Below are 67135 nucleotides of genomic sequence, written 5' to 3'. Positions count from 1 at the left end.
TTCTCATTTGGAGTCTCTGCCTCGTCTGCTTCCAGGCTCTGGCTAGAACCTCCTTGTGTCCTGAGCAGTGATGGAGAGCTGACATCCTGGTCTTGCTCCTGGCCTTGGGGATGTGGCCAGTCGTCTCCCGGTTGAGTGGGAGCTTGGCTGTGGGCCTGTTGCTGGAGCCACACCTGGCTGAAGCCAGGTGGGGGAAGGCGCCTAGCTTGTGGAATGGGTTTGTGTGTGTGTGTGCATTGTGCTTTTTATCATGCAGTAGTTGGATTTGGTCAGCTGTGTTTCTGTGTCTGGAGAAGTGGGAGGGTTTTGACACGCCACACCCCTTACAAAACCCGGGAACCTGAGGTGCAAATTCGGGCCTCAGTGTTCCGTTGAGGCAGCACTGTGCTAGGATTTAGCTCTGTTTTGTAGAAAGTACTGGGAGAATAGTACAGGCACCCTTTTAGCACACCTGGTGGGAGGCGGGCGTCACCGTTCCTGCTGCCTTCTTGCGCGTCCACCTGCAGCAGCCGTGCAGAGCCCCTGGGTCCTGGAGCCCCAGGTAAGCTGGGTGAGCCCAGGTCTCAGTCCCGCCTGCGGCCACTAGATGTCAGTGGGAACCCGAGCAGCTGGTGGAGTGGGAGGGGCTCGTCCACAGGTGGTTTTGCAGGACTTCGAGTGCGGCTGTCCCGTCACTTCTGGAAGCTGCAGTGGGCTGGACAGCTGGCCCTGCCAGTTCTGTCCCGGCTGTGCTGGTGTTTCGTGTTCCTTGCTGGTTAGTAGCCTGAGTTGTAGGTGATGAGCTACGGCCCTCCGTCGGAGTGGAGTCCCCTCCACCTGCTAAGGAAAGAGCTGCCAGGTGCCGCTGCCTGGGGCAGGTGGCAGGCCCTGGAGGAGAGCACCTGCTGCGCGGGTTCGGGGACTCGGGTCGGCCGGGCGGGGCCTCCCCTGCGGGGCGGAGCTGCGCGGCCCGGGCCCTGGCTGTGGAGGGCGGCGGCGCGCGGGCAGCGCTCCAGGTCGGGCGCCCAGCCGGGGAAGGCGGCCGGGCCGGGGCTATGGCGGCAGCGGGTGCAGTCCTGCTAGGTCGCCAAGCTCTTCGGTTCCCTGGGAAAAGTTAGGGGTAACCGAGAGGACGCGCAGCAGGTGTTAGTGATCTCCCCGCGTGACCCGCCCCTCGTCCCCAGTTTGGGAATTGTTTTTCCTAGTGGCTGTGCCTGGGCCTCGCGGCTGCGGTGTTGGGTTGGAACTTGTCTGGGTTTCCAGGCCGGTTCCGCAACCATGAAGCGGCAAATTCGTGTGCTCCCGGTCCTGTGACCACGGCCTGGGGCCAGCACCGCCCACGTCTCCAGCCGGCCCTGCGTGTCCCCGCCCTCCAGAGGACTGCGGGGGAGGCCCTGCGGGGGAGGCCCTGCGGGCGTGCTGGGGCCGAAGAGCTGCTTGCGGTCTCCTCTAGGGTCTGTGCAGACCTGAGAGGGCGGAATCTTGTGCGGTGTTTAGGACAGCTCAGCCACCTACAGCCGCAGCTTAGGCTGGTGCTGGATGGCCCTGTCCCTCCCAGGTGCACAGTTGAGCACTTCCCGTGAAGACCTGTTGGGTTGCAGTTACAGTCAGTGTTGGTGGGGGCTGCGTCCGAGCGTGGTGCTGAGTACCCTGGTCTCTGAAGGGAGACAGTGTCACCACAGTCCACAGCCTTCCTCTGCAGGAAGTTTTTTTTCCCCCTCCTGGGGATTGAACCCAGTGTATCCCCAGCCCTTTTCATTTTTTATTTTGAGATGAAGTCTTGCTAACTTGCCCAGGCTGCCCTGGACTTGCGGTCCTCTGCCTCAGGCTCCAGAATTGGTGGAGTTAGGTGTATACCACTGTGCCCTGCTGGGCCTTAGTGTCCTTGTCTGCAGGATAGGGGTGATAGAGCGTGCCCAGAGGCCTTGGTGCTGATCTCAGTCGTTGGTGGTATCCAGGCTGAGATGCCTGCACCCTGGAGCTGGGCTATCTCCATATGTCCCCGCTGGCGACCTAACGCTGGATTCACAAAATCTGATTATTCCAATAACTCAAGAAAATGACAAAGCATGAAACCACACATAATTATCTTTTTAATAATCCAGACACAGCTCTGCGACCTTAAGCGTCCTTGGAAAGACAGCACCATCAGAATTCTTTATTCTTATATAGGGGACACACAAGGGGAGGTTCCATGGAACATTCTATCCCCAAAAGGGCCAGGGGTAGGATTACAAAGGAACTGGAGGTGAGTGTGGCTCACCCCCTCCTAGGACCACACCTTGTTATCTGAGGGAGGGAAAAGCCCGAGTCACAGTCATGGCACTACCGCACCAGACAACAGTGATCTTTCAGATCCCCTGGTGCCTGGGGACTTAAAGTTGCCTGCGTTTGGAGTGGCTCCCCTCGTGGGGCGACTCCCGGGGTTGCTGAAGGAAGCGCTGTCAGTCTGTGTTCTGTGGGTCCTCATACCCATCCTGCCAGGAGTGCCAAGGTGGAGGGAGCATTTAACACCCTGCCCCTGTGAGATAAGTGGCGCAGTCTCCATTCAGCCCTGAGAGCCTGTGGGACCCAGCAGGGCCCTTCTCTTCCAGACGTTCTCTGTCCTGTCTTGTACATGCGACACCCTCTTGGCTTCCAGATTCTGGCCACTCTTTCAGAGGTCAATCCAGTTGCTCTCGTCCAGGTGGGATCCCTGAGGCTGGCAGTGTCCACCTCACTGATATCTACCCTGTGGCTTGGGTCCTTCCCTGCCTGCCCTCCCCTTCCTCACGGGTCACACATTCAGTGGCCACAGCTTTCCATTCTTCCCAGGCGCTCTCAGGCCCACCAGCTTCCCGGGAGTCCTGACCCCAACCTTGCCCAGTCCCTTCTCTGCAGAAACAGCCAGAAAAGCTCTTTCCAAATGTCTTGACCCATCCATTCTCAGACTGTCAGAGACCTCCTGCCACTCCCTGTCCCCTGCTGGAGGGCTGAGTGGGCCAGGCTCTGCAGGCCAGGAGTGTGGCCAGCAGCCTCTTCCCTGTGCACAGGGACCACCCGGCAGGGCCTCAGGAGTGCCATCTTGTCCCCTGCTCCCCTCTGCCCCCTGGTGCTGCTCTGTGCCAGGCCTGTTCTTCCTGTGAGAGCCCAGCCCCCGCGCCCCCATTTTCTAAGTGTCAGGATCTGAATCCATAGTGTGTCCTCCCTGCAGTTCCTTTGTGTCCCCAGGCCCTCGCACAGTGAGTCACACTTGGCCTGACTGGGTTCCCCTGCGAGACTCAGACGCCTTCCCAGGTTTCCTCAGGGTCTGGGGGCTGGACCCAGGGTGCCTGCAGCAGCCTCTCCAGCAGTGCTGACTGGCCTGTGGTGCCCGAGCATCTGCGGGTGCCCCTCCTCATGGCATGTGGCCTTTCCAGTTTTACCTTTGTGAGTAAGGCTGCTGAGAACGCCCCTGTCGGGAGGTGTGCACATGTTGGTCTCCCTCGCGGACTTAGGAGTGGGGTGGCTGAGTGCCAGCCACAAGTGTGTCTGGCTCACTAGAAGCCGCCAAGCAGCACCACTGTGGCTGTCTTGCATTCGGGCATTTCCCTAATGACCACTGACCATGCTGAGCATGGCTTTGTGGAGATATATATGTAGATAGATAGATAGATAGATAGACAGACAGATTTGAACTGGGGATTGAAATGAGGGTGCCCTACCTCTGGGCCACATCCACTGCCCTTTTTGTTTTTGTTGTTTTGGTACCAGGGATTGAACCCAGGAGTTCTAACCATTGAGCAACACACCAGTCCCTTTTTATATTTTGTTTAGAGACCAGGTCTTGCTGAGTTATTTAGGGTCTCACTAAGTTATTCAGGCTGACTTTGAACACAGGATCCTCCTGCCTCAGCCTCCTGCCCACCCCCACCCCTGTTGAGAGCCACAGCCAAAGGGGCCCCAGCAAACTTCCAGCTGCCAGCAAACTTCTAGCTGCCAACTGATTGGCTCCTCTGCTCATTGGGATGCTTCCCCACCCTTTCAGACCAGGGAGCTGCTCATTGGGGGACTTTTTGTGGCTCCGCCCACGCGACCCAGCCAATCGGCCTCAAGAGCAGGAGGAGTGGGGGAGGTGGAGAGGCTTGTGGGAAGCCGGTGGTGGCAGTTGGGCTCTGAGGGTTTTCCTGAGGAGCTGTGTGGTGTGGTGCAGTGTGTTCTAAAAATAAAGTTCGTTTCCTTTGACAAGTGGCTCCTGAATTGTGCCCAGCCAGACTGCGGCACACTCCCACCCTCTTTTTTTGTTTTTGTTTTTGTTTATTTTTTGGTTTAAGGCCTTGCTAAGTTGCCCAGGCTGGTCTTGAACTTGAGATCCTCTTGCCTCAGCCTCCTGACTCACTGGGATTACAGATGTGCTACTGAGCTTGGCTTGGGTATTTTCTTTTATGGGCTTTTGGATATTTGAAACATTGAATTGTTTCCGTGTTCCTTTGTGATTTGGAACTCTCAAGACACGCAGGGTATGGTCCTTTGCTCCAGGTGTGCCCCGTGGGCCCCGGGAGCCTCAAGCCACATGCCTGTTATCTGCTCGTTGTGGTCTCTGGATGAACAGAAAGTGTTGCTTTGTCAATTACTTGATTTATCAGTATTTTTTAATTTTATGATTAATACTTATTTTTAGTTGTAGAGGACACAATACCTTTATTTTAATCATTATTTTTTATTTATGTGGTGCTAAGGATTGAACCTAGTGCCTTACATGTGCTAGGCAAGTGTTCCACTGAAAAACCAGCCTCTACCTCAGAGCAAAGCCTGTCCAAGGAAGGGACATCACCTTTGTCCTTGGAAAAACCCACAGAGCACTCCTAGGCACAGTCCCACCCTGCTAAGTTGTTTATCTACAGGAGAGATCTGCTGCGCCAGGTGTCCCTGACTCAGTCAGGCGAGGTGGGGACCCATAGTAACCCCCTAGCAGCCACCAATCAGCACGAGACAGGGGAATACCTGGGATTCCAGATGACCCTCCCAGTGGTTTATGGTGGTTGATAACAAGTTGGGAAACCATGTAGTTCAGCACCTACACCCCTCTTGGCTCAAACCAATCAGTTCAAATGAATACACCTTTTGTACTGACCAGTCGTCCCTACTCAACTTGTTCCCGCCAGTGAATGTGCTAATCATGGTTTAGAGTTGTTATTTGATTTTCCCGCGGTGTGTGATGATTTGCTATGATGTATGTGAGGTCCCTGCCTTCTCCAAAGAATGTATAAAACTGCTGCAAACCCTGGGCTTGGGGCCTCTCAACGTCACCAGTTGCTGTGTGTGCATGCGGAGGACCGAGCTAGCTCGCAATAAACACCTCTTTGCTGCTTACATCAATCTTGGGTCGCTGGTGGTCTTTGGGGGTCCCGAATTTGAGCATAACACTGAAAGGGTAAAGTTTCTATGCTGCAAAGCCTGAATTAAAATGTAAAAGACTAGGTATGGTTAAGTTCCTCTGCTACACCCAGAACCTGAAATTCCTGAGATAGTTAAGACAACGCCCTACTGGCCATTTAGCCTAGGGCCCTGTGCAGTTTGTCACAGGGCCCGAACCAATCAGTTTGAATGTGTACCCTGCTTAGGAATGACCAATCACCCCCGCCCGACCTGTTCCCGCCAATGAATGTACTAATCACGTATCAGAGTTGTTGTTCAATTTTCCCGCGCCTCATGATGATTTGTTCTGATGTATGCAAAGCCCCCCACCCTCTCCAGAAAGTGTACTTAAGCTCTGCTTGACCTCTGCTCTGGGCTCTGGGCTGCTCTCCCTTCTTGAGTGAGCACGGAGCCCCAGCGCACTGGAATGGATCCCCAATAAATCCCCTTTTGCCAATTGCATGGAGCCAGTCTCTTGTGTGGTGTCTTTCTCCGACGCTCCACCGGACCCTTACATAATGTCTGAGCTGACGTGCAGATTGCTGTGGAAAGCAGGGTTTCTGACCTTCCCAGTGCCACGGGCCCCATGCTGTCTTGTCCCTGGGAGGGCCTGTGAGGTCTGTCCGCATCGTGGCTCGCTGCCTGCCTGGCAAGCCTTGGGTCAGCTGCTTGTCCAGGGTGCTGCTTCTTTTCTGTTAGCACTTCTCTTGGTCATGAACAAGAGAGGCAGGTGGACTGTCCTGCTGGCCAGCGGGGCCAAGCAGGGAATGCAAGGGGCCTGTGGCCAACAGGGCTTCGTCCCATCCAGGTGGGGTCTCCCCCGAGTTCTGCAGAAAAGGAGGATGGGAAACAGGCTGAGCAGGAGCTGGCCTGGGCTGGATGGCTGTCTCCCTGCTCTGGCTCTTCACCAGAGGTCTTGGCAACTGTGGTCAGTGTGCCGATGTGAGTTTCCCTGCGGAGCCCACTGTGGGGAGCCATTCTGACACGTGATTGGGTGACTCCCGTTAAGGGCCTGAGGCACTCTGGCTGTGTCGGAGTTATCCCGACCCTTTCCTGATGAGAGAGCCCATCCGTGTGGGGGTGTGCGTAACCACTGACCCTGGAGACCCAATCACTGACCCTGACCTTGGAGTGCAGCCCCCCTCAACCTTCATTGGACGGAATTCTCCCCTGAATCTCTTGTCCCCCCAAATAAAAGGCTACTCCCCGGCGTGTTCGCTCTCTCTCTCTCCTGCTAGCCCAGAGTAATCCTCGCTGCCCTGCTGGGCGGCTTGAGGCGGGGACCAGGGAGGCGAGCCGTCTCGGACCTAGCAATATAAATAAGGTAACTGGTCTGTGTGTTTTATTTCGATCTCTTCTAACTAACTTAATGCCAGAACCTCATTAATGAAACCACTGCTCAGGCCGCGTGGTAGAGCCCACCTGTGTTCACTTTCCACGCAGGGTAACCCACGCCATTTCTGCTGTGGTTGCATGTTCCTCCCCTCCAGAATTCCTGTGGGATCCGTCAGCAGAGCAGCAGTTTGAAGAGCTGAGCCTTTGGGAGGTGGTTGGGTCAGGAGGGCGCTGTGTGCCAGGTGGGGGTTCGTGCTTTGGGAGAAGCTAGAGAGCACCTGCCCCCGACCCCATGAGAAGGCACCACCTTGGCAGTAGGGGGCAGCCCACCTTGATCTGCATGCCAGCCTCCAGAACTGTGAGAAATAAATTGATACTTCTTTTAAATCACCAGGCTCAGCTATTTTGTTAGCAGGTGCAGGCTAAGATGTTTTCTTAATTTCTTAATATTCCATTGAAATGAAAGACCCCCAGACCCTCAAATCCCCCGTCCAAAAGAGAACTGGCGTCACACTGGCTGCAAAAGCAAGAGGCAAGTTTATTAATACACAGGCGCCTGCGGGTGCACAGCAAAACCTCAGCCGAAGCTTTGGTGAACTGGCACACCGGGCCTTGGGGTACAGATCTTTTATAGGGAAAAAGGAGTTGTTTCCCGCCTAGCACAGTAACAGGTGTCCCATTGGTCCCTTTGAATCCAGCGTACAAGTCACTTAAAGGGTAAACTTGTTTTTCACTATAGGTTCCCGAAAAACTCATTAATCTCATAGGTTTACATTTTGTTTCCTCCCTGTTCCCGCTTATGATCCCAGTTTGCTCAAGCATGTCCTGTGATGTGGGCAGGGTGCCCTTTCTCAACAGGTTATGTGGTGAGCTCACCTGTTTACTGCATACTTTCTACTTTTCATAATCGGGCCTTAGGTTGTAAGGGTCCGGCGAAACGTCGGAGAAAGAGACCACGAGACTAGCTTCATGCAATTGCAAGGGGGATTTATTGGATCCGTTCCAGCGCGCTGGGACTCTGTGCTCACTCAAGAAGGGAGAGCAGCCCAGAGCCCAGAGCAGAGGTCAAGCAGAGCGTAAGTACACTTTTTGGAGAGGGCGGGGGGCTTTGCATACATCAGAACAAATCATCATGAGGCACGGGAAAATTGAACAACAACTCTGATACATGATTAGTCCATTCATTGGCGGGAACAGGCTGGGCAGGGGTGATTGGTCACTTCTAAACTGGGTACACATTCAAACTGATTGGTTCGGGCCCTGTGACAAACTGCACAGGGCCCTAGGCTGAATGGCCAGTAGGGCGTTGTCTTAACTATCTCAGGAATCTGGGTGTAACAGAGGAACTTAATAATACCTAATCTTTTACATTTTAATTCAAGCTTTCCAGCTTAGAAACTTTACCCTTTCAAGGTTATGGGGCTGGGGTCTTTCAGAATGAATTTGCTGGATTATTTATTTTTTCTTTTGTCTCTAACATTATGATTTATAAATGATTTACTTAGGATAGGATCTCAGAATTTAAATTATTGGATCAGAGGTTTTAGTAAGTTTCATTACTGAAATGTTGCAGAATTGTTTTTTTTTTTTTTTTAAAGAGAGAGTGAGAGAGGAGGGAGAGAGAGAGGGAGAATTTTTAATATTTATTTTTTAGTTCTCGGCGGACACAACATCTTTGTTGGTATGTGGTGCTGAGGATCGAACCCGGGCCGCACGCATGCCAGGCGAGCGCGCTGCCGCTTGAGCCACATCCCCAGCCCATGCAGAATTGCTTTTGGAGAGTTGTGACTGGGCTCCTCCACTCCAGCTGCACTCACAAAGGGGAGGGGACAGGGAGCAGGCCGACTCCATGGGTGCCGCAGTCTGGCTGGGCACAAATCACTGAGCCATTGAAGCAGGAACAAACTTTATTTCCAAAACTCCCACGAATTGCCACACACGCGGCCTTCTCCCAGGACACGCTCCACCAACAGGAAATCCCTCCTACGGCACTTCCCCAACCAATGGGAACTCTCTGGGAGTCCCAGGAGAGCTCCAAAGTAGCAGGCCCAGGCAGACAGCAGGGGTCTAATCTCCAATTGAATGCACATCTTAACATAATCGTTATCATCTCAATGGCTTGCTGGGGTCACCTTTCAAGCAAAAATGCCATGTGTCATTCCTACTTGGCTATGGCTCTCAGCACATGGGTGCCTGAGGCTGAGGGCTGGGGGCTCTGCCTGCAGGGTCTTTTGCACCCAGAGCGTTGGTGGATGCGTTGCTGCACCCGCTGTCTGACGGGTCCCAGCGAGGGGGATGCTGCAGGGACACACCATCTGGAAACCGGAACCTTTAGGAATGCTCAGTGTTTTGTTTATGATCCTCATGACATGGATAACAGGGCATATGCCAATCAGTAATAACAGGACGTATCGCCTGAGGTTGCAGGAAAAGCCCCAGAATGAGACGGAGAATACGAGGGAGACAGGCCATGAGGCGCGTTTCGGTCTCTCAGGATACAAGCAATCATGTCATTCCTCAAGCCTGAGCAACTGAAGCCAGATTTAAAGTTAGGTAGTCAGTGTAGTTAGATAAATCGGGTCTAACACCGAGTGAAATCTAAAATGGAGGTCATGCTGAGAATGATTCCGGGGAAACCCAGGACAACTCATGGAATGTTAATGAAGTCCCGGAAAGGCCCTAGGCCAAAGTCCACCCTATAACAGCCCCCAACAGATTTGGAGATAGCCCATCCCAAAGAAGTGATAATGAAGTCCTTCCTGCCCAGATTACTTGTTTGGCCCACCTGTGTCCCAACCCTTCCCCTTTCATCCCCAAAACTATAAGAAGGGGAGACAACCGCACTTCCACGGATTCCACCTCTTGGGTCCCCTTCTTCCTCCGGGAGAAGTCTTTTCTGCTGTCCTTTAATAAACTTCTAATTTCTACTCTGACCTTGCCTCGGCGTGCTTCTTTGGTGTTATTCTTCAACATCGGGGAAGCAAGGACTCGTCACCAGTCAACAGCGGTATCACAACGAGAGATATTTATCCCATGGTTGACAATTCACCCCACCTCCCCCAACCCCATCCTAAAGCCACAACCTGTACAACACCTAGCTACAGAGAAACAATGGCTGTGCAATAGTATGAGGACCACCGCAGGTAGCTTATGGTACTCCCTCGAGGACAAGAGGCTAATAAAAATACATTCCCCAACCAATAGACCGTCCTTTGCTTTACACAGAAACTTATGATGAGAATGAAAACACACAGTTAATGTAAATGACAAATGGGTTGAGGTGTGAAGCCTGCCCTTTAGTTAGAGATTACAAAGAATTGGTGTGATTTGACCAAGGATCAAGGAAGTTCTTTAAGAAAGCAGTTGAATAGGTCGTATGAAAAAAGGAAATTACCTTGGAAATTAAAGTAGAATAATGAAAAACTAACACAGATATATTTTAGAGGCACTTCAGAGTAGTGGGCTTTTAAATCATAGACTTTCACTACTTTAGGTGTGTTTTACTGGGATTTTAGTTTAGAAGTAAGAAAGCTTACCAATGATCATAAGTATGCTTTAAAGCTAAAGGTTAATGAAATAATTATAGGTATGCTTTAGAGTTAGAAGGGAATAATAGGTCAGGAGTCGTGTGGTCTAGTCGTGTGGCCTAGCACCCAGTGACTGAGGAGAAAACGTAAAAGCTTAATCATGACTGTCTAAGGTTACAGAAAAACATTTTGAACAATGTACTCAATATCTCAGATAATCAATGTGTGTCAGAAAAGACTAACTCTTGAAAATTATGTAAATCAAAAAAAGTTGGGGCTTTGAAGCTATCCATTAACTACCTGAAAACACACCTGTGAAAAAGGGACAGAAAGAAAGGTCCCTCCAGGGCACAGACGTGTCTTCTGAGGCTGCTCCTAACTTGCAGCCTGTCGTCCCGACTCTTCTTCTTTCGCGGACGCCACTCCTCCTTCAGGACCACCCAGGACCCTCACCCCCGCCTCCCCCGCTGGGGCTGGACCTCAGCAGAGCGTGGTGTGGCTTGCTGGCCTCGCCCTAGGGAGGAAGTGGGTCCAGGCTCCCACGAGGAGTGGCATCTGGGAGTGAGGCTGCAGGACAGGCTCAGCTGGGCAGGCCAGTCAGAGTGCAGCAGTTTTAAGAGGCAAGGCTTTGTGAGGCCTTTGGGCCCCGGGGTGCTGTGTGCCCGGTGGGTTCATGCCTTGGGAATGCTTCCATCTCTCTGCAAGAGCAGCCACGGGCACTGACCAGAGGGGAGCAGGCCCCACGCCTGCTCTGACCCCATACCACACTGACACAGGGCTGGAGAGCCTGCCGCTCCGCCCCAGGTTGACCCACAGGCCCTGTTCCAGGGATGAGCTGTGCTGGGACTGGCTGCTGCTGCTGCCTGATTGGTGGAGGCTGCAGTGGCCAAGTCTTGGGGAGGAGGGAGGCCGCTGGCCTGCAGCAGGCTGTGGAGCCTGAGGCCATGTGGTGCACACTGGGGCAAGCTGTGCCCAACACTGCCCCGGGCCCTCCCTGCAGGCCGCCTGCCCACCGCCCCAGCGGGGCGCAACTTCACCCCGGGTTTCCTTCTTGTGGCAAATCCTGTCCCAGGTGGGCCCCACTGTCCATGCCCGTGGTGTGGGAGCCTGGCTGCGCTCAGTGCTCAGGGTCCTATGGCTGAGACTCATCACTCAGAGGACACAGAGCAAAGGCAGGGAAGAGAAGGTGCTGGCAGGACCAGAGGCAGCAGGCACGGTGCAGAACCTCCGGGGCCTGGCAGGTGTGACGCGGGACCCAGAGGCCGTGGGCCCTTTTCCTTCCTTGTTATGAAATCCATGTCCATGTTCAGTGATGCCAGCTGCCCCTTCCCAGCTCTCCCCCTTTCTCACCCAGAACCAGTCTTCCTCCGACCCTCCTGCTGGACACAAGAGGGACAAAAGCATTTTTGCTGAGAAATGGAGTCAGGAAGCTGGCCCAGTGACGGGCAGGTGAGACCCCGGATCCTGCGTGCCCGCCCACCTGCCTTGCCAGGTTCCGCACTGCTGTGTCTGGCAGCCACACTGCCTCCCCAGGGCGGGCGTCGGGCTCCCCTCCCAGGCTAAAACTGCGCACCCCCAGGTGGACCTGTAGCGGGAGGCGGGGTTGGAGCCCCACCTGCTGGCTCCAGCCAGGGCAGCGGTGGACCACGGCCAGAGCGCGTGGCCCCGGAGGACGCAGGGCCTGGGGTTCCAGCTTCCCACAGTCGTCTCTGCCTGGTTTGAGGGTGTCCAGCTGTCCATGGCATCCCCTTGCCCTCTGTGTTTCCTCTAGGTGACAAGCGTCCAGAGGGATCCTTGACCATGGTGTCTGCGGAGCACACGTTGAAAGACCCTCAAATCCCCCGTCCAAAAGAGAACTACGTGTCCCACTGGCTGCAAAAGCAAGAGGCAAGTTTATTAATGCACAGGCGCCTACGGGTGCACAGCCAAACCTCAGCCGAAGCTTTGGTGTACTGGCACACCGGGCTTTGGGGTACAGTTCTTTTATAGGGAGAGGGGAGCTGTTTCCCGCCTAGCACACTAACAGGTATCTCATTGGTTCTTTTGAATCCAGCATTAGTGTAAACTTGCTTTTCACTATACGTTCTCGGAAAACCTACAGGGTTACATTCCATTCTTTCTGTTCCTGCTTATCTGTTCCTGTTAGCTCAAGCATGTCCTGAGATATGGGTGCAGTGCTCTTTCTCAACTGGTTATATGGTAAGCTCATCCGGTACTTGTGCCTATTTATTGCATACTTTTACTTTCGCAACAAGGCCTCAGGTTATGGGGCTGGAGTCTTTCAACGTCACAGTTAGACCACCGCCCTGGTGAGAAGTGTGGCCGTCACAGCCCTGAACTCAGTACCCTGTAACTCTCCCAGAAGTGCCCTGCCCGGGTGTGGCCACCGTCCACCTCGCACTGTGTGCGAGGCTTGAGTGGCAGTCCATCAGTGCTGTGGTGTAGCTCCCACTGGCCACAGTGCCTGCGCTGGCCAGCTCAGGATGGCCCGCCTGGCCACACGCGTGTAGGTGTTTGTGGCAGGGGGCCGAGGGTGGGCTGGTGCCCAGTTCATCACAGCTGCTGGCAGGTTGCAGAGGTGGTCAAGGTGAAAGGAACCTCTCTATTTTTCCAATCTGCTTTTCTTCAAAGAGGCAGGAGTAGGGCTGAGCGCCTTCTCACAAGTTGTGGCCGGTGTCTGCCCCCTCTCCTCCCCCTTCCTGCAGCAGCCTGGGCTGCCCTTCCTCCCCGGCGGGCTCCTGGTGGCTCAGGCAGCAGCTGCTCAGGTCTGGTGTGGAGCTGGGGTCTGGTCTTTGACCTGACTCCACCGCTCCCCTCGCACCTGGCCTGTGACTGGGAGGAGGCAGGTGTGCGGGGGAAAGCAGGCTGCAGCAGAGCTGGCAGCCGCAGGTGAGGTCTCCTCTGCTGCTGGCCCAGCCCGGCACCGAGGCCTCTCCTTCTGCCAGTCTCCCAGAGAAGCAGCAGCATCTGCTGGAGCAGTGGAGGAGCAGCTGGCCCAGGTGAGCAGCCAGGCCACAAACAGGGGGAACAGCTTGAGCCCTTCACAGCCACGCTCAGCTGCCTGGCCCCCGAGTCAGCACGGCCGGTCAGTGCCCACCGGTGCTGGAGTTCCAGGAGGCCCATATGGGTCCCACTGGGGCCCCCGCCTGTCTTCCCTGGTGGGCACCGGTCCTTCCTGTGATGGGATCCTGCCTGACCAGATGTCCCTGATGCCAAGTCCTGTGTCTTTCCTCCTCCTTCCTGAGCTTTGGGGTGGCTTGGGGTGTGGGCTGGCAGTGCCCTGGGACATGAAGTCATGATGCTCAGCCTGCCCAGGGGGAGAGAGGTGGTAAGGACCAGGGTTCCCTGAGGGTCCTGCTTGGTGACACCTGGGCGACAGCAGGTGCAGTCTTGATGCGCTGGGGTTGGGGTTGTGCCCCTGGGGGGGTCCCAGGGACAGCAGGTCGGGCTACGCACAGGGTCTCTGGCCTCCCAGCTACACCAAGGCCGCTGCCCTTACTCTACCTTGGCCTTGGAGGTGGGCAGACGTCAGGCCGATGCTGTTTCCCCTCAGGTGCGAGAGGCTCAGTGGAGAGAAGGTCTCCGGGGAGCAGAGGGAGAGGCTGTCTCAGCTGTCTGTGGTTTTCACTACTGAAGTCACACGGCGGTTACTACGTACGTGAGGCGCTGTGTGCGAGGACCAGCGAGCGTTGGTGGTATGGTGACCTGGAACAAAGGCCCCGACGTCACACCCCAGCATGTCGTCTTGGCTCTCACCTGCTGGCGTCCCAGCTCCAGCTTCAGCCTACTGGACAGCAGAGACCACATCCGAGCCTCTGGTGGGCCTGGGGGGGGCCTCAGTGCCCCTCAGGGCCTGCCTGTCCTCCCCTCAGCAGGGCCTCGTCTTCACACTCCTGGCTCCATAGAGGCCACAGACCCCTTGTCCCTTGCCCAGTGGCCACTTTCCAGTCCCCACCTCCCTTGGCTGAGCGTCAGGCATGCCACACAGACCTCCACCACACAGATGCCAGCTCATGCTGCCCTGCCTCAGTTTCCCAATGCCCTTCTCGCCAGGTCTACCCTACCCTCAGGGGCCGGCTTTGGGGTGCTGGCCCTGTGTGTGCAGTGCTCTGCTCCCCGACTGTCTGCAGCTGTGGGCTCCCTCAGGGGGGTTCACCTGGGGCTCCCTCGCCCACAGCCTAAACTACGATCCCAACCAGGGGGCTCCAGTTCCCTGTGTGAAGGGCCCCTGGTCAGCCCCAGGGGACCCTTGGTGGCACTCCAGGCCAGGCCCCAACAGTGGGGCTTCAGCGGTCTAGCTCCTCAGAGTCACCGAGGCGAAGCTGGGCTCCCGGCATGGGAGCGACTCTAGGAGGACCTTCCTGTGCTTGGATCCACAGCGCAGCTGCAGGACAGGTGTTCCCAGGTGGTGGAGGTGGGACCAGGGCCTGGGAAAGGGGCCAGCAGTGAGTCGGCCTGACAGTCTGATCTCACAGAAGGTCAGGCAGCCCTTGCCTCCTGTGCAGATGAGACTAACTTCCCACTTGGAGGTGAAACCCGGGAACTTCCAGTCTGCTCTGTTCTCCAGGTTGCCTGGCTCGGGCCAGCCCAGGACAGTGGGCAGGGCTGCGGTGAGTGGAGAGCTCCAGGGCAGAGGCTGGGCCTCCTCCCGAGGGACTGCACACCTTGGAGGCTGTCCCTGAGATCAAAGCCCACGCACACCTTTGGGTTCACCTCACAGCTGTAGTAACTGCACTCGCCCCCTCAGCCTGCCAGGCATGGGCCGCCAACACCGCCATCACCATGAGCCATTAGATTTGGGGGTGGATTGTTACTCAGCAAATGTTAACATAAAACAGGTTCCAAAAAAATGGGGTGCTGTTGTGCCCCCCCCAGATCCCTATGTTGAAGTCCTAATCCCCCATGTGATGGCACCTAGTCCTAGGGCCTTTGGGTGCTTATGAGATTGAAAGGTGGTGGGCGGGGTGGGGTTGGGGCTCTCTGAGAAGAGTAAGGACTCCAGGGCTTCCCTCCACAAGCGTGCCACAGGGAGGGCCTCCACAAGCCGGAAGCACCTATCTCCAGGAACAAAGTCTGTTGGCATCTTGACCCTGGACTTCCAGCCCCTGAACCTTGAGAGATAAATGTCTGTGGCATTAGTCACTCAGTCTGGGGCGGAAAAACCAGCACCCAATTCTCATACAGCATTGACCTTGAGCCCAGGAAATCAGGACTCTGCTAGCAGAGAGCAAGAGGTGGGGGAAGCCAGGGCAGTAATAATTATACTTGTGATCCCAGTGGCTCAGGAGGCCGAGGCAGGAGGATCACGAGTTCAAAGCCAGCCTCAGCAACAGCAAGGCACTAAGCAATTACTCAGTGAGACTCTGTCTTTAAATAAAATACAAAATAGGAGGGGGCTGGGGTGTGGCTCAGGGGTCCAGTGCCCAAGTCCAATCCCCAGTGTGCCCCACTCCCCACAAAAAAGAGGTGTTGGAAAACAGTGCTTCCAGCAACTCGAAAGCCAGGAGACCCGTGTGCATAAGGAGAGTGTTAAAAGTGTCTCCACCTGCACAGGCTTCAAGGGTGAAGAAGCCAGAGAAGAAACTGTCCAGTCTGCAACCAGAGTATGTGACAGAACTGGAGTTGGCACTGTTCCAGAAATAACACCATTTCACATCTTGTCCCTGGTCAGCAAGATTCTTAAAAAAAGCTTGAGGGCAAAGAAGCAAGGTTGTGCCATGACACTCTTTTTATAAGGCCTTAGAAATGTCTTACTTTCTAGAACAAACTCCCTGAGCTAGACAAGAGGGATTCTAAAAACTTGAAAAATGCTGTCCCACAGCATTCTAACACACCATACAAAATTGAGAAAATATTTACTCAAAACTTAAAGTGCATTTTTGTCTAATAAAGTTGACTGTAATTTTCTACATAGGCAACCAACGATATTTTAAGGGACTTGTGTCAGTCCTAGTGAAAAGGGACTGAGATGGTTCAAAATGAAAAGAGGTCTTTGGATTCCAATCTTTCTACAGGCAGTGAGCAGTGTGAAAAACTATTCATATTACAAATCTGAGTCTGTTCATCTTAACTTTTTTTATTATCTATCTTTCCTTTTACTTTTTTGAATTTTCCTTTAAAAGTAATATTCTGTTATTTAATGCTACAGTTTCTTTTTAAACTCCTGGGCTCAAGCAACTGTCGACCTCACCCACAGCTGGCTTCCCTTGCAGTTTCTCTAAGGTTATGACTTATAATCTTGTTCACCTTTTCTTATTTCCCACGCTACCCCTATTTTCTTTTGCGTTCTAAAAAATTCTGTTTCTTGGTTGCCTATTAGAAGCAGTCTCCTGATATCTTTTTTTGCATTCACCTTGAAGAATGAGATTAAGGAAGTTATGAGGGCACAGGTGAGGCCTGCTGACCACAGAGCAAAGCTGGCACAGTCCAGCACTGCCCAGGGTCCCTCAAGTCTCTACCTTGGGAAAGCCTGCCGTGCCCATCAGCGACACCGGCCTTTCCTACCCTCCTTTCCCGCGGGGTGCAGACAGAGGGAGGCTTTCAGAGGCAGAAACCTTTATTGTCTCCCTGGCTGCACAGAGTGAGAACAGGCCTGCGGTGTGGGAGGCCCCAGAGGTGCTGCCCCTACCCTGCGCACCCCGCGTGCGCTCACTCGGCCTCGTGCACCCGCCGGTGCTGGATCAGATGGGAGCTGAGGCGGAAGGCCCTGCCGCACTCGGAGCAGCGGAACGGCCTCTCGCCCGTGTGCACCGTCTGGTGCCGGAAGAAGCCGGACAGCGCCCGGAAGGCGCGGCCGCACTGGCCGCACTCGTGCGGCTTCTCGCCCGTGTGGATGCGGCGGTGCTCGCTGAGGAAGGAGGCGCGGCTGAAGGCGCGGCCGCAGTCCGGGCACGCGTAGGGCCGCTCGCCCGTGTGGACCCGCTGGTGCTGGAGGAGGTTGGAGCTCTGGCTGAAGGCCTGGCCGCAGTCCGGGCACGCGTACGGGCTGGCCCCGCGGTGAGTCCGCTGGTGGCGCACCACGTTGGAGCGGTGCGCGAAGGTCCTGCCGCAGTCGCTGCACTCGTACAGCCTCTCTCCAGTGTGGATCCGCCCGTGCTTGGCGGCGTCCGACCTCTGGCCGAAGGACTTGCCGCACTCGGGACACTCGTAGGGCTTCTCGCCCGTGTGCACCCTCTGGTGTCTGAGGAGGTTGAAGCTCTGGCTGAAGGCCTTCCCGCACTCCTGGCACACGTAGGGCTTGTCCCCGTGAGTCCTCTGGTGCCGCACCACGTGCGAGCTGTGGATGAAGGCCTTCCCACAGTCGCTGCACTCGTAGGGCTTGCCCCCAGAATGGATGCTTTGGTGCTTCACCACATCCGAGTGGCATTTGAAGCTCCGGTCACAGGTGTCACACTGATAAGGCCGCCCTCTGCAGCGGCCTCGCTGATCTGTTCCAGGGCCTGAGTTAAGTGTGCTGTCTGACCTGGACACACCACCCTCGCCACTGCTGTGCCCTCCAGTTCTCTCACCAGTCCCCAGTCCCCTGAGGCCCTCTCCAGGCCTCTGTGCAGCGTCCACATGTTCACCAAGGTCCTGAGACCTGGGTGCTCCGGGCGGCCCCTGCAGGAGCACAGGCACAGCCTCTTCAAGGCATCCTCCTGCCCCTGAAGCCTCCAGCTGTGCAGTCAGCCCCACAGTCTGCACTGCCTGCCCAGCACACACTGGAAATGTAGTTTTCACAGCTAGAGGAGATCAGACATGCACAAGCTTAGACAAAGACGACCGTCACCATGATACAGGTGAATCTGAGATGGCACCAGCAAGCCAGGGTAATGACTGAGGAGTAAGATTAAAGTCCTACGTAGTGGATATCTATTATTTTGCCTATCCAGTTCCTATTTTCTAACATTTGTGGTCTGGGCTTAAGGGGTGGGTCTGGAACAGTGCATCTGGTACCCCCTGGAGGGACAGTCATCTGTCTGTGGACATAGGGCTGACTCTCAGTTCATGGGAGGTGTGAGTCTGGTGTATTGGGTCTGTGTGTGTTCTGGGTGGCCATGGTTGGTTGACTCAGGCTTCCACTAAGCAAGAATTGGCAAACTGAGCATGCAGAGGCTTTGACGGTGCACACTTCCTTACCAAGGGAAGACGGCATCGTTCTGAGCACTAATAGGAACAACAATAATACATTGAAGTATGAGTCCTCAGCTTTTATGGACTTCAGATGTGGCCTTGCATCTTAGGGACAGAGAGAGCTTAGAACTTAGAGCCTGACAGGGCAGCTGGACAATAAGCAGAAGACTCACCAGCACTTCCATTCTTTCATTCACTCTCCCTGGTCACCTCCTGAACCTAGGCCAACTAGCAGGCAAGTAGCCAGGAAGAAGGAGCATGAGGCATGCTGTGGCCAGGAAAGCACCTGGAGAGGTAGCAGGAAGTGTTGAAGATGAGGGGGCAGGAAGGTGAGCCCTGGCTAAATCTTGAGTAGTTGGGCAGATGGGTGGGTAGGGGGTGAATTCCTAAGCTGCCCGCCTCTCTCCCCAACTCCTCTGAGCCTCATCGTGGGCTTGTCCCCTCACACCTCTCACCTGTGGGGGACTCCATCAGGGTTTCCCTCTCCCTGGACAGGCTTTTGGAGATCAGGCTTGGCAGCACCTTGCAGAACAACAGGAAAGGGAACAATTCTTGCCTGGGTAAAAGAAGAAAAGAAACAGAATGATAGGGAAAGCTAGGTGCAGCGGAGGGTAAGCTGAGGTCAGAGAAGAGACTGGGAAGGGGACCTGGGGGTCCCCCGGGGCGGCCCCACTCCCATCACTGGCCCTCCAGAGGGTCAAGACTAAATGGTCACTGCAGCCGGCGGTGGCTTCTTGCTGCAGTGAGTGCACCCAGAAGGTTGGTCAGCCCCTGGGAGTCTAGAGAAATTTCCATGGGTCCTAATATTTTCTTAGTAATTATAAAAACTTGAACATAAAATTTTAAAACAAGAAAAGGTTATGGGATGGTGCAGCTGGGGCTAAGGACTGGCTTCTCCAAGCCCCATGCTGCGGCAAGGCGAGCGGATCCAACTGCGTCCGGAAGCGGGGGCTGCCAGAACAGGGGGACCCTGGCAACTGCCAGGACGCGCACCACCGCCCAGCTGCCGGCCCGCCCCGCCCGCAGCCGGAAGTGCCACCCGCCGCCCCGTCCCCGGGCACTTCCGGGGCGCTCTGGGCGCGGGAGGACTGCTGCTCTGTGCCCAGCCCCGCCCAGCCGCCACCTTCCCGGGGGTGCAGCGGCCCGGCCGGCGCCCGCCCTGTCGCTCCTGGCTCCCACGCCCCAAGGGCAGCGGGCGCTCTGGCCACGGTCCTGGGCGTCCCTCCCTGCCACCCTGCGGCCATCCCCGGGACCAGAGGAAGGCGGGGGAGCTGACCCAGCGACCGAAGGCGAGGTCGGACCCCGGCGGGAGGGGACAGTGCCACACTGGGCGTGGCACAAAGGCTGACCTGGAGCCGGCTTCTCCAGGCGCTCGCCACTGCTCCGTAGCCGGACTTGGCAGCCGACTGCCCGGTGGTCTGTGAGAGGCCCTCCGTAAGCACCACGGGGCAGGGGTCGCGGCACCGCACTGCTGGGCAGGGTGAAGGGGGGAATCTGTAAGGAAAGAAAGGTGCATTTTCCACGTGACGCAAACCGGTGATTTCCTTCTTCTACTCTATATTTTCCAGTTTCTCTGAAGTACACTCTACTTATTGAATAAAAAAATAAGGCGTTTTATCAAAAATGACATCTTTTAGAGAATTTTAACATTTATTTATTTTTTTATATTTTTCGGCGGACACAACATCTTTATTTGTATGTGGTGCTAAGGATGGAACCCAGGCCGCACGCATGCCAGGCGAGCACACTATCGCTTGAGCCACATCCCCAGCCCCTCAAAAATGACCTCTTGATAAACAAGTAAAATATGACATTTATAAGCTTGAAAAAAAATGAGGGGATGCAGAGTGTGGTGGTGCACACCTGTGATCCTAGATTTTCAGGGCACGGAGGCAGGAGACTCTCAAAATAAAATAAAAAGGAGCTAGAGGGGATGACAATCCCAGCTACTTGTGTGCCCGTGGCAGGAGGATTACAAGCATAACGTCACTTGGGCGGCTTAGGGAGATCCTGCCTCAAAATAAATTTTAAAAAAGGTCAGGGTGGGGGCTGGGGATGTGGCTCAAGCGGTAGGGCGCTCGCCTGGCATGCGTGCGACCCGGGTTCGATCCTCAGCACCACATACCAACAAAGATGTTGTGTCCGCCAAGAACTAAGAAATAAATATTAAAAAATTCTCTCTCTCTCTCTCTCTCCTCTCTTTAAAAAAATAAATAAATAAATAAAGTCTTTCTTATCCAGGAATATCCCCCCTTTAAAAAAAAAAAAAAAAAAAAAAGGTCAGGGTGTAGCTCAGAGGTAGAACACTTGCCTCACATATTTGAGGGTTCACTCCTCAGTGCCACATAAGGCAAACGAACAAACAGTGAATTCTTTAAAAGAAAGAATATAGGGAAAAGCTGTTTCATGTCTGAGTCCCAGCAGAGTATGTTCTTGGACCAGTGGACAGTGGACACAATGGCTAGGCCTGCACACCAAGATGCTGAGAGGATTTTCTTCAAATGCGCCTACTTTACCATCATGCAGATGTGTTGCTGACATTTGTTCCTGAAGATGGCACAAGGCAGATTCAGCCATGGGATCTGCATTGGATTTTCCTTCCCAACAGTTCAGAGATGCATCTCGGGCCCATTACTGGTTCTGCTGAGGCTCCTTCTTCACACCACCTGACAGCAGCATTCTCTCCTCTCTGGGATGGAGAAAGGTCCCTTTTCCCACCAGATTTTTCTGGAATTCTGCCCCTGCCTGTTCATCCAAGATGGGCCTTCTGCCAGCTTTCTCCAGAGACTGGGAGAGAGGTCTCCACCCTCTGCAGCCCTGGGCTGAGATGGTGTCAGGCCTGCAGCAGCTGGGGACCAAGGCCAGTCAGTCTTAAGAGATGAGAGACCAGGTGGCGTAAAGGCTCTGGTCCCAACCTGAGCACTCCTCCTCAGGTCCCATGTGCTGCCCAGGTCAGAGGAGCACTCTGACACTTGACCTGTGTTTGGTGGGTCCACTTGACTCCAAAAGTTCAGGCTGAGAGCACTCAGAGCTGGCAAGTCCCTGGAGAGGCGGCTGCAGGGGTGCCAGGCAGGACTTGTGGGCATGTGGACAGGGAGCCATGTTTGCTGATTGGCTTGTCTCCAACACGCCACGTGTACTCTCTCCCTCCACTAATGTAGACTTAAGGGGATGACACAGACAGGCAGGCCACTCATGTTGGCTTCCAGTCACCATTCTGTTCCACAGTCCCTAGCCACGACAGTCAGCCTTTAATTCAGTAACCCTGAGAGTCTGTTTTATAGATGAGCATTTTGAGAGGAAGGACTGGCGGCTAGGAAATGGGGAACCCCCATTTCCAAAGCTCCGCCAGGCTTTGCTGTGCTAAGAATAGTAGCCAGAAACTACAGAGGCCCACTTCTCATCCCATCACAGGATCAGCCTTTTGGTAAAGGCCAGATAGTAGGCACTGTGTCTTGGACATCATTCCAGGACCCAGTCTGACAGAATAGTTTAACCCCTTAGGATATCCCTAGTCAATGTGGAGAAGCCACAGGGGCTCTTCCTGTGTCCCCAGCACAATGAGTTCAGCAAAAATCAGACAGTGGGAATCTGCTGCAAGCTGGGAGAGATGGCAGGAAGAATGTGGTGAAGAGGCCTTTGGCTGCCACTTTGCCCATGGTGGTCAAGCAGGCCACTCAATGCCAGGATCCTTTCCTTTTCTGATGCAGTCATAGCTTCTGAATGCGGAGTTGGAGAATGCAGACCACAGGCCTAGGACCACAGCAGGGGCAAAGAGCGGCCATGGGTAGGTAGGATACCTGCCCTGCTACAGTGCCCCTGGGCACTTATCCCCAGTGCAGAAGCCTGGGTCAGCCCCAGCAAGCTCCCTTAGGCACCTGCAGCCTGCTGCCCTGGAACTGGGCTCCTGCACCAGTCTCCTGCCATCCCTCACCATTGTGTGCTTGCAGCTTTCTCATTACTGCATCAATAAAAACATCTGTGATGCATACCCACCATATGCTGCATATTTATTTGAAAAAAAATTATGCAGTGTTGCAAAACACATATAAAACCAAAACAACTAAAGGGGATGACCTATAAAGTATAAAAGCCCTTCCCCCCATCCCCATGGAACATTCTGTATTGGGGAGATGTCCTCCCCCCCAGTTATTGATGTTTCCTGTTTGATCTTGATTTGTGGCTCAGGTGAGCTGCGAACCACCCACTGGACAGAGTTCAAGCCCTTTTCCCTGGGCAGGAGTCTCCTCTCTTTCCTGCTCATCCCTCTCCTGTCCCTCCCACCAAGCCCCACACCTGGCTCCTTTGCAAATTCCATCTCTCCTTGACCAAGCAGTGTGACTCTGAACCCTGCGGGCCAAGGCCTTTCCTCTCTCCCCATCTGCTGGGAAGGGGCAAGGAACCCCCTGGGCCTGGCTTCGGGCTGGTCCAGTAGGTTCTTGCCTTTCTTGTTTAGGGTCGGAGTGGGAGGTGAAGGCCTGGACATAAAGCCCAGACAGTTAAATGGTGTAAAAGCATGGTTCACCTGAAGCCGGTCCAAAGTCAGGCCGCGTCGCCTCTGGCCCAGCTCCTGACCTGGTCTCCGGCATTGTCAAAAGCCATCTCAGGAGGGCAATTCCTGCGCAGGTGTCAGGCGCTGTGCGGGTCCCCTGCCACCCCGCGTCCGACCGCCGCTGCCCCGCGCCACCGGCCAGCCTGGGGTTCTCTCCGCGGGCGGCGGGCCGGGCTCACTCCGCGCCGTACACCCGCCGGTGCTGGATCAGATGGGAGCTGAGGCGGAAGGCGCTGCCCACTCGGAGCAGCGGAACGGCCTCTCGCCCGTGTGCACCGTCTGGTGCCGGAAGAAGCCGACAGCGCCCGGAAGGCGCGGCCGCACTGGCCGCACTCGTGCGGCTTCTCGCCCGTGTGGATGCGGCGGTGCTCGCTGAGGAAGGAGGCGCGGCTGAAGGCGCGGCCGCAGTCCGGGCACGCGTAGGGCCGCTCGCCCGTGGGACCCTGCGGTGCTGGAGCTTGGCTGAAGGCCTGGCCGCGCTCGGGCACGCGAAGGGCTTCCCGCCGGCGTGGAAGCGCCGGTGCCGTGAGTGCGAGCTGTGCGCGAAGGCGCGGCCGCAGTGGGCAGTGGCCGACGCGTTCGGCTTCTCCTGGTGAGACGCGCTGGTGCTGGGCGGCGCCCGCCCTCGCCGCACGCGTGCGCCCTGGCCCCAGGCGCGGCGGGGAGGCCTCGGCCGGGCGCGGGCTGGGCTTTCCCCCGCGGGCGCCCCGGGGCGCTGCCCGCTCCAGGCCTCCCTGCTCTGCGCTCCTTGGTCCTCACGGTCTGAAACCAGAAAGGGACAGGGCGGTGTCACCGGACTCTGGTCGTGCCCGGGCCTTGGGGGGCAAGAGCGTCCGTTTTCGTGAGAGGCAGGGAGAAGGGAAATTAGGAGCTTTGTCCTGGACGCGGGGGTGGGGGGGGGACGCGGACGGGGCTGTAGGGAGCTGTCGGAGTCCAGCTCGGGCAGGGGGTCTCAGGAGAGGAACGGATGGCGAGGAGTCGGCGAGAGATGGCGAAAGGCGGCGGAGAACCAACACAGACACAGAGTGAAGGTGCCCAATCCCCATCTCTACTTGTGAAGTTAATCATACATACTTGTCATTTTGGGTACTTTGTGGTTACAAAACATGAATCATTACTCAAAGAAACAAAATATTACGTAGCTACAATTAGATAAGAAGAATGTATCCTGGCTTATGCATAAGCAAGCATTTTTACTTTCAGTTTGCGTTTTGCTTTAAGCTGTTTCTGTTAGTTAGCTTTTAATAATAGTTAGAAATGTCCAGACTACTGGCCTACACCTTGACTATTCTTTCTTGACTTATTGACTAGAACAGCCACTGTTATGGCAAGTGGTTAGCTTGAAAAGAGAGACTACTGATTTTAATCAAACAAGAGTAAGAGCACAAACCATTGTGCACAGCAACAAGAACAAGTTGCCCAGTACCAAGCACTAATCTGTTTTCTTAACATGAATTCTTCTTCTCTAGATTTTAATTTAATTTCTCAAAAACTTCCTTGACTGTTTTTCCTACAGGGGGTTTCTCATTAAACATTAACAATTTACAGTTCCACAGATGAATCATTTAGAGCAAACAGATTCATTCTTTAGAAGTAGTTGCATTAATTGGGAAAGTCACGTTTTTTCCTTCAAACTTAATGGTCACATGAGAAGTCGCAACTAGACTTATTAAAGGAATACAGAAACCAACCAGCCCATTCCCAGAAACATACTGCGCTCCTCCAGAGGATGGACACCTGGCGCCATCCACCTCAGTAGGGCCTTGCCACTGCCTGAGTCAGGGGAGGGGCACAGCAGGGAGCGGTGGCGGGACTTGTGGGTATTGGAAAGGGCCTGAGCCCTGCACCTCCAAATGCAGACCGCAGGCCTAAGTCACCGAAGCTTAGCACTCCTTAAAGGTGCCAGGGCTGAAAAGCTCAGTGGGTTCCTGCTCCCTGGCCTAAAGGCAGGCCATAGGACCAAAGGAGAGGTGACTGCCAGGAGGGGCACAGGACCTCACAGAGTCAGCAGGGGACAGGCTGTCTGCCCACCACCGTGCTTGTCACCAGCAAGCATTCTGCCCCAGCTCCCTGCAGAGCGGCCTCTGTGTCTCATCTGGGTAGGGAAACACAGATCCAGGCAGCTGTGTGACCTGCCCCCTGTCCTCACTGAGCTGCTGTGGCACAGTGCCTTCCTAACTATTTCTAGAACCTTCTTGTTTCTTCCTAAAAATAAGTCACAGAAGAGAAAGAGCAGAGGACATGGTGATGTGGTCCTGCTCTCTGCTAAGTCTGGGCTGGAGTTGGCTGGACACAGCGCTGCCTGGGCAGCCTCTGAGGAGAGGTGGAGAATGACCCACAGGCCTAGTGTGACCCAGGAGGGTGGTCTGTGGGCTGGAGAGGTGAGGAAAGAGGGACACTGCATTTTAAAGAAGACATAGGGCCACAGCTTAGGGAAGACCTGGCTCCTGTAAGGGACATGGCAGAACTGGCAAAGGGCAACCGGCTCTCCTGCCAGGACAGGCTGCCTATGAGAACCCAAAGGAAAGCCTGAATCTGCACCAAACCACACTGCCCGTCTAAGGCTCGGGTCAGAGCTGGGAGTTACCAGACGTGAATTACAAGACTGAGTCCCCCTGCCCCCCCCCCCCAGCACACAGGTGGACTTCTGTCCCCACCTGCCTCCCCCCAGGCCATGGGGAACTATCTGGCTCTTGGGAGTCAGTGCTTTTCACCTCAGCTGCCTGGGGCCAGCATGCTGTACTGAATTAGAGTGGGTAAGGAGGTATGTGACAAAGTCACCAACTGCTGGACACTCTGAAAGTGGTCCACAAGCAGCCAGGCTCTCTGGAGCATCCTCCTGACTTTGAGACCTCCGCTAACACCAGATGCACTGGAATGCATGAAGCACCCCTGGGCAATGCCTGGGGCGTAACTGGCCAAACCTGCTTCCCATGCTGGGGACACACTTAGGAACAGCTCTCCCATTTGGGATAAAAGGTCTCTCCCAAGGAGCATGGATGGGCATTCCAGGACCCTGAAGGGGAGCCTGGAGGACCCTGCTCACACCGCTGCCCCTTTGACGCCCATCCAGGCATCCTCCCTGGAAACACGCCATCCACTCACAGTCACAGCAAACTGAGGGAGGACAGGGCAGCAGTGGGAGTGCAGTGTGGGCTCCAGAGTCCAGTCCTGGGCTCAGCACACAGCTGTGTGTAGGGCCTCATCCCCCTGGAGCACCTCACAAGGGCTCCAGGACAGATCCTGGCAAATCTGAGACCTCAGGTCAGGAAGGTTATTTTAGGGATGAGTTAAGCATTGAGTTCCTTTTAAAACCAAGAACTGATTGAAAATATAGGCAAACACTTCTTCATAATTACTGACAGGAAGGAAAAACGTTTCCTGGCTTCCATTATTCTTTTTCTTTCTTTTCTTTTTACATTTTCTAAAATCTCTTTAAAGACCACAAACAAATGCTTTGGGGAAAAAGAAGTTTGTTAAAAACGTGCTTTTTAAGGATGTGACTTCAACTTTCCTCCCTGAGGTCTGCGGTGTGGTGGGGTATCTCCCACCCACCCAGTAGGGCAGCAGGCAAGGGTGGGCTGTTGGCAGAGCCCATGGAGGCTGCTGGCTGAGTGAGGGGAGGCAGCAGGGTTGGGGCTCGAGCCTGAGGGACGAAGAAGGGGGCTGGAGAGGTAAGTACCGTGTTCTGGGATGCTGGCTGCCTGACGGAGTCTGGCCGGTCTCCCTGGGCAGGTGAGGCGGGAGACAAGGTTAGAGCCGGTGCCAGAGCCCATTGGCTGGGATGTACACTTCCCGGTCCTGCGGGTCTCAGAAGGCATCCCCCGGGCTATGCTTAGAGCCCAGGTGCGCTCCGAAGGGACACAGGACTGCGCAGGAGGCAGGTAGCGGCTAGCTGCCTGGCCAACAGACTGTGTCCAGGCAAAGTCCAGGAGGGTGGGACTCTTCCGGCGGCAACAGCAGGAGCATCCCTTTCGCCCCGACTGGTGTGCAGGAGAAGGCGACAGGGGCAGACGCTCGGCGATCCCGGTGGGCTGCACTGAGAAGGCGCTGTCCCGACATTCCAGGACGCGCCTTCGCGGAGAGGAACACGCCGCGCAGCTTTCCCCACGACTCCTCCAGCCTCCCTCCTTCCACGGTGGCCACCAGGTGTCGCTGGCCAAACGGTACCGGCCTCGTTCAAGGCGCGCCTGCGGAACGGGTCCCTGGCTTGATGCAGGGGGACACGCCCCACGCTCACAGCTCCAGCTGGCCGCCGCGCGCGGGGCGGACCGGGACCAGAGGGGCCCCGGAGGACGCGCGGCCTGCCGGCTCGGGGGCGGGTGCTCCGTGGCCCCGGAGGCCCAAGTTCCAGCGCGCGGAACGCGCACCACCGAGACGGAAGCGCGGCCAGCAGGCACTTCCGAGGGCTGGCTCCCCAGCCCAGCCGGGGACCGCGGCTGCTGGCCCGGCGCTGTCCGAGGTGCTGGGGGATGCGGCGGTGGGGCACAGACGGGGCAAGCAAGGGGACCTAGAGGCCATAAGGGCTTGCGGGAAGTGGGGGGCGTAGGTGGGAAGAAAAAGGGAATCCAACTCTGGGTTGAGGCTGTGGTCCAGGAGAGAGGGGGTGCTGGCCGGCACTGGGGTGGGAACGTGAGCGTCCAGCAATGAACCCAGTCTAGCCACAGTCGGGCCAGCTGCAGGAGCGGAGTACTTAGAGAGGAACCGCGGGGGCAAAGATGGATTGCCTTCCACAAAATCGGTCAGACAAGAGCCACTCAGGTGTCTGCCAGCATAGAAACGCTCCCAAGTGAGGAAACCTTGGTACAGGTCCACAGCTAAACACAAGGCTACCTACCAGATGAAGGAAGTATCCTGTGAGGGGCACCGGGTCAACACCAGGATCTGGCCTCCTCTATCCCCTTGAAGGGCAGGGTTGCTAACTGCTTTGCGACTGAAGTCCCAACTTACCCAAGGGCTCTCAAAACACTGAAAACCCGACTTCATCATATTACTAACCAGGAAACAGGTTCAGAGAAATTAATCTCATTTTACACAGATAAGAGTAGAGCTGTCCTTTAAGTTCCACAGTTGATTTTCTTATCCATTGCACCATACAGGTATGTTTATGTAAAAAGAAAACCCTTGTGTCCAACAGCAGTCTCCAAACCCAGGATTGACCCTTTTTGCCACAGCCACGTGCAGCCTGGGTAGATTCAGCTTGACTACAGCCATCTTGAGTCTACCCCCACAACTGTCCCAGAGTAACCCTAACTGGTTTTTCCTGCATAGTTCCCCAGCAAACTGTAATAGACAAACCACAGAATCATACTGTTAGCACTGGGCTGGTACAGTTAGGGACAAACGCCTAGGCTTCCTGGAGGAACGGAGAAGCCGCCCCTTAAGTGACTTAATGCTCCATCAGAGGTGTTTTGTTTCAGACCAAACTCTCCAGAGCAACTTACAAGGAACCAGTGCAAGCTGCTGATCACAGAGTCTAGGTGACCTGGAGTGAACTTTGCTCATTGTGATACTGAATTCTCTGCCCAGAGGCATTGCCAGCTGGGTTTTTTTTTTTTTTAGGCTGTGCTGTGACCTCAAACTGAGCATTCCCAGCAGTGTGCCCACCTCTACAAGTGATGAGTCTCCTAGGGAAATATGCTCATTTCCCCAATAAAAGTCCATTGCTTTTGTTTTTTTGGGGGGCACACTGCTTTGAGAATTATCTCCAGTGTTCTCCTGACTTCAAGTAATATGCCTCTCTTCCTCCTGGTGGTGCTTAGTGGTTTTGCACTCACCAACTAGCAAACAATGCACAAGGTTAGACCCAGACTCCAGGGATGTACCCAACTCCTTCATATTAAGATAAACCAGGTACAATTCAGCCAGGATGAGGTTACTTTGGTCCTGATTCATATATATGCCCCTTTCTGATCCAAATTTTGAGAATGCAATTGATCTTATCACAACTTTGCTTTTGTCAGTAAGTTCCACAATAAAATGCAGCGTGACCCTGGATATATCTGCCTCTTGTCTCACGGCACCCTGGGGCAGATCCTCATACTCTAAAACCAAGTGGTTCCATCTAGGATTCATCAGCTCACAGCCCTCCCTCCGCTTGTCTGCAATCCCTGGAAACTGCCTCACAAAATCCTTTCTGGCAGCTCCAGGACCTGATGGCTCAAGTGTCCCTCTAGGGCCCCTTTCTCTGGGACCAAATGCAGATGCTGTGCTCACAAAAATGGTCACTTCTGCAGTTTGGAAACAGCCACTGCAGGAGCCCTTCACAGGCTGGCTCAGACAAGATATCTCCTGCAAGGCAGGAATAACTGAGGGGAGATGGTGCCCAGGTTCCTCTGGGGCACAGGAGATAAGAGAAGTGCCCCAATCGAGTGAATGCTGATGGGGATGGGCAAGGGTAAGTAGAACGGTCCTGAGGAGCCATGCCTGACCCATACCACTCTGAATTTCCTGGAAACATTGGATGGAGATCAGGTGGAACATCTGGGAATCTGCTGACTGCCAGGGCTTGGAGGAAAAAAGGTACCACGGGAGATGCAAATTCCACTTCAGCTCATCTTGGTGGTCCTGCCCAGCAAGGGACAACGGTGACTTTGCCTCAGCAAGGGTTTAGACCCAGCACAGAAGAGCTGCCCTGCCAGCCACTAGCACCCACAGCTAGTTCTGGGGCACCTGGCCCTGCCCCACAAGGTGCCTGAAGGCCACTTCCAGGAGGCTGGGACCCCTGGAGCACCCTAGGACCTTCCCTAAATGCTGCTGGGTTCCATTACTGCCAATGGAGCCCGTCCTTGGTGATGAGGCTGCTGGGCTGCCTGCAGAGTCTCGCGCTGCCCACATAGCCCTGAGGGGCGGGGGAGGCAGGCAACAGCCTAACCTCTAGCTCTCACCTCTAGATTGGCTCTCAGTTGGCATGGGGACACAGGGTGGGGGTAAACAGCACTTGGTGGCCACAGGTACCTTCCTCAAGGGGCTGCAGAGGGCTGTGTGACCCATCAGGAGACTTGAGATTGGTCACTGCTTGTGACATGCAGGAAGCCATGCGTGACCTCATAACTTCCGTGTCCCCTGGGAAACAGGCTGGCCAAGGGCTGATGACAGCCACAAAGCACACCACCAGTGTAGCAGGGTAGTGCCTCCCAGCCACCACGGGGACCTGCCAGCAGGAACCCTGGGCAAGCCCAGCAGTGGGAAGGGCCAGGGAGGTCACACTTGGGCACTGCAGTCTTGGGAGGAGTCTGCTGTCCCTCAGCTGCTCTGGAGGGAAAAGCTGGGCAGGAAAGGTGCCCGGAACCCTGGCTGCTTGGAGCCTGCCCTCTCCACCGGGCTCTGCCCTTCCCTCCACAGGACTCTCTGGGAAGATCTTCAGAAGACAAAAGCCTGACCTCTCTGCACACCTGTCCAGCCCCGACAACTCAAGGTCTCCACCTTCTCAGAGCGGGAGCAGCATGGGAGGCCAGATAGGGAGAACACAGGTCCGGGAGGTCCTCTCATGGAAGCCTGCTGACCTTGCAAGCCCTAAATGGAAGAGCAAGGAGGAGACAACGAACAGGTCTGAGGGCTGTGCAGGGAGAACGTGCCATGAGGAGACCCAGCTGCTGCAGACCCTATGCCCAGGGTCGACAGGAAGCCTGGGCCAGGCCACAGGCTGCTGGAGGAATGCAGGAGCCTGGAAGGCAGCCCCTGTCCGCCCCGCCTGCTCCAGGTGCTCCCACTGGTCCCATCCGGTGCTGGGCAGGTCTGATGGCTCCATGGCAAGGCTCTGGAAGGGTCAGGTCAGCTCCTGGCCTCAGGCCCTCCCCCTGTGGTGGCCCTCAGGTTGGGAAGCAGCCCACCTCGCCCAGCAGAAGCCAGCTCCTGTTTCCACACACAGGATTTATTGCAGGCCAGGCTGTGGCTACTCGCGGTAGTGCACCCTCTGGTGCTGGATGAGCTGGGAGCTCTGGCCGAAGGCCTTGCCGCAGGCACCACATGCGAAAGGCTTCTCGCCTGTGTGGGTCCGTAGGTGCCTGAAGAAGTGCGAGCGGCCGCGGAAGGCCTTGCCGCAGTCGGCGCACTCGTAGGGCTTCTCACCCGTGTGGATGCGCTGGTGCTCAATGAGCACGGAGCTCCAGATGAAGGCCTTGCCACACTGGCTGCAGGCGTAGGGCCTCTCGCCCGTGTGCAGCCGCTGGTGGCGCACCAGGTTGGAGCTCTGGCTGAAGGCCTGGCCACACTCGCGGCACTTGTAGGGCTTCTCGCCGTTGTGGATGCGCAAGTGCTGCGTAAAGTGTGAGCTGTGGCTGAAGGCGCGGCCGCACTGGCCACACTCATAGGGCTTCTCCCCGGTGTGGATGCGGTGGTGCTGGATGAAGCCGGACCAGCCACGGAAGCGCTTGCCGCACTCGTGGCAGGCATAGGGCTTCTCACCTGTGTGGATGCGCTGGTGCTTCAGCAGCAGCGAGTTGTACTTGAAGCTCTTGCCACAGGCTTCGCAGCGGTGCGGCTTGGTGCCGCGTGCACTGGCTTGTGGTGGACTGGGACCCAAGCTGCACCCCAGCTCTGGGGCCTCTTCAGGGCTGCCCCCGGTCTCTGAAGCTCCCTGCGGCAGGAGTGCCAGGCACCAGGCACTCCTCCTCAGGGTGCAGGGCATGGGCCCTGGAGGCTGGTCTGCTGGCCGCTCCAGGCTGGACTCCTGCCCAAAGCTGTCCCCACACTTGGGCCTATGGGGAAAGTTCCTCAGGAGGCCCCTCAGCGCCCCTCTCTCTGGGTCCACCCTGTCTTCAGAAACATGCTGGTGGGGAGATGATGGAGCCTGCCCAGGCTCTGCCTCTGAGTCTGAAAGGAGAGACGGCAGACAGATGGTGCCCAGCTCCAGCCCCACGGCGGCACTCTAGGGACTGGGACCAAGTAAGAGCAGAACCTGGCGGGGCCAGCCTGACTTGGGACTGGTGAGGTGGAAGGAGGCCCCGAACAGTGGCCAAGGTGTTTGCCCCAAACAGCTGAGATAAAACATAAGGTGGGGGGCAGCTGGGCTCTGTCATATGGTGACCTGAGCATGTGTACGGGGCCTTGGCTGGCTACGAGGACACAGTGGTTAACAAGACCTGCATGTCTACTCTGAGCTGGGAGGAGGTAGCCCCAGGGTTGACATTAAGGACTGGCAAGGATCTGGAACTTTGAGAACTCTCAAAACTGATCCTTTTGGGGCTGGGGATGTGGCTCAAGTGGTAGCGCGCTCGCCTGGCATGCGTGCGGCCCGGGTTCGATCCTCAGCACCACATACCAACAAAGATGTTGTGCCCGCCGAAAACTAAAAAATAAATATTAAAAATTCTCTCTCTCTCTCTCTCTGTCTCTCACTCTCTCTTAAAAAAATAAAAAACTGATCCTTTTGGCTCAAGTACTGAGGGACAAGGAACAAGCCTCTCTTGAAGCCTGCCGCGCCAGACAGGTAAGATCCAATGAGCTCATACCTGCTCAGAGAGCTCCATGGGGTGGCGGTGGCCTCAGTGACAACTGTACTGTAGCCCCACTCCCTGGCAGCAGCCGCCAGCCACAGCAGTGGGAATACCCAGAGCCTGGTGCTCAGGAGCTCCAGGGCAATGGGAAACGCGCTCAGTGTGCCGGGCAGGGTGGGCAGTGGTCCTCACTCACCAAGCCAGGTGTCTCTGCCGATCTCCACTTCCTCTAGGTCTTGGAGATCCAGTTCTGATGGCTGGGAGAGCACCTCAGGGTTGGAGCTGGGAGAGCCTAGGGGTTGGGGGCTATGGCTCAGGCCCTACCCTCCAGAGTGCTACCTCCCCTGGAATCAACCCCACTTGCCCAGGCCACCTACAGGATGCCACGTGCTCCTGGGCCAAGCCCTTAACTCACAGCACCACCCCCCCCACTGCCACGTATACACCTCCCCAGCATCTCCCCATCACCTCTAGAAGAGCAGGGCAGCTTGCCCGTGCCACCGCCAGGAGCCTCCCCAGCCAGGAGTACCCTTCCTCCTCCTCCCCAGCTTGGTCAAGAGCTGCCCTAGGAAGCCCTCCTGAGAACCTGGCTTTGGGACTTACCCTCCCTTGCTCTGTAAGCAGACAAAAGCTGGGCAGTCTCTGGCCTGGCCTCCTTCCCATGCCCCTATCAGAAGGCCCCACTGCCCTCCACCGCCCCTATATTGATACAACACAGACCCTGAGGAGCTGTGTCAGACCCTCAGCACCCCAAAACTGGCCATGGCTCCTGACCTATGTCTATGTAGGAACACAGAGGTCCTGGGAGAAGAACAACTATGTCCTACACCTGCTTCCTAGCCTGCTCTAAGAGGCTGGGACCAGCCAGGAGGTGGTCTCAGCTTCGGACACAGGATCTCAGCCTGCTGCCCACAGGGACAGCTGAGCACCCTGCTTAACGAGCCCCCTGCATCCTTCATTTCCTCCTCCTGCAGGGTACCAAGTGCCCAGTATGAGCCCAGCCAGAGAGTCTCCAGGAGTGACTGGGTATGGGGTGGGCTCTGACGATCACTGGGACTCGGGGCTCCTGGGTGGGCTTCCTCTGGCTCATCTCAGACTCTGACCTGGAAGCTGGAAGGACTGGCTCGAAGAAGTCCTGGCTCGAATTCTAACTGGCAGGGGAACCCTGGGCAGGTTCTGGAAACACTGGGGTCTGTCAGGGGTCTGTGGGCCTTGGAGCACTCCTGAGAAACCAGATGGCAAAGGGGCTCAGCTCTGGGCTCTGAGACGCAGGCCCTGGGGCACAGGCCAGGCGCCCTTGAAGGTCCAGAAACCACTGGAGAGGAGAAAGAGATGGTGGTAGGGGTGGCCCCACAAGGCTCCGCACAGAATGAGTCTGAGGTCCTTCCAGACATTCCACCTAGTTCACGGGAACCACTGCAAGGTGCTCCAAAGAAGTACTTTCCCAGCAATCTCCTGGGGATGGGCAGGGGCAAAAGGTCCTGCCGTCAGGCAGCAGACAGCAGAGCTCATGACTCCCATTTTGGCCTGTGCTGCACCATGTGATTTCCTGGCTATCTGTGTCCTCCCTGTCCTTATCTGTGAGTGTGCATGTGAAAGGCTGTGGCTGGGCTTTGAAAAGCTCATCCTAGACCCGGTACAGCAGTCATGCTCCACAAGCCTCAGCGTCACTATGCCAGTAGACAGACTAACAAGAACAGCCAAGACTGAGAACCTTGGGCACCAGGAGGGCTGTTTTCCTGGACCTTTCACCAGCTCCTAAACATAAGTGCAGGCTGCCAGGACATACCTTACGAGGGACCTTGTCTTTACTGTCAATGGCTCAGGCTCTTAGGAGCACTGAGCCTGGCTATCCAACACGGAGAGGAAGCCTCAGGACACCATGACCCAAGAGCCAGGTGTGCCAGGGGCACAGTGTGCCCTGCCTGCTCCTTACTTGTGACCAGTAAAGACACACACTGTGGGTAAAACCAAGGCCAATGGCTCCATCCCTGCAGGTCCCACAGGTTCCATACCCAAAGCAGCCTAGCAACAACTCTGGGCTCTCTTCTCCTGCTTGGGAACACAGCTTCAGACAGGGCTGGGGGTGCTGGCTCACTCCTGCTCACACCAGGCCCAGATTCTGAGGCTATTCTTTCTACACCAGGGAAGAAATGGTCCCAGGGGCTTTTTCCTAGGAAGCCAGACATGGGTTTGGTCTCCTCCCACGGCTGAGTCCTGACCTAGTGCTGCCCCTCAGGCCCCTGCCTCCCAGAAGCTGCACAACTGTGTGCTGCTGCCTCTCAGCAGCTGGGTTGCTGGGTCAGATGGGGGCTCCATAGTGTGGAGGTAGGGCAGAGGGAACACAGTGGGCCAGATGAGTACCGTGTGGAGGACTGTGGAGGTGAAGCTGTGCTGTGTGGTGCTGGGCTCCAGGTGTTCCTGATGATGACAGACTGATGGGAGATGGGACAGGAAGAACTTCCTCAACAGCTCCTAGAGCCGCCATCTTCCGGAGACTTCCTGAAGGTGTGTGCACCTGGGACCTGAAGAAAATGAAAATCAAGGCAGATGAGGGTGGTGGAGAAGTCTGTGGGGAGAGGGGACATCACACCAGCTCCTAAGCAGCCCCATATGACACAGTGTTCCTCATTCAGGAACACAAGGATGCCAAGAGGTAAGGGCAAGTGGAGAGGTGCCCAGCTTGTGGTAGGAGGTGATTCAAGGACCTGGGATGTTTTGTTCAATGTGAAATCCTATTAGGACGTCACCTGGACAGCACCAGCAGACCTGCAGGGGCTGACCCCAAGTTCTTCAGCAAAGGATCCTGAATGTCCTGCCAACCCGAGGCTTCACCCACCATAAGAGCATGCTGACACTTCCAGGGGAACCTCCTGTACCATATCCGGGGGCTCCTGGCCCTGGGGGGGATGAAAAGCTGAAAATGCCTGCTGGGGCACGGAGGTGCTAGATTGGGTCCCAGGAGGCTCTTCCTCCCGCCCTGCAGAGTCGGAGGCCGCAGGGGGCAACCCCCAAGTCCGGCCTGCCCGCCACACCCCGAGACTCATCTGGGGCCAAACACTGTTCCTTAACTTGGTTTGCACGAACAGCTCGCGTCCAGCGTGAGAGCGTTTTTCTTCCACACTGCGGCGCGGGAGGTCTGCAGCAACGCGCCTTCGGCAGGAGCGGGCAGCGGGCGTGGCCTGCGCCGGCCCCGCCCTCCTCCCGCGCCCGACCCGGCCTGCTCCCCGCGCCGCCTCGGGGCCGCGTGCAGCGATGGCCGCGGTCACCGCGCGGGACGCCGCGGGCCGGGCAGAACCGGCGGACCGGCGCCCACTCACCTTCCGAGCGGGAGGGGGCCGCCTGCGCCGACCGGAACTGCCTCGCCGGCCCGCCCGCGCGCTTCCGGGGCGCTCTGGGCGCCGGAGGTCTGCGCCTCGGTGGCCTTCCCACCGCGGCCCCTCGACTCCCCCCGGGAGAGCAGGCGCGCACGCGGGGTGCTGGGCGGCGGGCGGCGTCGCGGGGACTGCGAGTTGCCCTGACGGCTCGAGAGCAGCGCGGCAGCTCGTGAGGAGGGGCTCTTCGTAGCGCACCGAGCCCAGCACCGGCCGACTCTCCGGGAGGCCCCTGAATGCGCTGTGGCCGTGGCAGTTCCGCAGAGGACCAGCTAGGGTCCAAACCTCCCCGCCTGACACCCGGGAGGAGCTAACCGGCTCCAGGTTAGCTCCAGGAGGACTGCACCGGTGAACCCCAGCTCTCCGGGCAAGCACGGGAAGCCGCAGTGAAGTGTTGACTCGGGCGTTCTCTGCCCTGGGGGTGCTCTCTGCTCGAGCCCTTCTTAGCTTTCACTCGTAATGCGTTCCTCTTGCTTGGCTTTTCGTGTCTGACTTTAGAATTTTCTTCCCACCCCAGAACTAGATTTGGAGTTCAAGCTCGACTGGGACCAGCGCCACCCACCTACAGGACAGGTATTTAAACTTCACCTTGTTCATCTTCAGGCTTTGGTCTGAGAGTATGTCCAATTTAGTCTCTGAAATCTTGCCTTTTGCCTTGGATTTCTCTGGGCACCATTCCTTTGTATGTCACGCCCATGCTCTGTCTGCTTGGGTCATCTTGTTGCATTTGTTCAGCTTTTCATGCAGTTGGCGACTGCAGTGGCACCTTGTTTTCCAGCTGGCACACAAGCTGATACTCTCTTGCCTCTTGTAGCATCCTTTTGAGCAAAGTCGCTGCAGAGGAAGTAAGACCATCTCCGCCGTTGCGGCTTTTGTCTTATGGCATACACCTGAGCATTATCACCATCTCCTTTTTTTTTTTTAACTTTATTATTAATTAATTATTTGTATGTGGTGCTGAGGATCGAACCCAGGGTGAGGCGAGCGCTCTACTGCTGAGCTACAACCCCAGCCCTCACCATCTCCTTTTAGAAGGTATATCCAGAATCTGGAGGGTCATTTGTTCACCATCTTTATCTACTTATGAATCACTCATATAACATTCCTGTGCTTAGCTTTTCATGTCTGACTTTAGATTTTCTTTCGCCAGGACACAGAACTGAGGCTTGGAGCTCCTGCTCCCTACTCTCCTGTGACAAGGTCGTGTCCAGGACAAGAGCTGAGAGACTGACCTGCAGCTGGGGAGGAGTCCTCCTCTAAAGAACAGGACCACCAGGGCCCTGGTAGACAGCAAGCCTGGGACAACTCAAGATCCTCATGTGGGTTCAGTTCCTGAGCAGGAGAGTGGGCTGCAGACTGATTGTCCCCCTCCTTGGTCCTGCTGAAGTCACACAGACTTCAGGACCCCTTCCTCTGGGGTCCTGACCCCAGTGGTCCTGCCCATCGTGCCTTACGAGGCCTGTGCTGGCTCCAACTGGACATTGACTTTGGAGGTGGCAAATACTGCTGGTGGGGAGAAGGTGGAGCAGGCGACCAGGCCGCCTGGAGTGCAGTAGTGGTTGGACAGGGCAGCTGCAGGCTGAGTCGGGCTCTGCCCCTGCTGTGCTCTCAGTGAGACACTAAACCTTGGCTGCCTTTCTGACCAGTTAAATAAACCTGGAACTGGTAAAGTTTCATAATCAATGTAAATATCCAAATTGCATTATTTACTGAATAAAATGCCCTTTACTCAAAAAGAAAAAGAGCAGGAGGGATGGGTGTGGCGGCGCATGTTGGCGAATCCCAGGACTTAAAAGGCTGAAGCAGGAGAATCATCAAGTTCAAGGCCAGCCTGGCCAGTCTGAGAACGTCAAAATAAAAAGTGCTGGGTTTGTAGCTCAGTGACAAAGCATCCTAGGTTCAACTCCCAGTACCCGAACCAAACACACCTCAGCTGCTCTTGGCTGCTGCATGGGCTTGTGGACCATCCTCAGCTTGCCACAGCTCCTGGGCCTGGGGCCCACTGTCCTTTGGGGTACATGTACCTCCTGTTAGCCATCTTGGGGGCTGGCCTGTATGCTGCAGGACGCTCAGTAGCATCCCTGCCCTTCACCCACCAGGTCCTCCCAGTTGTTGACAAAGTTGTCCCCACATTGCCAAGTGTTCCCTGGTGACAGAATTGCCCCTTGCTGAGAACTATAGCCCCAAATGAAGGATGTGTGAGCAAGGGCACATGGGTCTGCATGTTATCTGGAATTCGGGGGGGGGGGGGGCTGGGGATGACAGGGTGCCAGGGAGGAGCCCAGAACACCTCCCAGGCCTCCCTGAAGTCCTGACTGCAGGAGATGCACAACTGACCAAACTCCAACTAGCCTCCCTCCCAGCTGCCTGGAGCCAGAAAGGCAGGGTGGTGTTGTGTCTCTGGGAAGGGGCACTCCCATTACAAGGCAGTGATTAGTTTTTTCGTGTGTGTCAGGTTCTCATATGAGTTTGGTTAATGGGAGCATCCTAAAGACTTTCACTGGGGGCAGTGGCCAGCTGGGGTCCCACCCTGTACTGGGGGGACCTGGGAAGGGGCATCTTCACTTTCCCTGGAGGGGAAGCCTCAAGATTCCTTGAGGGAATCTTGAGCACACCCCAAACTGCAGGAGGCACATTGGAACATAGCAGACGGGCTGGAGGCAGACGTCCACTCCAGGAGGACACATGTCCATGAGCAGCAGGGAGAGGCAAGCTCGGTGACCAGAGCTGTGGTGGCCCCGCAAGGCAGCCCTCAGGGTGGAGGGAGCCGCAAACAGTTTCACCCCAATGATGAAGACACGTGGAGCGACTCTGGCTAGCTGGAGAGTTAAATTTTTGGACAATACAAATTATAGTGGGAAAAATTGGACTAGGGAGAGTATCTGTCACAGAACAAGAGACCAGAACATGACTGTTAACAGCAGTACATGCGTCACTAAGGTGCACAGGGTGCTGCCCCCGACAGAACAGAAGAGTCCTATGATACTTGCCTCCAGCTGCACCAGGAGTCCCACATGCAGGAAAACAAAGAGGTGCAAACACTGAGATGAGCCCACAGGTAGCTGAGGTGAGTCTGCACAGGGCCTGGCATGGGTGCTGCTTGCAGAAGCCCAGGGACCCTTGCTGGTCCCAGAGGTTCTCCCTGTGCCACTTTGGCATCAGCTGGAGCTGCACCACAGACAAGCACAAGTCCTGGGGTGCAGTCAAGATGAGGACGGCCTGCCTGTCCTCCATGAGCTGAACACGTACCTGGTGTTCAGGAGGTGGCAGGGGCCAAGTTCCAGGTATGAGGCTCTGGAAAACATAGGCCCAGAGCCATCTGCTGTCTGCAGACAGCGGCAGTGTGTGGGCCCAGCTCCTCACCTGGAGCCTGCCCCATGCTCCTGAGCACCTGGCTCTCCCCACACCCGCAGTCCTGCCTTCCTCCACAGTGTCTTGGTGTCTGAGCTCACTGCCACAGGAAGGAAATGAGTTTATCTTGTGCCCAAATTGGGACAGATGTGAGATACAGGGAATGGTGCCCAGGTATAACTGGGAGTCAGAAAATGCAGGCAGACAGGCCAAGGCCATGCTGCTGGCCAGCCTGCCCACCTGTGTGCTAGAGAAGGCTTCAGGGAGAGAAAAACAGCTACCAGAACACCGGGTCTGGATTCGTGATGTCGGGTCCCTGGCAGAGCCTCTCTGTGGGCAAGGCCTAGCTGCAACCTGCAGGCCATGCTTCCCCACAGGGCCTGGCATGGGTGCTGCCTGGGAAACACCAGGTCAAGGACCCAGTGGGCAGTGTCTGCTGGACGTGGTGGTTATAGTGGCACTGCCTAGGTGGGCTCCTCCAGCTCCTGAGAAGCTTCTGGCTTTTGTCGATCGTTTTCCTGTGAGGGAGCCCTGTCACATGGCTCCAGGACTGTCCCGTTTCTCCCAGGACTCTTCTCAGGTGTCCAGAGGGTTCTGAGCATGGAGTTGGTATGAAAAGCGCCCCTGCAATGGCTGGCGGCTGACAGTGAGCAAGGACTGTCCCTGGTGGGCAGGTGCCTGATTTGGCTGAGCGGTGTGCAGTATGGGCACTTGCTGCGGAGCGGTTGTGTTGACAGGGCCTCTCTGCTCGTCCCTACCCGCCGCCTGGCTTTCTTCCTACATGTCCCCAGAGGCCCTCTCTATTGTGCCCTCAGAGGTGTACAAGGTCTCAGCCTGGATGGCCAGAGGAGCTGCATGTGGACACTGGTCCTCTCTACTCCCCTCTGAATGCAGGAACATGGGGTCTTGCCTGTTGGTTCCAGGGTCCTTTCCTCAGGACACCTTGCTGGGACGGTCCTCTCCAATGGCCTGGAAAGGGTGAGAAATAACAGGAGTGAAAGGAAGAGGTGGAGTTCCTGCCTCGTCCCTTGGCTGGGAGAAAGCCGACTGGGGGAGCAGGGGTGCTAGGAGCTGGTGGAGGGGCTCAGAGGAGGCGAAGGGGGACGGGCAGCATGGGTCCAGACCGGGTGGCACTCTCGTGCAGGAAGCGCCTGCTGCTTCTAAGACTTGGGGCTGGGAGTGGAATGACCTGACAGCCACCCCGCCCATTCCCAGCACCTCTAGCGCTCCTGTGCTCTGCCACTCACAGCCCCACAGCACACTCTCGGCTTCTGGATTAATTCCTCTGCCCAGGATCATCTCCCAGTGCACCCTGCAGCTGCCTTGTTCCTGTGGATGCCCCTGGGCCCATGGAAACACTTGCACGGCAGCACTAGTGACACGTGGGGACTTCCAGGTTGTGACACAGCACACCATGACCACCACTGCATGCTACAACCATCTCCTTGGGCAGATGTACAAAGTTTCTCTGAGGCAATAAATAAGTGAAGTCTCTGGGTTAATGGGGTGCAGACCTTCAACTGGCAGGGAAACACCAGACTATTCTCCAAAGCTGCTGACCTTGGGACACTCCAACAGAACAGATGCCAGCTCCTTGGCTTATCTTCTTTCCTGAGTGGATGAGGAGACTCACACATTTTATTGAATCTGTTATCTCCCTGCCGTCCCATCTTGTATTCCTTATTGAGATCAAGATCTTTTCATAGACTTATGAGCTGTTCACATTTTTTTCTGTGAAATGCCTGTCTTCTGTCTGCTTTCTAATTGCTACTTGTCTTTTTCCTAAAAAAAAAAAAAAAAGTGCCCTCTGGATTGGGAAGGTGTCACCTGCTGCGGCAGCAGTCAGGGTGAGTACCTGGTGTCAGCCAGAGGCTTTAGTTGGGTCCCAACACAGCAGGTGCTTGCTTCTTGCTAACCTCGAAGGTCTGGGGATGCTCTGGGTCTAGGCCCTGCCTTTGCTGTGAGGCCCCCCGAGTCCCCACACCTGACTGCTGCCAAGCTGAGAAGCTCTGGCTGTGGCAGGGCAGGTTCCCCAGGACCCCACCTGGCCCTTCTTCAGCCGTCTTGCTGATGGGCTTTTCCACACACACTTCTGAATCACTTGGGCTCTGCATACAACCTAGCTGGAAACGTAATTAGATTGGCATTTTAAATTAATTTGAGGGAGAGATAATGTCTTTATAATTTTAGGACTGTTGGTGTTGTGATACAGCTTCCTAATTTATTTAGATTATTTACTTAAAGGACATGTAAAATTTCTACGTAAGTCTCACACTTTTGTTTTTACATCTTTCCTAGGTGGCTGTAAATGATGCTGCTATCAACATTATACAGTGATGTCCATTTACACCTCTGCTGTCTATTCTCTTTGGTCTTAATTTCAACTAACTTTTATAACATTGATCTTCTACATGACCTTACTAAAGTCTTAATAAATCCAGTAGTTCTGTGATGATTTTCAGATTTCTGTGTACACAGTGACAATCATGATGATCAGGGTTTCTTTCTTTCTTTTGCAGTACTGGGGATAGAAGCTGGGCTTCACAAATGCTAGGCAAGCACTCTGCCATCGAGCTACATTGCCAGTCCCACTCCAACAACCTTGAACCAAATCTGCCTTCCTGAAGTAAACCTGATTTGGTCATGCTACATTGTACGTTCCACTGAACTTTGCTTGCTAGGGTTTTGTTTAGGATTTCTATGTCTGTGTATGTGACACAGAAACAGAGCTGTAACTTGGATTTCAAAGTCATACCTGTCCCATAAAATAAAGGGATGTTTCCTCTAGCTCCTGTCTTCTCCCACTCAACTACGTATTTTCAGGCAGGGTCTTACTAAGGCTGGACTCCTTGAACTCACAATCCTTCTGCCTCACCCTCCCAAGTTGCTGGAATTACACGTGTGTACCCCACTATTTCCTGTTTTTCCATCACGTATAACTGGAGTTGGGATTTCCTGAATTTGGATTCTTTTGGGGAGAATGTAAGCCACTGACCATCTCCTTGGGTGTGACAGGACTCCTCCACAAGTGGCTTGGTCTTCGGAGCCTGGCTGCTTCTCCGGGCTCCTGCCTGTGCGCGGTCTATGCGGTGGTTCTCATCTTTGTGTTCTCAAATCTGAACTTGTCTCCCCTCTCACTACTTGTTTTAGCAGCTTTTTCACTGCTGTGACCCAAAGACTCCAAAAGAATGATTTTGGGGACTAGGGCTGTGGCTCAGTGGTAGAACGCTTGCCTGGCATGTGTGAGGCACTGGGTTCAATTCTCAGCACCACCCATAAATAAATGAATAAAATAAAGGTCATCAATGTCTAAAATATTTTTAAATTAAATAAATAAATAAAAAATAAAGGTGTTGTGTCCATCCACAACTAAAAATATAATAATTTTGGAGGAATAAGTTTATTTTGGGGCTCAGGGTTTGAAAGGTCTCAGTCTGTAGGTGGCTGACTCCACTCCATGGGGCCTGAGATAAGACAGCATGACAGTAGGAGTGTGGCTGAAGGACGCAGCTGGGAAGAGGGCACCAGGGAGCAGAGGCTCTGCTCAATAATCCTGAGACACCCCCAGGACCCCGCCATGCCCCACCTGCCAGTGAATCTCCATCATGGATCACTGCTGATTAGGTCACAGCCACTTCACCTGGAGGTCTGTTGGCGCTGACACACATGAGCTCTGTCAACTCATATCCAAACCACGACACAACGAGTGCTTCACCTGTCCTCTCCCTCAACCACGCGGATCCTAATCGCGCTCTCACAGCCTTTCCTTCAGTCCCTGAGCCTCTCTGGCTTCATTCTCCCTTTCTGATTTTGGGGCTCACTGGTCCTGGCTCTTCTCCTGCCAGCACCCTGTGGCCTCTGGGCCTGTGGCCTCCGCTGTCCCAGTGGCTCTCAGGGGCACTGAGCTCCAGGAGCTCTGTCACTTCCACTGTTTTGGCTTTGACCTGGGCGATTAGGGATTTCTTTTCCTGGACCGAGTCAACCTGCATCATCTGGTCTTGGTGCTTGGTGTTGTCCTGGTTGCCTCAGAAAAAAGGAAATGAGCTCACTGTCTGTCTGTGCCAGAAAGATGGCAAAAGAGAACGCTGACTGATTTGGGGTTGGGTGGGTGTTTTTTCTCATAACCATGAACCATAATTAAAAAAAAAAAAAATCTGCTGGGCAAGTTGGTGCAGTGCCTGTAATCCCAGAGGCTCGGGAGGCTGAGGCAGGAGGATCACGAGTTCTAAGCCAGCCTCAGCAAAAGTGAAACACTAAGGCACTCGGTGAGACCCTGCCTCTAAATAAAATACAAAATAGGGCTGGGGATGTGGCTTAGTGGCCGATTGTCCCCAAGTTCAATCCCTGGCACCCCCCGCCCCCACCAATAAATAAAAATCCAACTGTATTAAAAAACAAAAACAAAAAAACACCTTGTCATGTGCTCTTCTCCATGGTGATTTTTAAAAATTCTGCTCTCATCTTTTCTTGGGAGAAACATCCAGGGCACCCCTCCACACATGTGAATGAGCATTTAAGAACACAAACATGTGAGAAGACTAGTCTTTTTTTCTTTCTTTGGTGGTACCAGGGATTGAACCTAGGGGTGCTCTACCACTGAACTACATCCCAAACCCTATTTAAATTTTTGAGATAGGGTCTCATAAGTTGCTGAGGCTAGCCTTAATCTTGTGGTCCTCCTGCCTCAACCTCCTGAGTAGCTGGTCTCACAGATGTGTGCCACTGCACCTTGCTGAGAGTTAGCATTTGTTAACCTTCAGTATGAACCAGCCCTGTACTTAGACCTTCATGCATCAAATCACTGATTTCTGGAGACCCTCTGGGGTTGAGCACCACCAGCACCCCATTTCACACTGGAGAATGAGGCGCAAGGTGCTTGAGCGACACACTCCAGGTCCCACACTGTAGCCTAGGGCCAAACCAGTTCCTATATACTCTCTAGCACCTCCTTCTTTCACAGGATCACGGACACTAGGTTACAATACACCTCTTCTCTCTCAGTGAGCCGGCAAGAGTAAGAACCTACCTGTCGGCTGCTGGTGGCCAGGGCAGCCCTCTGCCCACACTGCTGCAGTGTCTTCAAGGCCCGGACCAGGGGCAGGTGCTCAGCAACATGGAACTCTGCATCTGGGACACAACCTACAGGTCCTAAGTGGAAAAAAGCACTTACTATGCCATCATTGTTCTTTTGTTAGTTTTTATTTTTTTCTCATGGCATTATTTATAACAATTTAAGCCCAAATCTGTGTGACCAGGCTAGGAGATGATTAAATCAGCTTTGATTTTCTTAGTCAACAGATCATTAGGCACTCATTAAAAGTGATGTTTCCCAATAACAGCAGGGAGAAATTATTGCAAACAAAACACAAAGCAGCTGGGCATGGTGGCACATGTGTAAAATCCCACTATTACTTGGGAGGCTGAGGCAGGAGGATCACAAGTTCAAGTCCAGCCTGGGCAACTTAGTGAGATCCTATCTCAAAATAAAATAAAAAGGGCTAGGGATGTAGCTCAGTGGTAGAGCAGCCCAGGGTTCAATCCCCAGTACCAAAAGGAGGAAAAAAATAAATAAATAAACCAAATGCAGACACCAATGGGGGCACGTGAATACCCAGACTGCTGTGATGTCTAGGTCACCCTCCTCCTGGCACACCAAGCATCAGAGGACACAGACTGAGCCGTTCTTGGCCACTCTGTGGCTTCCATGCATGTCCTCTACCCAAGTCTCCCAACTTCCTGGCCAACATCTAGTTCTGAAGGACTTTAAGACCTATGGAAAGTTTGCAAAGAAAAAGTCTGCCAGCTCTGAGGGTTCAGTGCCCTAACCCTGTACCACAGTGGGAAAGTGACAGCTGCTGCCTGGTCCACGGGCTCTGGCCCGCACCCAGCCTGGCTTGTTCGCTCCACACCGTCTCTGACTGGGCTGCACCACGCGATAACTGTGTGCTGCAGAGCCAGGAACGGTTGCTCTCTGGCCTTTCACAGAAGACATGTGCCAGCCTCCGACCTCGTCACTCAGAACCAACACTGGCCAATCTGCTCTGCAGCTCCATATGAACACACATGTTGTTGGCACTGGTTTTAGTTCAACATCTGATATATAAGCTGTAGACATCATGCATGATACCGAACCCTGAAAACCTCTCACCTTTAGGAACTGAGACGTGGGCTAGGAGGCAAACACTGCTTGACAACCTAGTGCTTTCAAACATCCCAGCAACGTGGGCAACTCTTCCAACTGAGGACCGCATGCTACAGAAGGGTGAGCACACAAGTGTCCTACACCAACGCTGACACCTGCTTTTGTATACTTCCACTTCATCAGATCTGCACTTCTGAGACTATGGGCTTTCTCTTGGGACTGAGGTGACCCAGCCTGGGCAGGACAGCCCCTGGGAACAACTCAGAAGGAGGTCCCAGCATGGGAGGCTCTTCACCTGAAATCCTCTGTCCCCGGGGGGTAGTACCAGCCAATGTCCCCTGTATCACTAGGAGCTAGCTGTCCAGGTGGGCCATGGCTGCCCTGCACTCCAGGCCAAGAGCAATGAATTGGGTGAAGCCCCAGAGAGCCTGGCCTCAGAATATTCCAGGAGTCTGTGAGGTGCTGTCTTGTGGACCAAAAAATGGTCATGGGAAAATGACAGGCTGGGCTCCAGGACCTGCCATTATAGATTAACTGGGCCATAAGCTAAACTCCTATGTCAGGCCTTCGCTTGTTTTTGGAATTTAGGTGAATTATTGTTCTTTGGTGGTACTAGGGATTGAACACAGGGGTGCTCCACAACTGAGCTGCATTCCAGCCCTTTCAACTTCGAGACAGGTCTCACTAGGTTGCCCAGGCTGGCCTCAACTTGTGATCTTCCCTCTTCAGGCTCCTGAGTAGCTGGGATTCTAGGCACATGCCCCTGTGCCCCGCTGATTGAGGTAATTTTTTTCCCTAATGTCCAGGCTAGTGTGTGTGTAAAGCAGAGGGAATCTGGTGCTAGGAACTCAGTGTGAACCTTCAGAAAACTGGCTCTGCATGGGGCGGCTGCGGGCCATACTGCAGCCCCCAGCATCAATCACAGTGGGCTCCTTGGCTGGGCAGCCAGCATGCACTGCCGGGAAGCAGCAGGCTTTGTATATACTGTGCAGTGTTCTCAAGTAGAACCAAGCACAGGGACTGGAAGTGTGTTCAGAGTGGCAGGCCACTCTGCAAGGGTGGCGATGCCTTGACACTAATGTGGCTAATCTGGCTGGGAGGCTGCCTCAGGGGACACCTGGTCATGCAGTGGCACTGAGCGTCACAGCTCCCAGGGGATTCAGAGAGTAAAAGCTGTTCACCTGGCAAAATATTTGCACTGGGAATAGGACCACCTCAATCATCTGGGGTGGTGTCCCTTGCTTTCTGTGACTGCTTGAATGACACATGGTCTTCAGCTCTGGCTGGGAAGCCTTTTTTCAGGGTCGAGTCTCCACAATACTCTATTAGGCCATTATCAGTCTTTACTCCCAGTTGAAAACATGGGTGCCAGCATTCCCCCAGTAAAAAGCTGTACTGCTTCCTGGTTGGCACTGCTCTGCTGCCCTCCTATAAGCCAGTCCCCAAGAGCACAGAGTCCCATCCAAATCACTCTTGGGATACAAAGGGCCAGCACAGCCACGCGGACTTGACAGACTTGGGGAGAGGCAGGGAACTGGAACTAACCTGAGTGGAGGCCACCAAGGGGGCAGGGCCACCACCATGCCTGAAGGTCAAGTGGATGGAAGCTGCAGGTAGCACCCTGGGGGCCTAGCACAGGGCCAGGGCAGGGATCTCCCAAGGCGGCAGCACTCAGGAGCCGAGGAGCCCATGTCTGACGGGTCGGTCTGGGTAAGTCAGGTTGTCCATCTGGGGTGGCGGCTGGGTGGGAGAGCACAGGTGTGGCTCAGTTCCAGGGACAGGGGCTGAACTTGGGGCCTGGTACCCTAGTAAAGAAGCCAGAGCTGGTCACAGACCACTGCTATCCAGCTTGGGGTCCCAGGTGCCTGCTCAGTTCCTGGGACTAAACTCAGGGATCCAAGGGGCTGAGCATCCACAGATGGAGTCTTCAAGGTGTTAGAAACAGGACCAGAGTGGAGTGGACACTATAGGCAGGGCCACTCAGGAGCCATTGGCCTTCACCAACTACGAACGCCACTCCTGCTGGGGACGGAACACAGGGGTGTCCTCAGGTGCCCCATGGATGGCAGGTGACAGGCTGGTCTGTTCTGTGTTGAGCACTGAGCAGCACAGAGCAGCATGGAAAATGGCTGTGGCTGCAAGGAGCCTCGAGCGGCTCCCGTGCCACCACTGTAGCTTGACGCAGAAAGGCCTCTTGCCAATCACAATGATGGGTGGGTTCTCCTGGTGACCACAGGGATGGTAGCCAGGCACGCATAGCACACAGCACAGGGCCAGGCCTCACCGGATGCTGCATGAGGGAGCCCTGGTGCCCCAGCGGGAACTCTGTGACCCGAAGGCCACCCCCACTCAATGCTTCTTCCGTGGGTGGCGTTTCCGGTGCCGGATAAGACAGGAGCTGTAGGCAAAGGCTTTCCCACACTCTTGGCATTCATATGGCTTCTCTCCGGTGTGGGTTTTCTGGTGTTTCAGGAGGTTGGAGCCACAGTTGAAGGCTTTCCCACACTCCCCACACTTAAACGGCTTCTCCCCAGTGTGGATCCTCTGATGTTTGGTGACGTCAGAGCTGTGCCGGAACGTTTTCCCACACTGATCACACTTAAAGGGCTTCTCCCCAGTGTGAACTCTCTGATGGCGAATGTGATCCGTCTTGTGCTTAAAGATTCGTCCGCACTCATTGCATTCATAGGGTTTCTTTCTCTGAAAAGGAATGAACACAGGGACACCCTCAAAGTCATCTTTAAACGAGGCGTCAAAGGCATCAAAGAGCTGTGCCTCGTCTTCAGGGCTCAGACTCGGCTCCTTGTGGTGCTCTCTGGGTGCTGCAGGTCTCTTGCTGGGTCTCTTGCCACCAGATGCTTTCTCTCCTTTCAGAGTGGCCTTCTGCACATCTGCCTCTGCCTCTGGGGCCTGGGTTCTCCTTTTCCTGCCTGCAGGCTTCTCCATGCTGATCCTGGGAGAAGGCACCCTGGAAGCTGAGGGCTCCCAGCTCCTCCTCCTGACACCACGCCCCTCCAGGCAGCTTCCTGCTGCGTATGGCTGCGGCTCTGTGCCGGGAAGACAGCACCACCGGCTCTGTGGCTGAAAGGGCAAGACTGAATACCAGATCAAGGTGCTTTTGGTGCTACGAGCTCCCACCTCATCTCACCCGTCCCCGGCTTCCTCCTCTTGCTGGGGCAGGGATTTCAAGTGTCCAGCAGGGTTCTGTGTGCACTAGGAATGAATGGCCACCACGTGGCTTTCTTTTCGCCAATTCCCTAACTGTCCCTTTCACACTGGGATCAGTGGGCATGCTCTGGAATAGGGGCTTCTGAGGGGTGCCTCCATCACCCACATCTTAGTGCTGAGCCGGGTGAAACATGGGTTACCCCCTTGGCCCACAGCAGCCAGCAAATCCCACACCTACCCCCGCTCAAATCCCCAAAGGCTTCCACTCGTACTACCAAGGCTTGCCTTCAGTGGCTCCTTCTCAAGAGTCCCACACACCTTTTCCCTCAAGTTACTCTCATCTTTAACCAAATGAATAATTTTTCTAGTTTATACAGTTTCTTCCAGGGCTTTGGAAAAGCTCCTGGACATGGAAGTACGTCATTAACTGTGCTGAAAGTCTAAAAAATTGAATATCACTTCCGGAGCACACTATCTGATCTCTGCTGCCGTCCACTGGGCCTCTCAGGAGGGGTAGCAGCCGTGGTACTGCTCTGGTGACTCCCCCACCGCCTTCTTGCCTGAGCAACTGGCTCTTCTCATTCAGACTTGGGGCCAAAGCTGCAGCTAACTACCAAGTAGGCCTGTGCTTGCATGGTCTGGACACTGTCCTATAGAAATGTCGGCCTCTTGCAAGGACCACTCGGGGAGAAGACACGAATTCCCACCCACACGTCCACGTGACAGAGTCCCAACCTCAGCACCAGTTCACCCGAGTTAGTCAACCAGAGCCAGAGGAGTAACAGGCAAGGCCCAGGTCTCTGCACCTGGTGTCAGCTGCACCTTTTCATCTGTTAAGAATCCTGCTCTCGGGTTCAATCCCTTAAAAAAAAAAATCCTGTTCCATTTCTTCTGTGTCTTGTTTTGCCTCTTAGTACTAACTGATGGATTCCGCACAACACCCTGGAAAACATCAGGCCCGTTGAGATGCTGGTAAAAGATAGCCCCATAAGATACGGGGCGCACTCTTCTGCTTGCAGCTCCAAGGAGGGTGGACTACCTGGCTCCCAGGATGGTCACTCCCGCCCACTAGGACATTCTCCTACCTCAGAATGTGGTACCCCATGTAACAACACTCCACCTATTTGCACTGGTCGACCAGGCTGGAGTCTGAAGCTGGGGTCTAGTGTGAATAGAAAACGGAGGTGAAACACACACCTAAGTGAGATGTTTCAACATGAATCCTTTGAATTCTCTTTGCTCAGCCGGGAGGGGATGTTTGGCCGTCCCTCCACGAGGGAAAGTGGCCCCAAGTGACCAGAGTTCTACCTCACAAGGAGTTCGAGAGGGCAGTTTCCCAATGAAACGTTTAGATGACTCAGCTACAGGCCAGCACCCCTTCCTGTGGGCTCTGCCTGGAGACGACTCCCGGGAGAAGACAGTTCAGGTCTGGTGGGAGACGGAGGTGCAGGTGAAGCAGTCCTATGTGCTGGCGGAGGCTTTGGGAACCGGCACCACTCTTCTAGGAAGAGCAGGGCTGCTCTTGGAGGCTCCGAGCCCTAGGGCACTTTGAGGCCAGGTACTAGTAGGACGCAGGTGACCCGGGGACTGTTAGAACACACCGTGTGCCCCACAGGAGACTACTCTCCAGGACAAGTGTGAAGTCCTGAGCTCCACAGCAGTGTTCCCTTCTCAGGTGGCTCATCATGGTGTGCCAGCCTCCTTAGGAGGCAGGGGTTTTGAGGGTAGGGCTGTGTCTTTGTCCCCAGCCCCTGTCACCTACATGCTCAGAATACTTTTTATGATGGTGCCCTTGGCCCTCCAGGGGCAGGCATGAAGGCAGGGACTAGGTTTGCTCACTTCTCTACCTGTGTCCACACTGACTAGTGTGAACTGATAAATACAGTCAATAAAAGTGTAAGTTATAGGTTATAGATTAGCTAGAAATATAGATGGTGGATACAAGATTTTCAGAATTGAGAAAAGACCATTATAAAGCAAGAACTGTCACAGGCCTAGGCCTCCATTTTACTACCTTCTATTAAAAACCTGTTACAAGAGCTGTTTCTGAAAAACTGAAATGAAAGCTGTTTTCTCATAATATACTTTTTTTTTCTGTATTTTATACCCCACAAAATGTACTCAACCCAGGACACGGTGGTCTTGGTGACCCAAGACTTTAAAGTAGATTCTTGCCCCCATTAACCACCTGCTCCGACTCAGGACAGGGTTGTCTAACACCTGCTCAGACCCAAGATGCAGTTAACTGAGTTGCAAGCTGATGCTTTTTAGCTTCTCTAACTTGCTTGCTTGCTAACTGGAAAATTCCAGCCCTGCTTAGGGCTCGCAGGTAACTACTGTCTTAGCGTCTATGATTGGCTTGCTTGTATGACGCTGAGAAAAGCCCCTGAGCTGTTTTTCATCCTTAAATTTCCAAGACACAGGCCAGGAAATTCTGTTCTCCCACAGAGCCTCAGTCTCTATGGGTGGGTGACAGTCCCTGGCCAGGTAAGTAAAGTTCTGGTGGATTTGAATTTGGACTTAAGAGTGTTTTCTGAAGCGGCTCCCTATAACATAAAATAACCATTAAAAACGGAATCCCTCACTTTACGGGCCTGTGGACACAAGCAGTTATCCACTCAGTCCACATCAGCCTTGCTGCTGCTCCCTGGCCTGCTGTGCAACTTCGGGGTGGCTCCTTTACCTCTCTGAGGAGGCTTCTCCAAGCTCTGAGCACCCAGCAGCAGGAGAGCCTCCCTGGAAGCCTGTCCCCCCGGCCCTGCCTTGGGGAACCCGGAACCACGGAGACTGGCCCCTTCGCGGGCTGGAGAGCCCTGGATGGACCGGCTCCCACCTGGCCAGCCGGACCCGCTCAAGCCTGCCGCAGGCCTCCGCAGATGGCCCTCCGACGCCAGCGCCCGAGCGCGAGCCCGAGCCCGGCCCTCCTGCTGCCCATTCCGCCGCGCGCGAATGCAGGAGATACCTGGTGAAGCCCAAGCGTGGCGAGCGCCTCCGCCCAGAGGAGCAGACGCCCCGCCGAGCCCGGCTGGGGGCGGGCGGCCAGAGAGCACCGCCGCCCGGGCCCGGCCCGCCTCTCCCACCGCACTAGCGTGAGGAGCCCGCAGGAAGACGCGCCCTCCGCTCTCCCGCCGACACGCCCCTTCCGGTGCTGCTCTAGGCCGTCGCACGGCTGCTCGGTGGTGCTACGCCGTGTTCCGCCCCACCCGGGTCCCGCTTCTTCCGGCGCCGCTCTAGGACGTCACGCGGCTTCTCGGTGCTGACGCGCGGCCGGGTGAGGGCGGTGCCGTTTCCTCCGCACAGAGCCTGGAAGGCTGCCGGGAAGTCGATAGGCGGCGCCCCTCCTCTGCGGGTCCCCGGGCGCACACCGCGCCACCCGCCTGCCCTGGGCCTCTCGCCCGCCCCGCCCGCGTCGCTGCCCCCGCCCCTTCCCGACTTTCCCCTCGCTGTGCTCAGAGTCTGAGCTGTGGGGACTTGGCGCCTTCAGCCCTGGGAGGTCAGTGAGCCTCTTCCCTAGGAGGCCCAGCTGCAGGCGTTCCCCATGTGGCCATGGGAAAGGTACAGAGCTCAAACGCGGGACTCCTCGGAGCCCGCTCAGCCTGCAGCTGATCTCCTGCGCCTGCCAAGCCTGGGTCTCCCCGGCCGCCCTGGCCGCCCTGGCCTCCCCCGGCCGTGGAGGCAGGAGGGCCGCTGGGGCCCGGTCCGCGGTCCCCCGTGCCCAGGGGTAGGCAGCCGGGAAAGCGCTCCGCCAAAGGCTCCTCCGCATAGTCCAGTCCAGCGAGGTCCATACCGGCAGTATTCTCCCCAGCAGGACTTTCCGAGGCTGCTTTCTTTGCTTTTTAATTAAAACTTTTAAGTAAAAGGTAATTGTATATTCGTGCCCGGTTTTAAGAAATAATAGAGAGCCGGGCACCGTGGCGCAAGCCTGTGATCCCAGCTACCGGGGAGGCTGCAGTAGGAGGGTCCCGAGTGGGAGGCGAGTCTAGACAATTCAGTGAGAGGTCTCCATGAATTTGGGGCGTGGCTCCGAGGTGGAGCCCTTGCCTAGCAAGCAGAGGCCCGGAGTTCCGTCCCCAGTAACTCAGTGAAGATGACCAGGATGATGATATACTGAGAAATCAGTTGTACACTTTGCTGAGTTTCCTCCAAGAATGTCACTTTGCCTGACTAGTTCGATATCACATTCAGATCCCTAGCAGCGCTGATCTGATCTCTTCATTTTTTAAACTAACGCTGAAATGAAGTCGGGGACCTTCACCCCGCCCCGGAACTTTCCTTTTCTCCCTGGCTGTCCCTCTGTAGATGTTCCCTCCTATTTATTGCTGAAGTGCCCTCTGATGTGTGCATCACAGTTTGACCATTCACCCTAGGAGCGACTGGGATTGGCACTGTTTCCAGTTTGGGATTGTAACAAAGTTGCTATAAACACTCATGTGCAGGCTTTTGTTTGAAGGTGACCTTCATGTCACTGGGATCAGTGCCCAGGAGTGCAATGAGTAGGTCATATGGTAATTGCACATTTAGGGTGGTTTTTTTTTTTGGTATTTATTTTTTAGTTGTAGTTGTACACAATACCTTTATTTTGTTTATTTATTTTTATGTGGTGTTGAGGATCGAACTCAGGGCCTCTTGCATGCTAGGCGAGCACTCTACTGCTGAGCCACAACCCCAGCCCTGCACATTTAGTTTTGTAAGAATCAGCCACACTCTTTTCTAGAGTGGCCATACAACTTCCCCTTGCCACCAGTAGTATGTGTGTTTGGCCTCATTTCCCTGCACCCACCCCAGTTTGGTGGTTCTACTATTATTTTGGCCATTCTGTGTGGTGTGTGGGGACGCCTCCCTGTGGTTTTAATTTGTGTCTTCAGGGCTAGTGGTGATGGGTCTCTCCACATGCCTGTTGTGGTCTGCTCGTCTTCAGCGAGGGCCTCTTTCCCCTCTTAGTTGGGTAGTTGTTCCCTCATGAGGTGGTAGGTAGATGCACTGTGGATATGATCTTGTCCCATGTGTGGATTGCAGAGATGCTCCCACTCCCGTTTGTTCCTGTGTCCCCTCCCTGGGTCTTTTGCTGAGTGGTTTCTATTTTGGTATGGCTGCCCACCATGGGCAGCCATGTTCATGGGATAATTGGGCTGGAGCGCGCTGGACTGTGTGGTCCCAGCTTCTCTTTGCTGAACACCTGAGTCACTAAAGCACCTTTTCCTTGGGGAGCCTCTGCAGCCAACCTGGAAGGTCAAGCCTACCTCCCACATCCCTGACTTCCAGGAGCTCTCTCTGGACCAGCGGCACCCTGCCCCACCCTACAGTCTAGTGGGCAGGAGCTGTTTATGTGCACAGCATGAGGAGGTACTGTCTCCCATGGCACCAAGCAGGTGATGTCTCTTCTGGAAAGTTCCTGAGAGTTGTCTGTGTTGGGACCTGGGTGCAGAGGAGAGGGAAGCCTAGCTCTGCCTCTGGTGGTGCCCCCTGTTCCCATGTTCAGCAGCTTCTGCAAGCCCTTGTGGTCTCTGAGGGCACTGATAACGAGTCTCCTTCCTCAGGAATTTCCTGCTCTGGGGACAGTGCATGCCTCAGCAAGTTCTCATAGTCCAGGGCCAGGAGCAGGAGGTGCCTGTGGACTGCGGCTTCCTGTCCGGGGAGGCAGGAAATCCCCAAGGAACTTCAGAGGAGTCAAGTTCCTGGCCTGTGTCTCCCTTCAGTAGAGCAGGGGTGGGTAGGTGACTCTGGAGTAGGAATGAACCCTCAAGACACACTTGATCTGAGGAGCCCTTGGGTACTGTAGGTGACTTATTTTCCCAGACCTGTCCATTGGGCCCCAGGAAGGGTCTGCATACCCCACAGAGCCCCCTCCCGACTCCCTGGAGCCAGGCACAGGCACCCTGCACTCTGAGCCAGCCGATCATGGTGGACCCTGAGCAAGGAGGGAACACCGTGTGGTGCTGGGCCTGCTCCCAGGGGCTGGTCTGCAGCCTGTGCCCCCTCCCTTCCCAGGTACCACTGGCCCCTGGGGCAGACAGGTCACTCCTTATCGTAGTACCCCTGCAGATGCCTCTGCCAGAGCCAAGCCTCATGTCTCCAGCTTGTGTCCCCATGCTTCCTGATCCCAGGTGAGGGTGAGGGTCAGCTAAATGACCGTGTGAGGACAACTGGCACAGGCAGCTTACAGTAGCCTGCTCAGCCCCTCAGGCCTTAGGCAGAAGTCCACTTTTCCTAGACTTCCAGATAGACATGTCCTGACTGGTCACTCCGGGCCTCTGCTGTGGGCAGGGATCTTAGCCCGTGCTCATGCCCCCTGCCTGGCAGACAGAGCACTGGGGCCCAGGGCAGGGAGAGGGGTGGTCTGTTTCCTAACAGCTTGCCATGGTGGCAGCTGAGCCAGGTGTTCGGGACAGCGGCAGCTCAAGGCAGAGAATCTCTGCCACCACCCCGTTGCTGTCACGCATGTAGGGATGTGCCAGGTTAGGTCTGCGGTTACCTTCACCCCAGCCAGGAGGCCCCGGAGTTTGCTGAGTTGATGCTGTGAGCACAAGCAGCACTAGCTGCTCTCTGCATGTCAGGCCCCTTCATATGGACGTGGAGTCGTACTTCCCTGGAGCCGTGGTGTGCACCAAGGCCTGGGCACCAGAGGCTGCAGAGAAGCAATGTTTGAGGGAAGAGTGCAAGAGGTTGCTGCTAACAGGCTCCCTAGCCCCTCAGGAGGCTAGAGCCAGAGGATAGCAAGTTCAAGACCAGCCTCGGCAATGGAGCAATATCGTGCCTCAAAAAATAAGAAGGGCTGGAGGCGTAGCTCAGTGGTAGAGTGCTTGCCTGGCATGTACAAGGTGCTGGATTCAGCTCTCTCACACACATGCGTACACAAATGCACACCAGGCTCTGGGGCTTCATGTGGGTAGAAGGCCTTTGTGTGCATAGCCAGGCCCCTCTGAGGGGTGAAGGGCCAGGCTTTTGCCTGGGGAGCTGTGTGACACAATTCAGAGCCTTCAGGGACCCAGTTCTGCAGCCAGATCCTAGGCTGGGGGCACGCAGGTGCCCAGGCAGAGATGGAGCTCAGAGCTTCTCCAGCCGTCTGCTAAGCCGCTCTGCAGCAGTGTGAAGTCAGAATTGTGAAGTCAGAATTGGGAGACTGAAAGTGGGGCCTGCTGGGAGACACCTAATCACTCCCTGACACCTGCGTCTGTGCCAAGAGCAGGTCTGCTCCCCACTCAGTCCTGGAGAGCCGGAGTCTTAGGCCTGGTGGGTGCTGGGCAGGTCCTGCTCTGTCTCTCCTGCCTACCCTCAGACCTCCAGTCTCAGGGTCCTTCCTTTTACCTTCTGTTTCCCCCCATGGTGGTGAGCACAGGCTGCAGCTGCGTGTGGGGGTTGGACACCTGTGCCCCCTGGGAGGGTCCTGTACACCTGTGGCCCCTGGGAGGGTCCTGTGTATGGATGGTCAAGGCTCCTGGGCAGGAGAGCTGTGTTTAGACATTGTCCCAGAGTCCAGCAATGCCCCTGCTCTTCCACAGCCAGGTGTGGTCCCAGCCACATGTGGGAGTCCTGAGGAGCATAGGCCTGTGTGAAATGGCAAGGGGCCAGGCCGGTCTGGACACAGGCTGGCCATGCCTCTTCAGGGGGGGCCTCTTCATTCTCAATACTTTCCCTAATGTGGCTTTAAAACAGACTCAACTTTAAACCCTAGTCTTGAGGAGCCTGAATCTACACTGCAGGGCCAGGAGTCCACATCCTAGTTGGCTGGGAGTCCAGCCCAGGCTGCAGCGTTCCAGTCTGGCTTCTGCAGTCTGGACAAGGTCCCAACAAGTGCCCCTCCTGGTGGACCATGCCTCCTTGAATCCTGTAGTCAGGCTTTATCCATGGCTCCTAGACACAGCCAGACACAGGGTTGGTATCCAGAGAGGGTAACAATCCCCAGGCCCTAATCCTTAGGACCCACAGATGCTGCCTCAGCAGCACAATGGAGAGGAGGATCTGAAATGAGGTTGCTCTGGGTGATACAGGTGGACCCTGAACATGTCACGGGGGCTCTGGAAGGAGTCAGAGGGGTCTGCTGCAGAGGATATGGAGCCCTGGAGCCAGCACCTTGATTTCACGTGTCTGGCCTTCAATGTGGAGCGTGGACTTGTGTTGTTTTTAGTCTGTGGTAATTTGCTACAGTGGCCATAGCCCTGATGGTGGTATGGGGTCCAGCCCCACCTTGCCACTCTAGATGGCTGGATGAGAGAGGGTGGCCCCTCCCAGAGCCTCTGGTGTCCTGCTCTCTGTCCTCAGGACTGACGTCCTGTGTTGGCTACAACAGGAACTTGGGAGGGATTGCAGACACACTGGCCAAGAGAGCCCGAGCTGGCTGGGCCATGAAGGACATTCCAGGTTTATTCTCGGGCTGGAGATGGGGTAGGGGAGGCACTGGACAGAGCGCCAGGCCAGGGCCTAAGTGGTGGGAGAGGGCAAGTCTTCAGGCCCCCGTTGCCCAAAGGTTGGTGAGGAGGCTGAGCAGGAGGGCTGTACCCACATTTTGGGGACATCCTAGGGGGCCACCTGCCCTGCCACCCTGGGGACGGCCAGCTCCACCACTCTGGGGATGTCCAGGCCTGCTGCCCTGGGGATGGCCAGTTCCACTATCTTGGGGGCTGCCTGCCTGGCCTCCCTGGGGATCGCCAGCCCCACCACTCCGGGGATGTCCAGGCCTGCTGCCCTGGGGATGGCCAGCCCCACCGCCCTGGGGATGGCCAGTTCCGCCGTCTTGGGGGCTGTCTGCCTCCCCTTCCTGGGGATGGCCAGCTCTGCCGTCTTGGGAGCTGCCTGCCCTGCCTCCCTTGGGATGGCCAGCTCCACCGTCCTGTGGGCTGCCTGCCCTGCCACCCAGAGGATCCCGGATTTGGGGCCTCTGCCATGGTGGGACATTGCACAGGGTGGACTGGCAGCAGCTCTTGGTCATCTGGGTTCCATCTACTGTCTTGTTGATAGGCTGGCACGTGTCCACACACCACATGGAGTAGGTGGTCAGGAAACCTGAGTCTGGGGGAAGGTGGAGAACAGGTGCTGAAGTAGGGGCACAGAGGTGGGCTCCTGCCCTGGGGGCCGCCAAGTGTGTGCCAGCTGCATCCACTCACCTGTGTTTCCGTGGGAGATCAGTGTGATGCAGGAGGCGTGGCTAGGGCAGCTCTGCATGTGGGTGCAGTTCTCGCCCATGTGCAGGGACTGGCAGAAGTAGCACTGCAGGCGCTCTGTGGGCGTGGCCTGCTCAGCAGGGCAGGGTCTGCAGGGCCTTCTCAAGCAAGCCCCATCCACCCTTCCCATGAGCCGCTCCCAGGGCCTACCCTGGGGACCCCTTGCTGGGGGTTCTTGAAGGATGAGCCAGGATGAGGCATGGGGACAGCAGGGTGAACTTTCTGTGCCTCCATTGGTTACCTGCTCAGTGGCAGTGCCCCAGGCCCCAGGCCCCTGCCATTGGCCTTGAGGGCTTAGAGGTGCGTCTGAGAACTCTGGGCAGGCAGCCTGGCACTTGAAGGCTACGGGACAGAGAGCAACCTGGGGCAGGCAAGGGCTCCTGGTGTGGGGCAAGCCCTGGCAGTGTGCTGCGCCTGCGTTCTCTCTGCTCCACCCTCAGGGCGGAGGTGAGGACAGAGGCTCCCTCCAGCCAGGCAGGGGGACAGGGCCCTGGGCCGGGTGGTGAAGGGTACCTGTGCCAGGGGCCACGTTGGTCTCCTCGTCCTCCTCGTCCTCATCATCATAACCGTAGCTGTCCGGCCCCAAGTCCATGTAATCAGCATCTTCCTCCTGTACCTGTCCACACCCTGGCCGTGCAGGGACGCCTGTAAACCTCAGCTACCCAGGTACAGAGGACATACACTCGAGTGGAGTGCCCCTCACCCCCGTCCACCCTTCTCTCCATGGCTTGTGTGGTTCACAGAAGAGGAAACAGACCAGAAGTGAGCAGGTCCCCAAAGCCCTGAAGTGCTGGGGAAGAGGGGAACCTGGTCCCATGATTCTGGGGGCCCAGGACAGCCTTACCCACCTCCTTCTAGCCTGGGGACACCAGCCTCATCCCTCCTTCTCCCCAAACCCATGCCTTGTCCCCAGACTGGAGGCCCATGGGGGTCCCAGGACCAGGACTACACCACCCCCTCATGCCCGCACCTGATTGCCCGCACAGCAGCAGGGCCAGGAGGACAGCCCTGAGCACCTCCATCCTGCTGGGCGCTGCTGGATGCACTCTGCTGGTCCTCAGGGCTCGGATCTGCGCTAAGTGTGACGAAGGGCATTGCCCGGGGCTTCCGTGGCCCCCACCAGCTCCAGCTTCAAACAATGGGCCTTACGCTGTTTGAAGGCACCATGCCAGGAACATTGCTTTCCTCCAGGACCTCTGGGGCTGGAGGGGAAGGGGAAGTCACTGTGTCAGTCTTGGGGCATCCTGTCCACCTGTGCTGCACCTGTGGCCTGGGGGGCTGCAGAAGGTGAGTGTAGCCTCAGGGGCCTCCTGGCCCCGCCATGGCTCCTGGGCCCTGGAGCCTCAGCTTTGCCATGCAGCCTGGGGCAGTGCCTGTCTGTCCCTTCCTCCTAGGGACCCTGGCCACACAGCCACAGGGGCTTGGGTGTCAGGCACCTCCACCCTAGTGGGCATCCCGCTTGGGGTGTCAGAGTGCTCAGGTGGCCCCCTTCCCACCTCCTTGCCTGTGTGCTGGCTGGGACCAGGGCCTCCGCTGTCCCTGTCCTCAGGCCTTTGCCCTCACTGTTCCTCTGCCTGGAATGCTGTTCCTGCTGTGCCCACGTGGCTGTGCCTGCCTCATTGTCCCCGCTCACATGTCCCCTCCCTAGATAGCCTTTGCCAGCCACCCCGTCTCAGCCCCATTCTTTCTGGGTGTCCTGCCATGGTGAGGCTGTTCAAGGCAAGTCCCCTGGTCTCCTTGTGCCTGAGCTACAGCTGGCTGGGGAGGACCAGGGGTCTCTTTGGGATTGTGGGGACACACCTTCCTTGGCCTTCTGCTGGGACAGCCACCAGCCCCAGCCTCCCTGTGGGTGTCCCCACACCTCTGGGGAGGTGCAGACTGCAGCGTTGGGGCTCCCCTTTCCCAAGGGGGCAGAGGCAGGTGCTGGACAGGAGCCCAGTAGGGGTCCAGCCCCCCACCTCCAGCAGCTTCCCGTAGGCACTATGGTCTGGGCAGGCAGGATTGGATTCCAGGGAGGCCCTGTTAGGGAGCTAGGGCCCCCCCACCTGCCACCCTCCATGGGCCCAGGCCAGCTGAGTAGCCTCCTCCTGAGCCCAGCTCCTCCTTGGCCATCCCAGGCCTAGGCCAGAGCTCTTGAGTATTGTGGAGGGAAGACAGAAACATTGGACTCGCTAAAATTAGCCTTGGTTGTTTGATCCTCCACAACTCTAGGGGGCAGTGGTGTGGCCAGCTTTCTTTCCCATAAGGTCCTAGGCTGCGAGGACACACCCTCCTGGTTCTGGAATGCATACCCCTGTGTGCCCAGCACACACTGTTCCCCCTGCCCGGACCAGGAGAGGCTGTGGATCTGGCTCAGCACTCATGGGAGCTGACACCTGGCCAGGCCAGGGCCTGTGACCAATGATGGTGACACGGCCCCCTGCCGTGACTCCTCCATGGCAGACTCCTGACGCCCCCAGCACTGCCCCCCAGTCTGAAGGTGGAAATGGCCAGTTCAGTGTGTGCGGAGCCCAGCTCACCTCCACCCAGGCTTCCCTCAAGCTCCCCAGGGCAGGGCTCCTGAGGCTCTGGGGACCAGGGCTGAAGGCTTGTGGCCCTGAGGATGATTCCTGCAGGACCTCTGACCCCTCCCAGCCCACATTTACCCCTTGGCCATACCCACGCCCCAAAGTGCCCTCAGGAACAGCCGGTCACCCAGCCCCCTACCTGCAGACTCCTGTGCCTCTGGGCCCTGACCTTGCCTCTGCTCCCTGGCTTGGTGGGGCTTGTTGAGAGCCACAGCGGAAGGGGCCCCAGCAAACTTCCAGCTGCCAGCTGATGATTGGCTCACAGGGGCCCCAGCAAACTTCTAGCTGCCAACTGATTGGCTCCTCTGCGGTGATGCTCATTGGGATGCTTCACCACCCTTTCAGACCACGGAGCTGCTCATTGGGGGACTTTTTGTGGCTCCGCCCACGCGACCCAGCCAATCAGCCTCAAGAGCAGGAGGAGTGGGGGAGGTGGAGAGGCTTGTGGGAAGCCGGTGGTGGCAGTTGGGCTCTGAGGGTTTTCCTGAGGAGCTGTGTGGTGTGGTGCAGTGTGTTCTAAAAATAAAGTTCGTTTCCTTTGACAAGTGGCTCCTGAATTGTGCCCAGCCAGACTGCGGCATTTGGTGGGCCACATGGGAACGACTGAGGGTAAGTGATAAGGTAAACTGCTCCTCCCTGAGGGCAGGGCGAGAGGATGGGTGGCCATTTTAAGATTCTTCTTTCATTTTGTTTTGCTTTTGTTTTAAGTTGCCTGTCCCTGGAGATGAGTGAGACGGAAGAAAAACTGCTCACATCTGAGGAAAAACTATTTGCATCTGAGGAACAGATAAGGAGAAAGGACGGATGGACATTTCAGGAGGATAGAAAGGCTGATATAATGACTTTGTGTTGTTCCATTTCTGTTTCACTCTGTTTCAGTTTTGTTTGGCATCATCTTGTTGGGTTGTATTATAGTAGAAATACGGGATCAGAAATTACTAAAAAACAAACCGAAAGAGTGTTAAGTAAATTGTTAGAGGAAGGAGGCATCTCAGTAAAATCAAGAACAGTCAGGGCATACGTTGATACAATACAAAAATGTAGCCCATGGCTTTTTAAGGAGGAGTTGTTAAATATATCACAGTGGGACCATCATGGTGAAGATTTAAAAAGAATAGAAAAGAACAGCCCAGGGACTCTGCCAGTTGGCACATTGCCATTGTGGGCGTTGGTATCTGGTTTGCTTAGTCCAAAGCCTTCAGTTCAGACAATGGTAGAGGAAGGAGAAGACATATTGATTCAAGAAAAAGAGAAGGTCTCTCAAATTAGTCAGAAAGAGGAAAAGATTCAAGTGAAAAAGAAGGTCTCTCAAGTTAGTCAGACAGAGGAAAAGATTCAAGTAAAAGAGAAGGTCTCTCAAGTTAGTCAGACAGAGGAAAAGATTCAAGTGAAAGAGAAGGTCTCTCGAGCTAGTCAGAGGAAAAGATTCAAGTGAAAGAGAAGGTCTCTCGAGTTAGTCAGACAGAGGAAAAGATTCAAGTGAAAGAGAAGGTCTCTCAAGTTAGTCAGACAGAGGAAAAGATTCAAGTGAAAGAGAAGGTCTCTCGAGCTAGTCAGACAGAGGAAAAGATTCAAGTGAAAGAGAATGTCTCTCGAGCTAGTCAGACAGAGGAAAAGATTCAAGTAAAAGAGAAGGTCTCTCAAGTTAGTCAGACAGAGGAAAAGATTCAAGTAAAAGAGAAGGTCTCTCGAGCTAGTCAGACAGAGGAAAAGATTCAAGTGAAAGAGAAGGTCTCTCGAACTAGTCAGACAGAGGAAAAGATTCAAGTGAAAGAGAAGGTCTCTCAAGTTAGTCAGAGGAAAAGATTCAAGTGAAAGAGAAGGTCTCTCAAGTTAGTCAGACAGAGGAAAAGATTCAAGTAAAAGAGAAGGTCTCTCAAGTTAGTCAGACAGAGGAAAAGATTCAAGTGAAAGAGAAGGTCTCTCGAGCTAGTCAGACAGAGGAAAAGATTCAAGTGAAAGAGAAGGTCTCTCAAGTTAGTCAGACAGAGGAAAAGATTCAAGTGAAAGAGAAGGTCTCTCGAGCTAGTCAGAGGAAAAGATTCAAGTGAAAGAGAAGGTCTCTCGAGTTAGTCAGACAGAGGAAAAGATTCAAGTGAAAGAGAAGGTCTCTCAAGTTAGTCAGACAGAGGAAAAGATTCAAGTAAAAGAGAAGGTCTCTCGAGCTAGTCAGACAGAGGAAAAGATTCAAGTGAAAGAGAAGGTCTCTCAAGTTAGTCAGACAGAGGAAAAGATTCAAGTGAAAGAGAAGGTCTCTCGAGCTAGTCAGACAGAGGAAAAGATTCAAGTGAAAGAGAATGTCTCTCGAGCTAGTCAGACAGAGGAAAAGATTCAAGTAAAAGAGAAGGTCTCTCAAGTTAGTCAGACAGAGGAAAAGATTCAAGTAAAAGAGAAGGTCTCTCGAGCTAGTCAGACAGAGGAAAAGATTCAAGTGAAAGAGAAGGTCTCTCGAACTAGTCAGACAGAGGAAAAGATTCAAGTGAAAGAGAAGGTCTCTCAAGTTAGTCAGAGGAAAAGATTCAAGTGAAAGAGAAGGTCTCTCAAGTTAGTCAGACAGAGGAAAAGATTCAAGTAAAAGAGAAGGTCTCTCAAGTTAGTCAGACAGAGGAAAAGATTCAAGTGAAAGAGAAGGTCTCTCGAGCTAGTCAGACAGAGGAAAAGATTCAAGTGAAAGAGAAGGTCTCTCAAGTTAGTCAGACAGAGGAAAAGATTCAAGTGAAAGAGAAGGTCTCTCGAGCTAGTCAGACAGAGGAAAAGATTCAAGTGAAAGAGAAGGTCTCTCAAGTTAGTCAGAGGAAAAGATTCAAGTGAAAGAGAAGGTCTCTCAAGTTAGTCAGACAGAGGAAAAGATTCAAGTGAAAGAGAAGGTCTCTCAAGTTAGTCAGACAGAGGAAAAGATTCAAGTAAAAGAGAAGGTCTCTCAAGTTAGTCAGACAGAGGAAAAGATTCAAGTGAAAGAGAAGGTCTCTCGAGCTAGTCAGACAGAGGAAAAGATTCAAGTGAAAGAGAAGGTCTCTCAAGTTAGTCAGACAGAGGAAAAGATTCAAGTGAAAGAGAAGGTCTCTCGAGCTAGTCAGACAGAGGAAAAGATTCAAGTGAAAGAGAAGGTCTCTCAAGTTAGTCAGAGGAAAAGATTCAAGTGAAAGAGAAGGTCTCTCAAGTTAGTCAGACAGAGGAAAAGATTCAAGTGAAAGAGAAGGTCTCTCAAGTTAGTCAGACAGAGGAAAAGATTCAAGTAAAAGAGAAGGTCTCTCAAGTTAGTCAGACAGAGGAAAAGATTCAAGTAAAAGAGAAGGTCTCTCGAGCTAGTCAGACAGAGGAAAAGATTCAAGTGAAAGAGAAGGTCTCTCGAACTAGTCAGACAGAGGAAAAGATTCAAGTGAAAGAGAAGGTCTCTCAAGTTAGTCAGACAGAGGAAAAGATTCAAGTGAAAGAGAAGGTCTCTCAAGTTAGTCAGACAGAGGAAAAGATTCAAGTGAAAGAGAAGGTCTCTCAAGTTAGTCAGACAGAGGAAAAGATTCAAGTAAAAGAGAAGGTCTCTCGAGTTAGTCAGACAGAGGAAAAGATTCAAGTGAAAGAGAATGTCTCTCGAGCTAGTCAGACAGAGGAAAAGATTCAAGTAAAAGAGAAGGTCTCTCAAGTTAGACAGAGGAAAAGATTCAAGTGAAAGAGAAGGTCTCTCAAGTTAGTCAGACAGAGGAAAAGATTCAAGTGAAAGAGAAGGTCTCTCAAGTTAGTCAGACAGAGGAAAAGATTCAAGTGAAAGAGAAGGTCTCTCGAACTAGTCAGACAGAGGAAAAGATTCAAGTGAAAGAGAAGGTCTCTCGAGCTAGTCAGAGGAAAAGATTCAAGTGAAAGAGAAGGTCTCTCGAACTAGTCAGACAGAGGAAAAGATTCAAGTGAAAGAGAAGGTCTCTCGAGCTAGTCAGACATAGGAAAAGATTCAAGTGAAAGAGAAGGTCTCTCAAGTTAGTCAGACATAGGAAAAGATTCAAGTGAAAGAGAAGGTCTCTCAAGTTAGTCAGACAGAGGAAAAGATTCAAGTGAAAGAGAAGGTCTCTCGAGCTAGTCAGACAGAGGAAAAGATTCAAGTGAAAGAGAAGGTCTCTCGAACTAGTCAGACAGAGGAAAAGATTCAAGTGAAAGAGAAGGTCTCTCAAGTTAGTCAGACAGAGGAAAAGATTCAAGTGAAAGAGAAGGTCTCTCAAGTTAGTCAGACATAGGAAAAGATTCAAGTGAAAGAGAAGGTCTCTCAAGTTAGTCAGACAGAGGAAAAGATTCAAGTGAAAGAGAAGGTCTCTCGAGCTAGTCAGACAGAGGAAAAGATTCAAGTGAAAGAGAAAGTCTCTCGAACTAGTCAGACAGAGGAAAAGATTCAAGTAAAAGAGAAGGTCTCTTGAGCTAGTCAGACAGAGGAAAAGATTCAAGTAAAAGAGAAGGTCTCTCAAGTTAGTCAGACAGAGGAAAAGATTCAAGTAAAAGAGAAGGTCTCTCGAGCTAGTCAGACAGAGAAAGAAAGTTTAGAGCAGAAAAAGCCATCAGGGGAAAAGTTACAACAGGAGACTGCTACTAACACCTTTGTATCACCAGAGGGTGTAAGGGTCCAACCAACAGTGCCACCTCTACAGGAGACTGCTACTGACACCTTTCTATCACCAGAGGGCATAAGTGTCCAACCAACAGCGCCACCTCCATATGCTGGGAGGCCCCCAACCCCCGCAGTTGATAGTTGGGATCCTGAGACAGGACCTCAAATATTAACATGCCCTGTATTTGAGCAGGCAGGAAGGCAGTGAATTCACCATGCTTCAAATTTCAAAAAAGTGAAGCAGCTAAAAGAGGCGGTAACAACCTATGGTCCTCAAGCAACCTTCCCTGTAAGCATGGTCAAATCCATTACCAACTTGAACATGATGCCAGCAGATTGGGCTAATATGTGTAAAGCTGTGCTAAATGGAGGACAATACCTGTTATGGAAGGTTGCCAATGAGGAATTTTGTAAGGAGTCGGCTAGGCGAAATGCAGCAGCTGGTTATCCTCAGAGAAATCTAGATATGTTGTTAGGAAAGGGACCTTATGAGGATCAGCAGCAACAAATTGCATATGATCCTGGTGTATACATACAAATTGCTGTAGATGGGTTAGGGCATGGAAGACTTTACAAGGAAATGGAGGTTTACAAGGTCAATTATCTAAGTTAATACAAGGAGCTAATGAACCTTATGCTGGATTTGTAGATAGGCTTATTCAAACAGCTACCAGAGTTTTTGGGAATACAGAACAAGCAATGCCATTAATAAAACAACTGGCTTATGAGCAAGCAAATCGTTGGTGCAGAGAAATCATTAGACCATGGAAGCATGAAGATTTAAACACATATATTAAATTATGTAGAGACCTTAATGAACAAGAGCAAGTCGTGGCAGCTGTAGTACAACAGGCTTTAGATGCCAGAGACATTAATGAACAAGGGCAAATTGTGGCAGCTGCAATAAAACAGGCTTTATATACCAGGCCAAGAACATGCTACAATTGTCAACAAACAGGACATTTTAAAAGGAGTTGCCCCATAGGAGGAGGGTTTAACAAAACTAGATATCAAAGGGGTAGAATACCGTGTATTTGCCCACGATGCCATAGAGGGAGACATTGGCCTAATGAATGCTATTCTCAAACCACCATAGAGGGTACTCCATTATCAAAAAACAGGCAAAGACCAGGTGTTTACCCATGATATCATGGAGAAAGGCATTGGGCTCTGTTGCCAAAAAATGGACAGGGGAGCCCAATGCTCCAGGGCCCAAGACCACAAATATACGGGGCACTGGAGGAACCCAGCAACACCATCAGGGTAGTGCCCAGGACACATTGTCCATCAGATCCCTCATCAGACAAACCAGAGGGAGCGCAGGGTTGGACATCTGCATCTCCGCCAGATCAGTACTATCTCCAGAGATGGGAGTTCAAATCATTCCCACAGGGGTAAAAGGACCTCTTCCCAAGGAACAGTAGGCTTATTATTGGGACACAGCTCTTCTACTCTAAAAGGACTTATGATAAGTCCTGGGGTAATTGATCCTGATTATGAAGGTGAAATAAAAATTATAGCTAGTTCTCCAAGAGGTACATCAGTAATTTCACCAGGAGATAGAATAACACAGTTATTAGTAATACCCAGCCTGCATGATAAATTTTTTCAGTTGTACTGTAGAAAGAGGTTCCAAGGGATTAGGCTCCACAGGTGTAGATTGGGCTATGCTTTCTTTAAATTTAGATTCTCGCCCAATGCTAAAACTAAATATTCAAGGTCATGAATTTAATGGGCTTCTGGATACAGGTACAGACCTTAGCATCATCTCTCGTCAAGAATGGCCAAAACACTGGCCATTACAACAAGCCACTCAAACGCTTCAAGGCCTAGGAGTGGCGACTAATCCCCATAGAAGTGCAATGGTATTAGATTGGAAGGATCCTGAAGGATGTGAAGGAACTATACAGTCATATGTATTAGATCATCTTCCTATAAATTTATGGGGACGAGATGTCTTAGATCAATTAGGTTTGACATTAACAAATAACATCAATCCAAATGTGCCCACTATTATGGCTAGCCAAGGTTTTAGGAAAGGAAAAAGATTAGGAAAACAAGAACAAGGTATAGCAGCACCAATACAAATAGATCAAGGAACAGACAGACGTGGGTTGGATTTTCAGGAGGGGTCAATGAGACAATAAAAATTACTTGGAAATCAGAAAGACCAGTATGGGTTCCTCAGTGGCCCCTGACTAAAGAAAAGATACAAGCAGCCCATGACCTTGTCAAACAACAGTTAGCAGAAGGACATATACAACCTTCTGTATCTCCCCATAATACTCCCATTTTTGTCATCAAAAAGAAATCTAGTAAATGGAGATCATTGCAAGATTTAAGAGCCATTAATAATGAGATGGTTATCCCAGCTCAATCGGGGATTCCTCAATTGTCTGCTTTGCCAAAAACCTGGTATGTTTTAGCTATAGATATTAAAGATTGTTTTTTTTTTCAATTCCAATTCAT

At 54.3% G+C, this 67135-nt stretch overlaps 4 protein-coding genes and 2 long non-coding RNA genes across 14 annotated transcripts; 2 read left to right on the top strand and 4 right to left on the bottom strand.

Moving 5' to 3' along the window:
- Positions 1-16093: 16093 nt before the first annotated feature.
- ZNF696 (zinc finger protein 696) lies at positions 16094-22991 on the bottom strand. 2 transcript variants are annotated; one of them, XM_081265677.1, is made up of 3 exons: positions 19679-19875; positions 18785-18885; positions 16094-17938 (listed from the first exon to the last, which is right to left on the bottom strand). In XM_081265677.1, exons 1-3 carry the CDS (start codon positions 19843-19845, stop codon positions 16866-16868), a joined length of 1341 nt encoding a protein of 446 aa, XP_081121803.1. In that variant the 5' UTR covers positions 19846-19875; the 3' UTR covers positions 16094-16865. The 2 variants fall into 2 exon arrangements, with proteins under 2 accessions (XP_081121803.1, XP_081121804.1); XM_081265678.1 differs by lacking the exon at positions 19679-19875 and adding an exon at positions 22855-22991 and having other exon boundaries at positions 16097-17938.
- Positions 22992-30733: 7742 nt separating this feature from the next.
- Positions 30734-35536, bottom strand: GLI4 (GLI family zinc finger 4). Its single transcript, XM_081265629.1, has 4 exons — positions 35391-35536; positions 34683-34843; positions 32515-32610; positions 30734-31695 (listed from the first exon to the last, which is right to left on the bottom strand). The coding sequence occupies exons 2-4, from the start codon at positions 34804-34806 to the stop codon at positions 30776-30778; spliced, it is 1140 nt and encodes a 379-aa protein (XP_081121755.1). The 5' UTR covers positions 34807-34843; positions 35391-35536; the 3' UTR covers positions 30734-30775.
- Positions 35537-35642: 106 nt separating this feature from the next.
- Positions 35643-37381, top strand: LOC308633113. Its single transcript, XR_014018708.1, has 2 exons — positions 35643-36265; positions 36843-37381. It is a non-coding gene; the product is annotated as an uncharacterized lncRNA (long non-coding RNA).
- Positions 37382-37432: 51 nt separating this feature from the next.
- ZFP41 (ZFP41 zinc finger protein) lies at positions 37433-51491 on the bottom strand. 7 transcript variants are annotated; one of them, XM_081265634.1, is made up of 4 exons: positions 51187-51488; positions 46731-48280; positions 44070-44191; positions 37433-40012 (listed from the first exon to the last, which is right to left on the bottom strand). In XM_081265634.1, exon 2 carries the CDS (start codon positions 48129-48131, stop codon positions 47535-47537), a length of 597 nt encoding a protein of 198 aa, XP_081121760.1. In that variant the 5' UTR covers positions 48132-48280; positions 51187-51488; the 3' UTR covers positions 37433-40012; positions 44070-44191; positions 46731-47534. The 7 variants fall into 7 exon arrangements, with proteins under 7 accessions (XP_081121760.1, XP_081121762.1, XP_081121757.1 ...); XM_081265636.1 differs by having other exon boundaries at positions 51316-51488; XM_081265631.1 differs by lacking the exon at positions 51187-51488 and adding an exon at positions 51037-51178 and having other exon boundaries at positions 46731-48266.
- LOC308633114 lies at positions 40839-41495 on the top strand. Its single transcript, XR_014018709.1, has 2 exons — positions 40839-40890; positions 41342-41495. It is a non-coding gene; the product is annotated as an uncharacterized lncRNA (long non-coding RNA).
- A 5193-nt stretch (positions 51492-56684) lies between the features above and the next one.
- Positions 56685-58647, bottom strand: GPIHBP1 (glycosylphosphatidylinositol anchored high density lipoprotein binding protein 1). 2 transcript variants are annotated; one of them, XM_081266757.1, is made up of 5 exons: positions 58482-58647; positions 58025-58138; positions 57455-57568; positions 57029-57359; positions 56685-56932 (listed from the first exon to the last, which is right to left on the bottom strand). In XM_081266757.1, the coding sequence occupies exons 1-5, from the start codon at positions 58531-58533 to the stop codon at positions 56797-56799; spliced, it is 747 nt and encodes a 248-aa protein (XP_081122883.1). In that variant the 5' UTR covers positions 58534-58647; the 3' UTR covers positions 56685-56796. The 2 variants fall into 2 exon arrangements, with proteins under 2 accessions (XP_081122883.1, XP_081122882.1); XM_081266756.1 differs by having other exon boundaries at positions 56685-57359; positions 58482-58633.
- Between the last annotated feature and the right edge of the window lie 8488 nt (positions 58648-67135).

The sequence above is a fragment of the Spermophilus citellus genome (genome assembly GCF_964194105.1).
Source record: "Spermophilus citellus genome assembly, chromosome: 14".
NCBI classification, from domain to species: Eukaryota; Metazoa; Chordata; class Mammalia; order Rodentia; family Sciuridae; genus Spermophilus; species Spermophilus citellus.
The sequence above is the reverse complement of the archived record's forward strand: the minus strand, read 5'-3'. Positions and strand labels throughout refer to the sequence as shown.

What these genes read in the sequence shown, in the direction of transcription:
- ZFP41 (XM_081265630.1), bottom strand. Translation starts at nt 48,131, where the DNA reads ATGGAGAAGCCTGCAGGCAGGAAAAGGAGAACCCAGGCCCCAGAGGCA.
- GLI4 (XM_081265629.1), bottom strand. Translation starts at nt 34,806, where the DNA reads ATGGCGGCTCTAGGAGCTGTTGAGGAAGTTCTTCCTGTCCCATCTCCC. An exon ending in CCTCCACAGTCCTCCACACG is followed by an intron (nt 32,611 to 34,682) that starts GTACTCATCTGG and finishes CCCAACCCCTAG; the next exon opens with GCTCTCCCAGCTCCAACCCT. An exon ending in CGGCAGAGACACCTGGCTTG is followed by an intron (nt 31,696 to 32,514) that starts GTGAGTGAGGAC and finishes CTCTCCTTTCAG; the next exon opens with ACTCAGAGGCAGAGCCTGGG.
- GPIHBP1 (XM_081266756.1), bottom strand. Translation starts at nt 58,533, where the DNA reads ATGGAGGTGCTCAGGGCTGTCCTCCTGGCCCTGCTGCTGTGCGGGCAA. An exon ending in GCTGCTGTGCGGGCAATCAG is followed by an intron (nt 58,139 to 58,481) that starts GTGCGGGCATGA and finishes CTGCACGGCCAG; the next exon opens with GGTGTGGACAGGTACAGGAG. An exon ending in CAACGTGGCCCCTGGCACAG is followed by an intron (nt 57,569 to 58,024) that starts GTACCCTTCACC and finishes CCACGCCCACAG; the next exon opens with AGCGCCTGCAGTGCTACTTC.
- ZNF696 (XM_081265677.1), bottom strand. Translation starts at nt 19,845, where the DNA reads ATGCACCTTTCTTTCCTTACAGATTCCCCCCTTCACCCTGCCCAGCAG. An exon ending in CCTGGAGAAGCCGGCTCCAG is followed by an intron (nt 18,886 to 19,678) that starts GTCAGCCTTTGT and finishes TCTTTTACCCAG; the next exon opens with GCAAGAATTGTTCCCTTTCC. An exon ending in CCTGATGGAGTCCCCCACAG is followed by an intron (nt 17,939 to 18,784) that starts GTGAGAGGTGTG and finishes GATCTCCTCTAG; the next exon opens with CTGTGAAAACTACATTTCCA.